The sequence below is a fragment of the Anabrus simplex genome, chromosome 8 (assembly GCF_040414725.1).
Source record: "Anabrus simplex isolate iqAnaSimp1 chromosome 8, ASM4041472v1, whole genome shotgun sequence".
Taxonomy (NCBI): Eukaryota; Metazoa; Arthropoda; class Insecta; order Orthoptera; family Tettigoniidae; genus Anabrus; species Anabrus simplex.
In genome coordinates this window covers 150,119,111-150,191,199 of record NC_090272.1, presented here as the reverse complement: position 1 = coordinate 150,191,199, position 72,089 = coordinate 150,119,111, and the positions used below count along the sequence as shown (strand labels likewise).

General features: G+C 39.9%; 1 protein-coding gene across 1 annotated transcript; it reads right to left on the bottom strand.

The window, feature by feature from the left end:
* Positions 1–13,920: 13,920 nt before the first annotated feature.
* Positions 13,921–44,698, bottom strand: LOC136879216 (octopamine receptor beta-1R). The gene is made up of 2 exons (XM_067153019.1): positions 44,575–44,698; positions 13,921–14,513 (listed from the first exon to the last, which is right to left on the bottom strand). Exons 1-2 carry the CDS (start codon positions 44,655–44,657, stop codon positions 14,135–14,137), a joined length of 462 nt encoding a protein of 153 aa, XP_067009120.1. The 5' UTR covers positions 44,658–44,698; the 3' UTR covers positions 13,921–14,134.
* Positions 44,699–72,089: the final 27,391 nt, after the last annotated feature.

Below are 72,089 nucleotides of genomic sequence, written 5' to 3'. Positions count from 1 at the left end.
ATAATAATTAGGTGCTTCGGTATATGACAGTGCAATATGTAATTGTGTCTAGTTGTACGCGACAACTTGAGGACAATGTCCGAAATGCAACGTAAGTCGTGGATGTCGGTTATTTTGAAGAGATGCCACATAGTACAGCCCGCTGTGTTGTTTATTCACTATAAGTAAAATACGTCGACAGAAATACTTCTGGGATGATCTGACACTTAAAAACACATACTATAAATGAAGAGGAATGGTCACAGAACACCTCCGGCCCGGCCTGCATCATAGGAAGCTACCCTGCCGACAAAGAATGCAAGGCACCCAGGTAGGTTTACATCCTAATAACAGTTATTAACAAATTATACGGGTAATTCAGCTAAGAAGTCCACCTGAGATAACTCGTGAACAGTTTAAGATACTGGCATTCTGTTTTCACTTTCGTTAATGCTATTAATGAGCTCATAGTTTAACATGCAGTGCTTTCCTATACTTTTGACCAAATTTGTCATCACGCATGTTTCTATATGAGAACTGCTGATGATAACTATCAAGCTTACCCTCGTATTAACTGGGACGTCGCACAGCTCGCAGCACACGATAATCCTTCTCGAGAGCGTTACCCATCATATCTGCTGAAAGAATTGGAGCAAAGTCGGGCGTTTTAGATTACACGTTCCACTCATGTGTAGTGGGGGTTGCATATGTAGCAAAGTACATCTTCCCCGTCTTAAGTTCGAATAATGCACGCCTCTAGTATCCAAGTAGATGTACATCCTATCTACAGTTATTCACAAATTTTGCATTGTTATTCAGCTAAGACGTCCACCCCAAATAAATCGTGAACAGTTTAAGATACTGACATTCTGTTTTCACTTTCGTTAATGGTATTACGGGGTTCATAGTTGAACATGCAGTACTTTTCCAGGCTTTTGACAAAATGTGTTGGTTCACACGTTTTCATATGAGAACGTTATTTCGCGCAATAACTGCCCATGATATACTATCAAGTTTACAGTCATAGTTACTGGTACGTCGCACAGCTTGCACTACAGGAGGATCGGTCTCGAGATTCTCGCGAGAGTCTCGAGATCTGCGACGTCAGTCTCGAGAGTCTCGAGCGAGAGATTTGCCTATCACTACTGCACCCCTGAGATTAATGCTAGTCTGGGACTCAGGAGGTGCGCGGGTGCCCACACTTCACCTCTCTCTCCGTTGAAAAGAGTCCCCCCACCTCCACCGCATTCGCCTAACTCCCCTACCAAAAAGTTTGTGCTACCAAGCTACGAAGGAGATCAGGGACCTGAAGTCAGTGTCCACGAGTGTCAATAATGGACTTCATCATTCATTTAATTAGTCACACGTGTTCATAATATCATCCATTCACTTTAATTGACAAGTTTACACACAATGTAAACCATATTATAGATACATACGCACCTTTAAAGGTGATTTGATATAATCTGAGGGTGTTCTTGTAGAACGAAATGTGTCGTTCTGTTATTAGTGTATTTTGCAGGTATGTTAAGTATTAATATTTCCTGTTTCGACAGAGTGGAACACTTAAAGGTTATATTAAAATCGAAGTGTCGGAGCACTGATGGGTATCGTTGATCATTATCTGAGTGTTAATATGAAGCTTTCAAAGGATTTCATGAACCCCACTGTCGGCAGCCCTGAAGATGGTTTTCCGTGGTTTCCCATTTTCACACGAGGAAAATGATGGGGCTGTACCTTAATTAAGGCCACGGCCGCTTCCTTCCCACTCCTAGCCCCTCCCTGTCCCATCGTCGCCATAAGACCTATCCGTGTCGGTGCGACGTAAAAAACAAAACAACAACAACAAAAACAAAAAAACAACAACAAAGATTTCATGGAGACGATTGTTACGAAACAACAGCAGCAAAATCGACCGTTGTCTGAGATATGGCCATCTAGCGTCTCACATTTCGTTGAGTTATTTTTCTGGAAAATTAATTTGTGTTAGTGTTGAAAACGGACTCGACAACAGTATGAAGATTTAAATTTCGATTTCTCCAAACCGAAAGAATTACTCATGTTTAGGTACAATCACTTATCTTTATATTATGTGGCCGAACTAACTTGTCTCGTTATTACATTTTTTCAAAACAATTACTGTAGAAACTTTGTGAATGTATCGTACTTCCTATATCACAGGCCTGTCCTTCATGAGCTTTGTATCAATAATTAAGCTAATATCTACATAAACGAAATTCAAAATAAATGGTAGACGTAATTACGCCTAAAATGCTTGTAGATTAATACGATACTGCCTAATCTCGATCTCTTTAAACACCATTACTTTCGTTTTCTTAATTTTTAAATTTCATTTTCTGCACTATTCAGAAGATTCTGTAATACTGATTTTAGCGGAAGCAGAAGGAAACCAAGTCAGAAATTTATTTACTGTTAAAACATGGGCTTTTTCTAATTCACTTCATTTTGTAATATATCGTTAATAAAATGTGTTAACATTATAGGTGATAGTTTTCATTCATACATCAGTCCAGTAATGGAATGTATTTATCCTATCGTTAAGTTTTCCTTTACTTTAATCGTGTACTTAACCCCTGAATATAATTCGTCTATAGCATTAACCATTTTATTTGACGATCCTATTCCACCCATTTCCAAGACAATCGCCCATCTGTTGACAGAATTTTTGTAACTCTGTAGTTGCAATGTATAACATACCACATTCTACCTTGAAGTATTGCTTCTTTATTGCTTTAATAATAAATATATTATACGAAGTTCTCACTCCTTTTTTGAATCCGAACTGGTATACTGAGAGTAGACCTACGGAGTAATTCGGTACCCATTTTATTAGCTTGATTTATAGTATACCAGTACCGGTATAGCCTACATATTTATAAGTGTGTCTAAAAGAGTAATGCCTATTTCCTTTTTGTATTTGGCCTCTATACCTTCCTTTTGTATGTAAGAAAAAGTCCTTCTTGCCAAAATTTTGGTTTTTCCTACCATCAAAAATTTTGTTAAATATTTTTATTATTTCCATCACGTGACTTATGTTACTTAACTATTTCCAATATTCAGGGAAATACCAGTCTTTTAAACGAAACTTGCTGATTATTTGAAGGTATAAAAGTTTATATAGTTCTGTGTTAGAATTTTGTATTGTTTATTTACATATTCAATTTCTATCACTACAATATCTAAATATTAAAATTCAATGTATGGTATTCATCCTATGTTCTCCAATTCGTCTCTGTTGTCACACGTAACTTACTATACAGCACCATTATGAGCCTTGGTTCAGGTGTTTCTTTTGAACCAACCAACCAACCGACCGACCGACCGACCGACCGACCGACCGACCGACCGACCGACCGACCGACCGACCGACCGACCAACTATAAATCTACCTGGAGGGAGTCAGTATGACTCTGGCAAATGGGGGTGAAACGCGTTGTTGTCAATCAACTGCAACATGAAAATATTGGATTCAGCAAGAGAATCCAACTAGCCTCTTTCACTCCAACTCCAGCACATAACCCGCAAGAGGTGCCCCTGCTAAACCGAGCAACCCAGTGGAAGGTTGGGTACCAATCCCAGCGGGAAGTTGGGTCGGCGAACAGATCAGTGCTGGTGGCTTCAACGCTTACAACCTTGACAGTTAACAAATTGTTACCTGCGGGTAACCACCCTAAACGTTTTTCTTAACTCTTGCAACATGGAGAAAAACGACCAACGGGAAAATCTATCCCAGATGGTATAAAATCCACCCCCAGTTTTGATGGGGAAGCATGCCTTTGGATTCTGGGGAGCTTACACCTTCATGTGAGACGAAGAAACGTTTCAAGTTCTTGGCAACCGTCAATATCAACTCCCTCCTAGAGACAGAAAAACTGAAACATACACTAGATGTTTTAACTGAGCGCAACATCCTGATAACAGCTGTACAAGAGACCAGATTCCTCGATCAAGAAGTGAAAGAATCACAAGGTTATCGGCTCTACAAAGGGCAACCAGGTGAAAGAATGATGAAGAATGTGCCTCACTTGGGGACAGGCTTCATAGTCAGCAACAAAATGATCAACTCCATCATCTCCTTCTCATCTCCAAATGGAAGAACTTCCACTATTACTTTTTAAACTCTCAACAAAGCGTACACAGTTGTTAACTTCCATGCATCTACTAATGACACCAACAGGAAGTATGTTGAAAATGTGGAAATCTTCTGGAGGGTACTCGAAGAGACAGTGGACCGGACCCCAAAGAACCACATAACTATTTTAATGGGAGACTTAAATGCCCAGATTGGCAAAGAGAGAAAATTCAAGAACATAGTTGGAGATTACCCAGCCCATAAGAGGACCAACAAGAATGGAGAAAGGATGATTGACCTGTGCAGAAATTACAACTTAGTCCTCAAACCTACAGCTTTCAAACGCCTTGCTAGGAAAGCCATGACTTTGAGATGCCCTAATTAAATGCTTGGGAAATTCCATCTGGACCACGTAGTCATCAGTAGAAGGAAGAGCATAGAAGTGCTGAATGTCAAAGTATTGAGAAGTGCAAACATTGATTCAGACAACTATATTTCTTTGATCAAAACCAATTTCATCCCTCTTAAAAGAAAACCACTGCATCAAGTCGCGAATTCCAAGGTTCAATCCAGCCAAGCTGAAAGATGACAATAACTTCACCGAGACTCTGGCTAAAAACAAAGACATAAAAGATTGGTCCCAATTACAGAAGGCACTAATAGATGTAGTGACAACCACCATCCTGGCAGTCAGAAAGAACAAACATACATGGTTGACAACTATTTGTGACAAAGAAATAGAAAGAAAGCATGGATAAAATGGAACCGTAACAAAAGTCTGGATAACCATAAAAACTTCTTACAAGCTAAGAAAACTGCTACTAAAATTATCAGAAACACCAAGAGGCCCTACAATAACGATATCATTGACCAAGCAGAGAGGGATTTTCAAGGAAACAACACTAGAGACTTCTACCAAAATTTTAAATCTCAAATAACAACCTACTCAGCCCCTACACTTCACCTTCGGGGAGCTGAAGGAAAGCTGAAACTGAACAATGAAGAGTGCACCACAGTTCTAGCAGATTATTTCAACAACCTTCTAAATTCAAAGGAGCCCAAGGAGAAACTGCATTTCGAACCTCAGAATGTTACCAATTCGGACTCTCTACCCCCAACAAAAGAGGAGATACAGAAAGCCATTTCAGAATTGAAATCTAACAAAGCAGCGGACGAGGATGGAATCATAGCAGAGCTGTGGATATACGCTGATGAGTCAATCCAAAGTATTAATGAAATCATATCTAATATATGGGTGACAGAAGCATTACCTAGCAACTGAAACTCAGCTATCATCCACCCGTTACACAAAAAAGGCGACAAATCAGATCTCAACAACTAAAGAGGGATTTCCCTGGTATCAGTGACGTACAAGATACTCTCCAAAGTATTACTCACAAGAGTAGAGGCTCAACTAGACTCTTGCATCTGAGAGTACCAGGCTGGGTTTCACAAGTCAAGGTCATGAACCTCAAAACAATCATCAGTTACAAAAACCTAAGCGCCTCACCCTACGTGGCAACATTTGTCGACTTTCAGATGGCCTACGATTCGGTAGATAGAGAGTCACTCTTCCAGGCACTTGTTGAACTGGGACTAGATAAGAAAACCTTGAATCTTGTGAAAGCAACTCTTACCAACACTACAGCCAGAATCAAATTTAGAGGTGAACTGTCCCAGAGATTTAATATCAGAACAGGTGTTAGACAAGGGGATGGCCTATCTTCAATCCTCATTAACTGCCTACTCGAAAAAAGTCATGCGTGAGTGGACGAAATTGCTAAAGGATGATTGGATTGAGAATATGCTACAAGAAAAACAAGTTAACAGTCAACAGTTCAGCCTTCCGCAGACGACCTTACACTCCTAGCATTCAGTGTGGAGGAAGCTATCCATCAACTATCCTCTCTCGACCACATAGCAGCTAAAGTAGGGTTGAAGATCGCCATCAACAAAACACAGTTTATCACCAACACCAGAGATGCACCCAAATCAATCCAACTGGGGGACAAAACAGTAGAAAGGACTAACTTCTTCAAATACCTAGGAGAATGGATAACCCCAAACATGAATGAAGAGCAGGCCATGAACAGTAGAAGCATCAAATTGGAAAGTGCCTACCACCTATGTAAGAGTATGTACAAATACAAATCCCTCTCCCTTAACCTCAAAATCAGGCATTACACTACTGTATTGAGACCAGCAGTACTATACCCCTCAGAATGCCTAAACATGGTAAGAAAAGGGCAACTTAAAAACTGGAGCTGAAGGAAAGGAAGATCCTGAGAAAAATCATGGGCCCTATTAAAGAAGAAGGCAAATACAGAATCAGGTACGACAACGAACCGTACCAACAATTGGAGAGCATTACAACATCTATGAGGAAGAGGAGATTGAACTTACAGTATATGGTCATGTCATGAGAATGGACAATCAGAGGCTCACCTCCAGAATCTTCCATACCATCTCTAGAGGGAAAGTGACTAATGCCAAGTGGGCAAGACTTGTCAGAAAATACCTTCAAGAATTGGACATTGCGTCCAGTGAAATCTATGACAGGAATAGTTACAGAACGTTGATCAGATCATCAAACTCTCTCCAGTCACTAACAGAAAAAACAGTACGTCCGGGAGGAGATGTGAAATGGACTCAGGAGCGGGAAGACATTCACAGTGCAAGAAGCTGGTAGAGATAAGAACCAGGTGGTCCATAGCAGGCCCAAACGGAAATAAATAAATAAATAAATAAATAAATAAATAAATAAATAAATAAATAAATAAATAAATAAATAAATAAATAAATAAATAAATAAATAAATAAATAAATAAATAAATAAATAAATAAATAAATAAATAAATAAATACGGTATATATAAATAGATAAGAATAGCACTTCCTGAACTGAAGGGGGCAGATATCATACTGATTCACAATAAAGTGTCTTATGGAAGAGATGTACAGGCTTAATAAATAGACACACTTATGTTCAAGCGCCGAGTCTACATCTCAGCGTAATAACTTTTGTAAAGAAAAGCTGGAGAGTACTTACCATACGTGTCTCATCTCAGGAACATACCTTTCTTCGAATCTGTTGTCTTCTGAGTTCATAGTTGAAGGAAAGAAATGCAAGGATAATGACAGTGAAACACGGAAAGTATTTATTGTGTATGTTCATGTTAGACAGAGGGAGCATATATGGCGCACAAAATTCAGAATTACACTCATAACACAATCCGTTTTATTCTTCCAGCTTATTTCATAATTCTAGGATTGTCACAGATTGGGTAACTCAATCGGCTAACAGCGTGTACTCAGATCAACGTAATTAGATTCTGATTATATAATTCTATTTCAATATTTGAAATCTGTTAACATTTTGTGGACACTGAACATAATTTCATTACATCAAAAACAGGTTACTTATAAGAAATCATAGCCCTTTTACAACGGAACCTTACAGGAAATGTAGATTGGAGCATCTGAATACTTTGTTGTGGATAGTGCAGCACTTGTTAGACATAAGATTCCGTCGTAGTTTGGCTAAAAGCTTTGAAAAGTGTGGAAATAATTATTTGTGATACAAAATGCACGAACACGCGTACAATAGAAGGCATTATGAACAGAATAATACGCGGTGTAGAAATAAACGGAAAACATGCAAAAAGTACTGACCAGTTTGATCACATCAGATACGAGGTAAGGAAACAAACGTAAGCAAATGAAAATTATTATGACGCATGCAGGACATCAGGTACTGACAAATGTTTACCGAGGTGAGAACAATGGGATACTTTTGTGATGATGGTGACGATTCCACTTTAAGGAACAAGTGTGTAAGATTTGTCACACAATTATGAAGTGCGATAATTTCAGTTGACATTCAGTCCATTTAAAGATAAAATGCCTTGTTACTTGAATGTCAAATCGATCAAAAGAGACGCATATCTGAGATCGAGACAAAATTTCTAAAATGACGTGCAAATTAGAAATAAGAGCGATTTAACGTCTTTTTTAATAATAATAATAATAATAATAATAATAATAATAATAATAATAATAATAATAATAATAATAATGTTATTTGCTTTACGGCCCACTAACTACTTTTACGGTCTTCGGAGACGCCGAGGTGCCGGAATTTAGTCCCGCAGGAGTTCTTTTACGTGCCAATAAATCTACCGACACGAGGCTGTCGTATTTGAGCACCTTCAAATACCACCGGACTGAGCCAGGATCGAACCTGCCAAGTTGGGGTTAGAAGGCCAGCGCCTTAACCGTCTGAGCCACTCAGCCCGGCTTTTAACTTCTTTTAGAGTTAATGCAGTTTCCTATATTGTTCCATGGTTGCAGGCTAAGCCATGTGACAATATATTTAAACTACATAAATTATTATGGATGGAATAAGAGTAACATAATAAATACCTCAGAATAGAAACAATAATTCGATATTCAAAGAAAATTCGTTCATAATAGAATTCTGGAGTTGTAGCAAATAAACAAATAAGAATATATATTTTATCAAAAACTATATGCTCTTAAGGAACATTTTATCAAAATTCGTGAAAGTAAGGGTTATGAGTGTACGTAAACTCAAAGGTCTTGCGATAAAGTTTGGAGTTGCGTGAAAAGGGCGAAAACTTCCTAGTTTTAACGAAAATTCAAAAAATTATACGTCCGATCTCTGAAGCGTCAGATGGAACTTTGAAGAGGAACTTCTTTTGTAAATACGTAACAATGACCATTATATTTTAACAAGCGGCTAAGATATATAGTATAACTGAGTCAGAAGCAGTTTGTATTTGTTGTTCCTCTGAATATATTCCTTTGTTTTATTCTCAAACCTTAGCGAAGTAAATTTTTTGCCTTTTGATTTACTGGACTATTTTTAACTCGTGCTGCAACTGTGACCATTGCCTACAGGTAGATTTCTGTTGAAAATTTGGGTACATTTTACAGATTTTATTGGATAGAAGGGGTTATGAATGTGAAGTTGCACATGAGTGCATGAGTGAATAGGGTTGTGCATCTTGGAAGTCAAACCCACAATTATTTGATTATTGTATGAAAGGTTGCCTTATATTTTTTGCTATTGGATATACCATAGTTATTTATGGATGAGTGGATGGGCGATAGAGAAAGAAAGCAAGCAAACTAGTAGTTTTACTTTACAGTTGATATGGTGATCATTACCAGCGAACCGCCGGTTTTACATGTAATTTGAAACTCGTAAATATGAATTTTTAGTTCAAAATTATATATATATATATATATATAGATAGATAGATAGATAGATAGAAGGGTACTTCGTTGAAGAAGACCTTCCTGTTGTTCATTTTGAAAGCCATCTCCATACACTGCATCAGTAAAAGCAGTTCCTTAAAGAACGAGCTGGTCACATCGTGTTGAAATGAGATAATAAATGAATGGTAAAGTTACAACATGAATTGTTGTTCTGAATACGTGATAACACGAATTTGCGCAAACGTGTGTCTGAACCAGAACACAGACTCTGCACATCAAGCACCCAACAAATAGTAAACTCGATTGACCTACCTTTAAGCAAACAAAAATCGCATTGATTTATGGAGAAGCACTGAAACGAGTAAATCATCTTCTAGAACAGACAATGAAACAACATTTCAAGTGAAGAAATTCCTAAGATTTAAGTTTTAAGTTGCGATACAAGCCTTCCGTGAGATACATACAAGGGAAGAATATAATATCGAATAAGGAGGTCACTGGATTACATTTTAGCAAGAAAAGTGATTCCAAAATTTATAGTTAAATTTATTCAGATTTTTGGTGTCAAAATTTCAAAATTACGGTTTAGTGCTCTGAACTTACTCTTACATTCGCTGTCAATGTTACATAACCATCAATTATATTTTATTTTTTATTTTTCCAATTAGTTTAAAAAGTATGATTTTTACCATAATAATTATTCATACACGAATTATTCGAATTGTTTTGTGGGCTGTATATACCAGGAATCTCCTTGCTAAGGATAATTATATTAGGGAATTAACAGTTAGTTTATTGAGAAATTAAATAAATTAAATATTACGGAGTTCACATGCTGGGCAATAACATTCGATTTTCATTCGAAACATTACTTGTAATGGACTTCGTTCCCATTACGTTGAAGTGAATACACGCTTTTGAATAGCCGAAAGTAGTTTTTTTATATTTTGTCACTGAACACCAATAAGGGACAAGACATGAATTAAGCACAACAAGAACGATGAGTCATAATATTTCTTATGTTTGGGGTGACATTTCTTTTGCGCAGGGAAAATTCATTGAAACAAAACTCCGAATACTCTGGTAACATACAAAACTTATAGTCCAACTCCGAACATGTAAAATGAACGAAGCTATGTAATTCATAGTATCATCGAAAATATATTGGCTTAGGGGATGAACATCAATTCCTATGCCATGCACACTCTAACTATATTTATGTCACAGTGTTAGAGAACATATATCACCGGAAGATAAGGACACACAGATATCCTCGTCTTCTCCACATACAGCTAACATTGAGTGAACAGTTTCAGGGGAAAAGAATGAAACACACTTTTGTCTTCTCAGTATGCTATACCTTATTTGGTTCACTTCGATAATCAAATGACGCGTGATATTGCACACACATGTACGAAGAGATTTCTCTAATACATGTCTTTTTCATCAATGTCCATTTTAGATGAAGTTATCGGTAAATGATGATTTTTTAGATCAAGAGCATTTCAGCAGGAAAGATCAATTTACACGTTTTAAATTCACAAATAAATGTTTGTCCACAATTGTATGTTAGTATTAGAATTACCATAGGATATGACACAATATATAGCAGGTCAACAATGAATTTTGATTTAAAAATGAAATTATGAATTTAAACTCAAAAATAGCCAGATAACAACATGAAATCCATACAATGATATCTATTTTTTTACATTCTCACTAGAGATGCACGTACTTCAGTGTTTTTGTAGACAGCATTGCGAACCCAAATGTGCTATACGAAATATTACTACTCAAGTAATACCAACCACCATCGCACTAAAGCCCTAACGAGCCTCGGCCAGCCAAGCGATCGCTGCTCTATCCGAAGGCCAGCAAATTACAAGGTGACACGTGGTCAATGCCACGAATCCTCTCGGCTGTTAGACAGGGACCGCTACCTCACCGTCAGTTAACTCCTTGATTTGAATTACGTAGGCTGAGTGTACCATAATCTAGCTCTCAGATCCAGGTAGAAATCCCTGGCCTGGCCGGAAATCGAACCCAGGACCTCCAGGCAAGAGGCAGAGTCGCTACCCTCTAGACTGTGGGGCCAGCAGGTGTAAGATCACAATAATAAATTAACATATTATAATGAACTCAAAGCTTGTATGTTCTTCTGATAGTGATAAAGAACATCAATAACAACGATATATTAAGACTGTCAGAATTCTATCCAGGACATGGGCAGTGAAACGAAATACCAACGGGTGTAATTAATTGAAATCTTTATACTACAAAACTACGTCGAATGAGAGTGAGGGTAGCACACCTCAGTCTACTGATCTTGCCACATGCTAAAATTCCGTCCTCGCTATACGATAGTGAAATGAGTTATTTGAGCAAACTGACTTGCATTCCGATGATCGTGAGTGATTACCGCGATGGAAGTGCATTTGGAAAAGTACGTGGGCTTCTGGGAGTTCTGATGGCTGAAGGTAGTCATTATACTGTAGATCATGGTGTATATTGCATTCTGTTATCCACAGAAATGACCGTAAGGTCACTAGTCACTGCACGCCTTAGCATTTAATGAACATTATCACCGATATGAGTTTGAAAAATTTTGGAATACAAATTGATGTCGTTAATTGGATTCCTGTACCATTTTCTGAATATCAAGTTTCCCGAAAGTCGTTCCCCTGAAATAAAATTTCCTTAATCCGAATTTCGACCTGACATTTTTCCGTTATCTATTATTATGTTCTCGAAGGCAATTTTCTAGACTTACTGGAAATAAAACACAAATGAGTGATGCACAGACATTCTCTGTACATGGTAAAATGAAATGACGAATGGCGTTTAGTGTCGGGAGTGTCCAAGGACATGTTTGTCTCGCCAGGTGCAGGTCTTGTGATTTGACTCCCGTAGGCGACCTGCGCGTCTTGATGAGGATGAAATGATGCTGAAGACGACACATGCAGCCAGCCCCCGTGCCAGCGGAATTAACCAATGATGGTTTAAATTCCCGACCCTGCCGGAAATCGAGCCCGGAACCCTTGTGACCAAAGATCAGAACGATAACCAAATAAGTGGCGTGAATGCCGCATAAACATTTTATGAACTAAACGTGCAACCAAGTGTTCTAAAATAGTAAAGACGTTTACTTCTGGCAGTGTGAATTGGGTAGTGCTGAATTATAAGTCCAGCTCGTTTCTGAAGATGTGACTAGTTTCCCTTCGGCTGTGTTCTCACGCGTTTGCCCATTCCAAATTCTGCTATCACCGTCCGGGGAGTCGCTCTTATCCTTTAGAAGTTCAGAAATTCTTTGTTGGTGTTTTCCGAACTCCATTTGCAGATGATTGTGATTCTCTTCCGTCAGATTGTTTGTACGAAGTTCATTGTCGTACTGATTAAACAATTACACCTCGTATCGTGGAGAAGCAGTCCGCGTTCTTCCACGAAAAGCTGTGTCGAGGATGTATGTAGCATCGAAGTAATCAAGTAATTTGAATTTTCATCACGCAGTTCTTCAAACCAATCCTAAAAGAAAATAGGGGGAAATATATTCATGCATGCGAATTCGAGAAAATGGGTGGGAACGCATTTAGTTTATTTTGTTAAAGATTAAATGTAAAAGATTATTGAGACAAACATTATCCAGCTTCCAATAAATGGGTCATCTACCACGAAGAATCGTCACACAGTGAATTGAGAGACGGCCCGAAAATGACTGGGAATGTAGCAGCAGTTTGTGATGTGCCCGGTAATACCATAGACAGCAAATATTTTAGGCGATGCCTCAACGAGTTTGAAACACTTGCACACATCTTTGGTTCATGCCACCACGGCGAGACTCTGGGCACCGCTAGAAATCATCAAATAAGAACCTTCATCGCCCAGGCCCTCAGAGTATTCAGCTTTTATGTCAAAAATCGTATTTATGCTCAACAAACGGATTAAAAGGGGGATTATATGACTATATTCATCACAGAAACTGATTAACAGAGACTAGTTACTTTTCGAACAATATTAGAGGCATCCTATACTGATTAGCTGTTTCACTCCATGTCCTGTACTTTGGCCCGATCTTCCGGGATGTGTTTCAGAAATATACTGTACTGAAATACTAAGCAAAATTTGAAAAATACTGCAATTTATGAACGTAGAAAACGCCCTTCCACTTCTGTTGTAATGTGAGAAGTGATTAAAGTCTATAGATTATTTTTTTACTTTATCATTTGAAGGGCAATACTTAATTTTTTAAACAAACCTCATGTAATATGAAAAACCAACGTTTGGGAAGGCCATAATTATAAGAGATACCGCGATAAGTTACTAGGCTGATATAGACTTTCGTCAACTAGGACCTGATATCACATTTCTTCTCAAAAGTCAAACGTAACTATTCCTTAACGATTAACCTTTAAATAAATCTTATGAGATTATTTTGTAATCAAATGAAATGAAATTCAACTGGAAATATTAGACAGTGGTAGCAATAGATAAAACATAAAGAGAATTGTTTTATTATGATATATTATTCAATTTATTTTCTAGTTTTTAATCAAAATTAATTTTCCAAAATAAATAATTAAATTTGCTATTTCAAGTTTAAAAATGGCCGCATTACAAAATTTAAATTTTGAAGGTTACAATATTTTGTCCTCAAATTCAATCCATTTAATATCTGAATTAATATGTATCATATCCTGAAGTTTACCAGTACATTTTCCTAAACATTTTACAAATCAGTTTAGGAACTGAAGAAGTTAATAATTTTTATATTTTCCCCCAAGATTACTCAGGTCCACTCTTGTAATTTCCTCTTGCTCTCGGCATCTTAGATAACTGCCTCCGAGTGTACGTTAGGATCCACTTCATTTGGTGAGAGCGCAGGAACACCGCCACTTCCCCCGTTTCCTCGCACCTGGTGGTTGTTCATGTGTATTTCAGAGGATGCGTTGCTGTTGGTGATGTCGCGGCGCCCTCCGATGCTCCTCGTACAGCTGGGTTCCCGGCTATGTCGGGATCGAATCAAGAAGACATGGTGACAACATGACTGCAAAGTCTTCTTGAACGCCACGCGGAACTCCCTGTTGAAGTAGGCGTAGATGAGTGGGTTGAGGGCAGAATTGAAGTATCCGATCCAGAAGACCGTGGCAACAACTACTGGAGGGCAGTAGCAGGCTTCCTCGCCACACAGCGTCGTAATAACGTACCTGCAACATGCAGACATTAAAGCTATATCATAGATGGTGCTTGTACAGTGAAATAAACTGATCTACATGTTCCGTGACTTAACCGACAAAATTAACCAGATATTCCAGATATTTTAGGACAGACAGACAGACAGACAGACAGACAGACAGACAGACAGACAGACAGACAGACAGACAGACAGACAGACAGACAGACAGACAGACAGACAGACAGACAGACAGACAGACAGACAGACAGACAGACAGACAGACAGACAGACAGACAGACAGACAGACAGACAGACAGACAGACAGATAAAGAAAGTATTTATCTTTTTCTTAGCCAGATGACCTTATTACACGTGGCTAACTTGGGGCTCCTGGACCTCTCTTACACTTAACCACATTAGATAAACGGAATGTGTACGTAATTTTACAGTAACAAGAACAGAATTAACAAACCATTACCACTAACTATATAAACATACACGTACAGTATATTACGATTAGCACTACTGATTATAAAACCGAGATAACATAGAATTTTAGAAAATATGCAAATACTGTGTGATATGTAAAATAAAGGACCGAAATTAAAATTAAACCCTCAGGGTTGATACAGTAAAATAGGAAACACACTAACACGATATAAGTGTTAACCCTCTACTGCATAGTGTTGCAAGTAGGCAACATATAACATTTCACCTGTGTAGATGGCTAGAGATTGTGGACAGAGGTAGTTTTAGGCACACCTTCGACTGCACAGTCAATCTTTTTCTTTTCTTAAATAACAGATGACAATACAGCCCTATAACCGAAGGTACTCCTTCAGCCCCGGCATCATCCTCGCGTATCAACCACCGTTTATTTAACGGGGACACAGGCTTCAGGTGTACCTCTGGCTTAACCGCAAAGACATTATGAATTATACATTCACGCTTCCAGTTTACACTGAAGTTATACTAGAATTGTTTATAAATGATGATGTGTGCAATAAGACTTGCGCATTGCATTCACGTATCCATGACATGTAGGCAGTAATGTTCGGTCTTTGAACCTTAAAAGCTTAGCGTAAAAATCGCGAAAACTGGTATATATATATCCTATTATGGCAAACATCATCACATACGAGTGTTAAGAATTGTTGGTAAATCTAAAACATTTAATGTATTTTGAACTTTGAAGCTTGAAATTTTCTTCACCAAACGGAAACTAAGAATAATTCATGCAGTAGAGGGTTAAAAACAGACGATTGTATTATGATCTAAATGCTATAACCTAAACATATTTTAACTTTTATGCATACGTTACCATGACTAGGTTTTACTTTCTACAACATACAACAATAATAAATCATTTTCAATCTAATTCACGCTTCCAGTTTACACTGAAGTTAGACTGGAATTGTTTAGAAATAGTGATGTGTGCAATAAGACTTGGTACTGGAGATATGGACTTCTTCTTGTACGATGTTTGATAATATAAACTAATAATACACATAATTATCCCTATTTTTTATATCTCAGGGCATACCTTAGTTATCATTCTACATACAGTATATGCGACTACCAACCGCCGGCACTTATGGTTGCTGCGGGAGGGAACTCCATAACAATTAGCCAAACATTTAACTGTTAAATTATTCTTAATCGATGAGTAGAAAAATGCTGACCTCTTCTATCTCCTTACTTCTTCCCATTGAATTTATGTCTGTGGAAGACCGGCTAGGTTTCATACTTGGTTCTGTTCTCGACTTAGACGCTCAAGATTTCTTCCGAAACATACCTTAACCAATATAGTGTTCCCTCTTACCATCAAATTCATAATTCATACCATTTCAAACTTCTTCTTTCATAATATCTTGGCTAGAGAGTGGGTGTTTCTCATGTTTCAGGGGGTAAATCATGTATTCGTAGGCAGATAGATAGATAGATAGATAGATAGATAGATAGATAGATAGATAGATAGATAGATAGATAGATAGATAGATAGTGTCTCAATAATGTACTATAGTAGCCACTGTCTTGGGGAGGTATGGTATTCCAGCTGATGAACCCACTGTCACATTAGTGTGAAATGCTGTGATTTCACTCTAAAAAAGCTTATAATTTTTCACGATTTCAATTTTTAATATGCTATTTTCAGTAGTAATAAAAACAAGGTGACATGCTCAGCTTTTGTAGATGCTCTAGCGGTCATCATCAAGAACGAAGAAAGCAGGTATGGTGGAGGGAGATAACGGAGACTAGCTCCAAAGGTAGACCTACAGACATCAAACGAGAAAACACAGTACGTGGAAAAACCTTGTCAAAATATCACGAAAACTCAACTGGAATACATTTATTTCATTTCCGTATTATTAACTAATTTTACAGTTTTCGGAGACGCCTTAGTGCCAGATTTTTGTCCCGCAGGAGTTATGTTAAGTTTCGATAAATCTACCAAAACGAGGCAGACGTATCCCAGCACCTTAAAATAGCGTATCACCATCGGACTGAGCTAGGATCAAACCCGCCATCTTGGGCTCAAAAGGCCGGCGGTTATGCAGCCTCAACTATTTAGCCCGACATGATAGTCTCAATCGGTAAATTTAAATTACGGTTCTCTCTTGAGAACTAGGCGTCAGGAAGGGCATCCGGCCGTAAAACAGGTCCAAATCCACATTGGTGCTGACCCCAGGTAACTTGGAGAAAGACTAGGAAGGATAATGGCTCCGTAGCACTGCAACTCTGAGAAGCCTTGCTTTATCAGTTGACGGCATTTCAACCCAAAGGCCTGGATATCACGAAGTGATCCGTGGTAAGTGTGACGATTCCTCTCGGCCGTTATTCTTGGCTTTCTAGACCGGAGACACCATCTCAGCATCAGATAGCTCCTCTATTTTCCTCACGTAGGCTGAGTAGACCTGGCACGAACACTGACCACGCCTGGAATCGAGCTCAGTGTCGCCCGTTAAGCAGCAGGCTGAAAATTTGTGTTACGGAAGTTAGCGTCACGTAAGTATAACCTAGCAACCGTGCAGGCTGTGATGTAAGGTGTGGATGGATAACGAGACAATGTTATCTACTACTACTCCACTAAAATGTTTTCATTCATCCCCTGAAGGGGGAGGCGGGCGTCTTAGACGGTGACGCCGTCTCTCAGGCCTGGAGGTTTACTACGGTAAAGGAGATGTGCCGAGAAGGTGAGAGCGTTGGCGGCCGTGGGCTATATTAGGAACTGTCCCGGCATTCGCCTTAGTGAAGGAGAATGGAAAACCACGGGAAACCTTTCTCAGGACAGCCAACGGGGCTCCAGCCCTTCTCCGTCCCCCGAATGCAGAGGCGTAGAGCTACGGCAGAGCCGCGGCCACCACTGCTCTACTCGGTTGGTCGTTCAGAATGCAGAGCTGTCGGACCACGGACCAGCCGTGGCTACCTGTAGGCCGAAGCCCGCTTTGCATCTATCGACGTGTTACCTAGCAACCGTGCAGGCTATGTCTTATGACTGGTGGTCATCCGAAATTAGCAGCCGTTGCTGGCTGGCCATGACCGAGAAACATATTATTTTTGATCATTTGATTTTCGCAGAGGGAAAAGCGTTTTTTATACATATTGCAATCAATTGAGGAAAGAATAACGTCAACAAATACTTCACCATGACAATACGCAACAGCTGTATGTCAAGTGCGTTGAGTGAAGTGCGAATAGTGACGGTGGTGACATCTAGTGTTGCGGTGTGGAAAACCCGAGGACTGCATACTCGTCTTCACTCATTGGAAATGTGTGTTAAAATAACTGAACAATTTAAATTAACGTACAAGATCAAAATGGTATTAAAAAAATAGAGAAAGACCTCACTGAATTAGGATCACCAAATCTTCAGGATAGAAATATAATGAGGACAATTCTTCACACAAGGGGATTTGAGGAAGATGAGAAACCAACACGCCTTACTTGGTCGGAGGAAGATAAATTACAACAATCGACGAACATAAAGAACTATAGGGCAAGGAGGAAAGCTGAACAAATGAAAATTTAAAATATGCAATTTTACATTATAGCATTATACATGCCGTACCTTTATATTCGTTTGAGTGTCCACTCAGCCTCCGAGCGGAATACTCCTCTATCTCTTATTCTTTCTGGCCTTTTTTGAAATATACAGTAGATGCGTTTGATGTAGATGACATTGTCCACTCAGTAAGTCAGTTTATATATTGTCACTGGCCTGTTTAACTCACTCCCCCCCCCCACACACACCTACTCACGTAATTTGATGTACCCAAAAGGCAAAGCGACCTGCAGTGGTATTATATTTGTTCAGCAGCATTTCCCTGGTCAGTCCACCACACAGAGGATGAAAGCCCTCAGACTGTAAATATATGTCACGTGCCCGCATGACCTCTTCTACTCTGACCTGACAACTGAACACACTTAATAGCAGCAGGAGGGCGGGACTCGCAGGGACTTGCCGCCTAATCAAAGTGATGGTGACAGCTACAGCCGAACAATCATTTACTCTCTCTGCTTGGACCTCCGTGCCATCGCATGCCAGCCAGAGCAGTAATCTACCTAGTACGCACAAACGAAGAAGCCAAGAGTGCCAAATTTGTTCTAAACTTATCACGGGGTTTCCTAACAAATTCTCTCATGTAACAAAGTCGAGAAATATGGTAACTGTGTATTGTGATTAAACATACAACAATTTATTTCATTTCAGGTACAACATATATACTGTATATTTAAAACACTAGGCTAATATTTGTAAACGTGATTTTGGGAGAATGGTTGAACCGACTGACATCATAAAATATTCTGACGACAGCTCTTGGCCTGTAGATTTGCAGAGCGTCTTTGAAAGTACAAGAACCTAGTTTATCCGGCCCTCATTAATCCGTTTCTCCGGTTTATCTGGATCGAAAAAAAATATTTTTTTTTTTTTTGCTAGGGCGTTTACGTCGCGCCGACACAGATAGGTCTTATGGCAGCGATGGGATAGGAAAGGCCTAGGAGGTGGAAGGAAGCGGCCGTGGCCTTAATTAAGGTACAGCCCCAGCATTTGCCTGGTGTGAAAATGGGAAACCACGGAAAACCATTTTCAGGGCTGCCGATAGTGGGATTCGAACCTACTATCTCCCGGATGCAAGCTCACAGCCGCGCGTCTACGCTCACGGCCAACTCGCCCGGTAAAAATATTTTTACTTGTACAGTATTTATTTTACGAGGTCGATTCTTCTTGAATATCTTTTCCGCCACGGATAGTTAAGGACAGTAAGTCAGCCGTGGTCTATCAAAGGTACCGCCCCAGAATTCACCTGGAATTGAGAATGGGAAATCGTGGACTCATCTGAGTTTCTTGACACATTCTCACGCATTCCCGAATGCTCGGACGTAGATGTGAACGACGTAAATGACTGGTTGAAAAATGACTGTAATTCAGGCTACAACATAATGACAGATGATCCTCGGCAGGTAATGACGAGAGTGATGGTGAATTCGAAAATAAAACCGGCGCTCCATCAAAAGAAACTATGACACATGGAGATGCAACAATGCATCTGGACAAACAGATGGCCTATTTAGAATCACAGACTAAAATCACACCGGCAGAACTGATGTTAGTGAAACGTTTTCGTGATCAAACTGCGCGCAAACGCTATATAAATGTAAAAGAGAAAACGCTCACATTATTAGCGCATAAAACAGAGTCGTAAATGTAAGAAAAGTGTTCTTATATTTTTTGGTACACTTTAAAAAAGGTATTATTGTACAACTTATGTAATATATAACATGTGCTGTATTTTTTTAGTTTTCCGGATTATCCGAATTTTCGATAATCCGGATCAGTTCCGGTTCCTGTGTATAAAGAATTCTCCCCGTATATTTTCAAATTATTGAAGACAAATGTAGCATTCTGATTCGATAAAGCGGTCGTCAGTACTTCAAAGCCGCCTGAACCGCAAAGAGCGCTGAGCAGGAGGCAAGATAGGGGAGGTGGGAAGGGGTAGGCACGCATGTGCAGTCAGACGTCTTTCTTGAAAAGTGCACATTTCATTCAAAATTTCTCAAAATTTAAATGATTGTTCGGTGTCTGGGTTCAAATTAAATTCCAAAGCAACTGACGCTATTCGATTAGCACGGCTCAATATGGGATAAAGCCCCAATGGTAAATAGTTTCATTAATGTGTGTGAATCGTCTTCTAAAATATATCATAGGTAAGGGCTTTCCTTCTGGTGGGAAAATTATTGTTATGGGGGAAGATTTCATGAAGGTTTTGCCTGTTTTGTCTCATACTTATCGCCAAACAATTATTTATTTATAACTGTATTAAATACCCTCCTCTTTGACTCTTCTTCAAGACACGTCGCTTACCTAAAATATGCGAGAAAAACCACGCAAAAACGCGGAATTCACTGACTACCCCTCTATAGATGGTGACGACTCCAATATTATTGACCTATCAGCCAAAATTTTAGCGCATGATGATGTCGTAATTGAAATATATATATCTAAACGTTCACTTCTGCGAAAGATGTCTTCATTTTCTCGGAAGTTGCCATTATTAATATTAATTTGAAAGTCATTGGGATTATACGCGATAGTTCAAAACAATTCAGTAGCGTCAAAAGTTTAAGAGTGAAGATAAAAACTAGCTACTTCAGTTTCCTACATAATTTTTGAATTCCTTAGGATTAATGATTAGCCTCCACATATTCTTATTTTAATCTAAAAATGGGACCCATAGTTATGCTGCTTAGAAATCGGAACGTTTCCCAACGGCTCCTAAACGGAACCAAATTAGGGCCTAATTCTAAGAAGTATGTACGAAAATGGTTTAGATTTGGAAATAAGTGGTTGTAAAGGTGGACAGAGATCTTCTTTCAAGAGGCATCAATTTCCAATTCGCTTGGCATTTTATATCGCGACCAAGGGACGTGCAGGTCTCTATTTGCCTCAGATTTTAGCCATGGCCAGTTAAACGTTACTGTGACAAGAGAGCGATGTTTCAAAGTTGCAAAAGTGCAGAAAGGTAATTGTTCAACGAAAGCACCGAGCAATTAGGGAGATCATGGGTTTGAACCCCACTGTCGGCAGCCCTGAAGATGGATTTTCGTGGTGTCCCATTTTCACACTAGGCAAATGCTGACTGGGGCTGTACCTTATATAGGCCACGGTAGCTTCCTGCCAAATTCTAGCCATTTCGTATTCCATCATAACCCTAAGACCTACCTGTGTCACTGGGACGTAAAGAAAATGGTAAAAAATTAAAATACAAGGAATATCGTATATACGGTAATCCTTTAATAAATACTTACCCCATTGGCCGTCATATCTTGGTGGGTTTCAGCTAGTTATATTTAATTACATAACATATTTCAAATAGGTTAAGATTACGTCTAGTTCATCGGCCCGTGATAATAATAATAATAATAATAATAATAATAATAATAATAATAATAATACTGATATTTGTTTTACATCCCACTACCTACTTTTACGGCTTTCGGAGATGCCGAGGTGCCGAAATTTTGTTCCGCAGGAGTTCTTTTACGCGCCAGTAAATCTATCGACACGAGACTGACGTATTTAAGCACCTTCAAATACCACCGGATTGAGCCAGGATCGAACCTGCCAATTTGGGGTCAGAAGGCCAGCACCTCTACCATCTGAGCCACTCAGCCCGGTGTGAAAAGAATAAACGCGGAGGAAGGAACGTCCTGTACGTCTTTGAAAGATACCAAACAAGAAATTCTGGAGAGTTGGAACATGTCATGGGAAAGAGCCAAAAGTTAAGAAAGAATGGTGATCTCTCTGCAAAAACTGGCCCTGAATAGTAGAAGAGGACTGGATTAAATAAACTGGTGTTTTTTTAAGGAAAACTTAATTAAAAGGTCTGAATACCCTTTACCAAACAAACACCGAATGCATATTTAGTTTCAATTTTCTGGAAAAATAATTGATCTTGGTGTGATATGTTTGTCACTTCACTATCTTCCTCTAGAACACAGAGAGAAAAGGATAGAGCAGCCAGAGTTTACGTCGTTCAGTGTCAGCGCTCAGACAGATTTACTTTTCCGCTTATGAAAACGCTTTTCAAGTTATTACGTGATTGAAATATTGACTAAAAGTCAATCATGTTCTAAACGATACACCTTGTCACTGAACCAGAGACTCCTCTCTTTCTAGAGTTGAATCTGGTTATACCTTAATACTCGACCTACAAATTAAATTTTCTTCTTTTTCATTAGGTCTAATAATATTCTCCTCTTATCAACATCGTTTACTTCGACGTTCGTTTTATTTTCTGTCCGGCTTGTTCGTGTCATCCTGCACCATATCCACATATCTATAAGTTTTATTTGTTTTGTTTCCTTTTATAATCATTGTTCAATTCTCACTTTCGTATGGTAATGCACTCCAAACGTAGGTTTTGAAAAATCTTCCTTACTTCCTTATCGAATCATCTCCATGGTAACGAACTACGCAGGGTGTTTGAAATAACACCGACAACGCTTAGTGTTGTAACGTGACGGATGTAAGAAATGAAAACAAACTGGCAGCGTTTAATTCTACGACTAAGATATAGTCTACTACTCGAAATCGACTTTCAACCTATTAAGTCATGTTACGTACGTATAGTACGTGTTGAAGAGTTGTTAAGTACAGAACAAATATGCCCAATCGGACACCAATGGGATCCGAACCCATGAGTACTGTATGTAAGTAGCAGGACCTAATAGGTTGAACATCGATTTCTATTACATTGCGGTCGTGAAAATTCGATATTCATAGTCTACTACTAGTTACTAGTAAACATACGCGGACACGTTTTTACACAGGTTGCGTACTCAGAGTCACACCGGTTGTTCACTCTATTAATTACAACTTAACACAATCACATTAACTATACATTAAACAGTCTCCAATTATGCACGTCCCACACTGTCTGTCACAGAAGTCACTGGCACACGTTCTTCAGTCGAACACTCAAATAGTCTTCGTAGAGTCCGCGCTGACACGGCACAATGACTCGGGGCACTCCTGATTTCACTGAAGACAGACTCAGCTACACGACAGAACTGAACACTGCAGAAACACACTTCACAACTGGAACAGTCCGCCAACTCAACTGAACTCAACTCCGTACGGCACTCAGCTGAACTCCGCAGCAATAAAACACACCCTCTCAGACTGTTCAGTGCTCATGGCAGTACACACTCAGTACTCCACGGCAGTATTCCATATGGCATTCCACGGCAGTCAGCGTAACACTTCTCCACACGACTATTCTCCCCTGTGCTCACGACAATCAACTCCAAAGCAGCACTGATTCTGACTTGATTGCCTGTCCACCTTATGTAGTCAGGTTTAGCAATTCCAGAACAGTTCAGTAGTTGGATTTGCCGAGAACATTCTCGCTGCCGAACCTTCTGGGCCACTAATCCAGGGCCTCCTGGTAACGCTGGAAAGAGACCGGCACATCTTACCCCAGCCCCTCCTTCCTGCAGTGAACATGCTGTCGACAGCTATTAGCCCAGCTTTGACGTCGATCGCTCGTGGGTGGGGCCAGACCGGGTTGCTCCTCCCACTTTTTGTTCAGCACAGTGGTCAACCCGCCGAACTATACTATGCAGGACGGCAAATTGATCATCATTCAAGGGCGGACTCATGTCCAAAAATGCATGGTTTGGGAACTGTACAGCGTCATAGTTGTAAAACACTTCATATATGGTATTGGGTGTATGTTCCACATTTCGTTAAGAAACCTCCATCAACCCCACCACATCATCACAACGTCCATTAAATTAGAAGATGGGTTCTAAATGTCGACTTCAAACTCGATTACAGATTATACGTCCGCGGTGCTGAGATTAGGATATATCATCAAGGACATCTCGTCACGAGCTCATCATTTCGGTCACTATGTGGATTCGTGCGATACTGTCCTCCCATGCCCCTGATAGCGTCACAACCGAAAAGTCGAGAGGTGAAAAATCTGTTGACCATCTTCATTATGATCTTCATCTTCATGTGCCATGTCCTCGCAGAACGTTGGCGCAGTAGCTTGATCTGTTGTTTGTTCATAACTATTCTGAATAGAGTAATAAGCTTCGTTGACCGTAGACGCGTCTAAAACATGCACTTTCAGATGTGGGTTTTTGCTTGACATTCTAAACACTGTAGATTACAATACATGAAATGTTCCTTCCTCAGCTGCTGGAATTCCGTAGCTTTAATTTGAGAGCATTCATACATTCATTAATTCAATAATAATGGCTCCCTCCCCAGTTGGTTGTTATCGGTGACTGGGAGAGGACTCTTTTTATCATGCATGAATTAATTCGGTTCATTCATACAATCACTTTTCCATCCACATTGGAATGATCTCACCTTATTTGCTGGAGTTCCGTAGATGTAGGCTGAGGGCATTCATTGGTTCATCCATTCACCCAGTCATTCATCCAGTAATAAGGACTCTCTCTCCTGTACCGAGTGAGTTGACCGTGCGGTTAGGGGCGCGCAGCTGTGAGCTCGCATCCGAGGGATAGGGGTTCGAACCGTACTGTCGGCAGCCCTGGAGATGGTCTTCCGCGGTTTCCCATTTTCAAACCAGGCAAATGCTAGGGCTGTACCTTAATTAAGGTCACGGCCATTTCTTTCCAACTCCTAGGCCTTTCCTATCCCACCATCGCCATAAGACCTATGAGTGTCGGTGCGACGTAAAAACAAATTCTAAAAAGAAATCTTTCCCCAGTTGGTGGTTATCCGTGACTGAGAGGAAGACTTTTAAATTCAGCTCATTCATTCATCCACACTGGTGTGTTCTCAACTTGTCTACTAGGGCTCCGTATATGTAGACTGAGAGCATTCAATCATCCAATCACTCATTTAATTATAAATGCTCCCTCACCAGTTAGTGGCTATCTGTGAATGGGATAGAGGAGTGTTTATACATTCATGCATGCATTAATTAATACAATCGAAGTATGCAATTCGTCCAGGCATGCAGTCAATCATCCTTTCATTCACTTCTTTTTTTTGCTAGGGGCTTTACGTCGCACCGACACAGATAGGTCTTATGGCGACGATGGGATAGGAAAGGCCTAGGAGTTGGAAGGAAGCGGCCGTGGCCTTAATTAAGATACAGCCCCAGCATTTGTCTGGTGTGAAAATGGGAAACCACGGAAAACCATCTTCAGGGCTGCCGATAGTGGGATTCGAACCTACTATCTCCCGGATGCAAGCTCACAGCCGCGCGCCTCTACGCGCACGGCCAACTCGCCCGGTCTTTCATTCACTCGTACAGACATTAAGTTAATTCACAATGTCTATTTTAAGCTACGGAGAAATTTGTTCGGACTCGTAAAAAAACAAATACTTGCACTAATTAATAAAAAGGGTAAGATACATGTAGTCCTAGACTATAGAACACTGTTGATGTCTAGGACAAAAATAAACAAATTATTTTAAAAGTACAATTTAGAGACTGGCCGTCAATAGTGATTAGGTGTAATTTTAATTGTTAAGGTAGTAGTACATAAATTAATGGTTAACAAGAAAAGCATGCATGTATCAAAAGTAACTGGGATTGCAATAAATGATTAGGTATACCCTCTCCTCAGTTCCAGGGGACCCGAAACTAGGGATGGGAGTATTCTATTCTACTTAGCACTGTTGGTGTTGTTTTGAATCACCCTATATTTGTTGCTGAAAGCTTTTCGGCCATTGCTATCCTCCTGATGTCATTGGCCCATCTATTTTGAGTGATCGTGCTTCTCAAATTACGCAATTTCTTCACCTCTTCTAACTCTTGAGGTTATCATCACTTCTTCTTCTTGAGGCGCCTTCTTCTAGCGGAGGTTGACGGTCCACATAGCCGGCTCCGGACGTGATGTTGCAGCATGGAAAGCATCTTCTGAAGTGCAGTTGTGCCATCTTCGGATGTCCTTCAGCCATGAATTCCTCCTCCTGCCAACAGACCTTTTCCCCTGTATTTTACCTTCAATGATGAGTTGTAATAGCTGGTACTTCTCGCCTCTCATGATATGCCTTAGATATTGGGGTTTTCATTTTTTTACAAGTAGTTCTTTTTATTTCTTCATTCGATGAAGGACTTCGTCATTTGAAATTTTCTGCACCCAAGGTATTCGGAGTAGGCTGCGATATAGATACATTTCAAAAGCATCAATTCTTTTTTCTAGATTTTGGTCAAGGGTCCAACTTTCACATCCAAAGAGAAAAATGGAGAATACATAGCACCGAATCATTCGCATTCTTAATTGCACATTCAGATCCTATTTTGTAAATAGCTGTTTCATGATAAAAAATTGTTTCCTGGCCTGTCCTATTCTAGATTTTATCTTTCTCTTGGAATCACATTTCTCATCTAGCACCGTACCCAAGTATTTGAAGGAGGATACTTGTTCAATCTTACTACCTTTTATTGACAGGTTTGCTTGAATTTTTCTTTTAGAGAAGACTACAACTTTGGTCTTGGAAGCGTTGACAAAGAGGCCAAACTCTTCACTGCGCTGGACTAATTTTGTCTATCATGCGTTGGAGCACAGATAATTCATTTGCTATGACAACAGTATCATCTGCGTACCTGATATTGTTAATTACCTGTCCATTTATAACTATCCCGCTGTTTTCCTCCAACACCTCCCTAAATATTGCCTCAGAATAAATGTTGAATAAGAGAGGTGACAGCGCACAACCCTGACGAACTACCTTTCCTGATTGTAGTCGCTTCTGATGTTTTTTGGTCGATTTCGACATCTGCGGTTTGATTCCAGTACAGTGCGCTGACAATGCGTAAATAGCATTGGTCAATACCAGTCGATCTTAATATCTCTACCATCTTTCATGTTTCACACAGTGGAAGGCTTTTTTGTAGTCAATGAAACAAGTATATACATCGACATTCATGTCCCTGCACCTCTGTGCTAGTACATTTAAGGAGAAGAGTGCTTCACGTGTGCCGACCCCATTTCGGAAGCCAAATTGGGTCTGATCAATATGAGATTCACATTTCTTGTAAATCCAGGTGTGTATGATTCGTAGAACTATTTTGAGGACATGGGACATCAAACTAATCATACGGCAATAATCACACTATAATAACAAAAATAATGTGTTTGGTTTTAAGTCCCACTGACGACTTTTACGGTTTCCGGAGACGCCGAGATGCCGGAATTTTGTCCCGTGGGAGATATTTTAAGCGCCACTAAATCTACCGATGCGAGTCTGACGTATTTGAGCACCTTCAAATACCATCGGACTGAGCTAGGATCGAATCTGCCAACTTGGGCTCAGAAAGCCAGCGCCTTAACCGTCTGACCCACTCAGTCCGGCTATCGTCATTACATGATAGCTCATTCCATGTTAAGAAAACAGTATTGCTCTTATGACAACAGGGTTGCCATATCGAACGGCTCTGCTCATCACCATGGCGGGAAAACGGCGGCACATGAATTTGTGAAATTCAGTGTTTAAGTTCAAGACAAAAAGCGGAAGAAACTAACGAATTGTTTTTATGAACTAAAGGGGATGGGGAGGGGGAGTTCATAAGGGCTATTTTTGGTTTGTACAGAATCCGAGATAAACTACAGCACATAAAAAAGCTCAGCATTGAAGTGTAAGGCGAATTGGGGGAGAAAATAGATCAATAATAATTTTTATGGGCTCGAGCGGTGAGGGATGCATTTAATTGTATTTAATACATTTCTCCAGGCAATAAAGGCTAGAAAACAGATGCAACAAATAAATACTGTAGATGACTCTACAAAAGATCACAGTATTAATGTTAAAGAGAGAAATCACACACATACTGTAGACTTATCGCATAACTCTCACTCAACACAAGACAATTGCGCATTTATTTAAAGACTAAAAAAACACACACGCAATAAATAACTACTGTAGATGACTTCATAACAGAAGTGAGCTGCCAGCGGTTCACAGAGTGAGGGACTACACGATGCTTGTGATAGAGCAACACAGAAGAAGGAAAATGAAGGAAAGCAACGAAGTGAGGCTGTTACCGCCATTGTGCTTTCCCCTACAAATGTATTTATGAAGAAGAGGAGGCCAGGGGTGAACTAAACCAGGTGGTGGCGAAATTTAGTAAGATCATGATGGACCACCCGAACTGTACAGCCAATGCCGGTGCCAGATTAGTCTGTAAAGAATCGATAAAGGTTGAAATAGCTAAGAGGGTGTTAAAGTATTGGATTAGATTGGAGGAAGGGAAGGGTGGGCATTAGTACAAGAAACGTTTAGTTTTCAGAAAGGTATGACGAATGAAGGTTACTGGGTCAATAAGTGCAAAAAATGGTTACAAAGGATTGGATTGGGGGTATATGGAGAGGTCTGGGGGGGGGGTGTGTTAGGAATAAATGGGTATGGGAAAGAATAAAGGGAAGACTACTAGATATTTAAAGACAGAGCTTAATAGCGGAATGTAGGGAGAGAGAGAGTCTCTTTATCAGTGTTAAATAAATTGGAAGTAATAAATCCGAAAACGGAGTTTGAGGGTAGAAGGGATAAGAGAGGTTTGTATTGGTGGATATTGGGTGTTCCGAGGAACAGGGGATGGGTAGGTAGGGAGAATAGTGACAGATGTGTGTTATGTGGAGAGAAGTGGGGGGACCTGCATATTTTTTATCAATGCCGAGCTTTGGAGGAGATAACGATCAACCTACGAAGTAAGAAGGAGCTAGATATGGTAGGGGAAAGCTATAAGATGACATTTTGGTTATGTAGAGAGTGGGAGAAAGGAACGAATTTAGCGAAATTCTTAAATGTGGCCAGAGCTAGATTTATAAAGAAATTGAGGGAGTAACAGGGGTTGTGTAGATAATGTGGTTCTTGCCGAGGGAGGAAGGCATTCTGCTTAGAGGAATGGATATCCGCCCTGAGCAGATGCGGGGAGAGCACCTTGCCCTGTGGGAAGGTGATCCGCCTGGGGCAAGTTGTTGGGAAGTAGATAGAGAAGTAATAGGATGGGAGGAGGTGATAGATTAATGAATTGAGGAATATGAGAGTAGATGTGTTTATGAGAAGAGTTGTTAACGAGAGAAAGCCTGAGAAAATTAGGTAAGAGTTGAGAAAAGGGGAGGTTGAGTAGGCTTGAGGGTAGTGTAAATTTAAGAATCTGGTATATAGTTTAAGTTTATCGTGGATAGTTGAAATGAAGCTTAGGTGCAAAAGAAATAGTGAGATGACTGAGTGAACTAATGGACTTGGAATGGAGGACTGTCTGTTTGTGTGTAAATGAAGAGTGGAAAATAAATGGATTGTTTAAGTGTATTTGTGTGAGGAGGGAGTATGTAATAGAATTGAGATAGATTAGGTGGGACTGTAGTTAAGGAGAAAATGTTGGCAGTATGGAAATTATGGAAGTAGGCCATATGAAAAAAGTTATTTGGTGTAGATGCCTTGATGAGGTTTGTAAAATGATGGATTCTTGATGTTTATGTACTAAGTCTAATAGGATGGAAGAACTAAAGAACTAGGATAAGTCTAACAGTTTTATGTAAGTGTGGTGCTGTAGATTGAGAAGACTGAGTGGACTAATGGACTTGGAATGGTAACTGTTTGTTTGTGTGTAACTGAGATGTGAAAAAAAGTTAAATTGTTTTACGTGCGATGATGAGGGATGTAAAATGATTGTTAGTTGATGTTTAAGTCTTAAGTTTAATAAGGTGAGATGTAGTGGGCGAGAAGAGTGCGAGAGAGGAGAAGGTGACGTATCAAGGGAAGAGGGAGGGGTTGGGACTTGACCCACCCCAAAGAAGTTAGGCTTGAGCATGTCTGCACGGGAAGAAAAAGGAGAGGGAAGATAGAGAGCTGACAATGATCAGAGTAGGTGTGACGTACATAGCGGAAGTGTGTGGCAGGCCATGTGTTGGGTCAGGTTTCCGCCAAGCTGGCTTGTCACACATGGTAGGGTAGGAATCCAGTGTCAGAAGGTGTAGGTGAGATATGAGATCAGTTCTCACGTGGCGAGGCTGGTGGCTGCGGTCAACGCGTTGGTGGGCATGTTTTCCATACCAGGGCTGACGCAGCGACCAGTCTACTAACACTTTTTTTTAGGTGGTAGGTAGGTGTAGGGGAATAGCGTAGTTTGTAGTGCGGTGCTTCCTGCAAGTATGCTGGTTATCCGCGTACGTATGGGAGGACACTGAGTAGATGTAGAGGTAGATAATTTAGTTAAGTAGTTTTAGGAGAGATGTAGTGCCTATTGTTTGTTTGTTCTGTGTTTTGCTCTGTCTTTATTACCTGTAAGCCGATGGTGTACACTAGGGTGGGTAATAAAGATATGTATGTATTTTGAAGAAGAAAATATTATGTAGTTATTTTAATACATAACGGTCAAAAATGCCTCATCCTTTTTATCTATCTTTCATAACACATTACAAAGTACAGTATAATATTACTTAATCACGAGGAATTATGGGTGTCTCAGAGTGGTTGTGTTCACTCCTTGTAGGTCTTCAAGATCAATACTGTTTTCTTAGCGTGGAATGAGCTATTAGTTTCTCCAATGGCCTCAGTCACAACAAGAAACTTTTCCTTTCTTTCTTAATCCATTTACACTCCAGGGTTGGTTTTTATCTCGGACTCGGTGAGGTTTTCCACCTCTACCGCCTCAAGGGCAGTGTCCTGGAGCATGAGACTTTGGCTAGGGGATACAACTGGAGAGGAGGACCAGTAACTCGCCCAGGTGGCCTCACCTGCTATGCTGAACAGGGGCCTTGCGGGGGGGATGGGAAGATCGGAAGGGACAGACAAGGAAGATGGAAGGAAGTGGCCGTGGCTTTAAGTTAGATAACATTTGCCTGGAGGAGAATTGGGAAATCACGGAAAACCACTTCGAGGGTGGATGAGGTTGGAATCGAACCCCCCTTCCTCTATTCAACCTCCCAAGTCTAAGTGGTCCTCGTTCCAGCACTCGTCCACTTTTCAAATTTCGTAGCAGAGTCGGGACTCGAACCCGGGCCTCCGGGGGTGACAACTCATCACACTAACCACTACACTACAGAGGCGGAATTTTGGTGTTTGAAGTATTTAATTTATGTTTTATTTGGACAAGGCAGTCAGGGTTTCTAATGTTACCCAGCGAGTTGACCGTGCGGTTAGGGTCGCGTAACTTTAAGCTTGCATTCGGCACATGGTGGGTTCGAATATCACCCTCGGCAGTCCTGACGATGGTTTTGCTTGGTTTTCCCATTTTCACACCAAGCACATGCTGGGGTTGTACCATAATTAAGGCCACGGTCGCTACATTCACAATCCTAGCCCTTTCCCATACCTACGTCGCCGTAAACCTTCAGTGTGTTTGTGCGACGTTAAACAACTAGCAATAAATAAATAAATAAATAAATAAATAAATAAATAAATAAATAAATAAATAAATAAATAAATAAATAAATAAATAAATAAATAAATAAATAAATAAATAAATAAATAAATAAATAAATAAATAAATAAATAAATAAATAAATAAATAAATTCTAATGTTCATTTCCTCCGTGTCTGTCATGATTACTAAATCATTAGTAAATCGTATCAAGTATTTATATTTCATACTCACTTTTACATCTTTCTAGAAGTGTTTTGCTAAATACTAGCCTACATAAGTTCGTGTGTGCCACACAAGTTCAAGAAACATAAGTACATTCTGATAAATAAATATGTACTTTAAGGAAACATCGGGTCTCTGTGTGTTCCGAGCCAAATTGGGGAACAAATATTTATTTTATATTTTTTCGTGAAGAAGCTATTTGTTCTAAAAATTCACTTCTCTACTATTGAATCCGCTGATACGTTCCAGTCTCCAGGAGAATATCTAACGTTATTACCACAAATCGAAACTATTAGCCTGTAACTCAACTGGTAACTTTAACAGTTTAAATTGGAACATTTGACTGCCCTTTGATACCTCACAATGGGTGATCGAAATCATATGCACAAAATTATTGCAGGTGTGCAGCATGTCTACACTTAATAAATAGGGTATATTTCATATGCTAGAAAGAACGAAAATTTTAATGATATTATTGGATTTACGACCCACTAACTACTATTTTACTATTTTCGGAGACACCGATGTGCCGGAATTTAATCTCGCAGGAGTTCTTTTACGTGCCAGTAAGTCTACCAACACGAGGCTGACGTTTTTGAGCACCTTCAAGTACCACCGGACTGAGCCAGGATCGAACCTGCCATGTTGGGGTCAGAAGGCCAGCGCCTCAACCATCTGAGCAACTCAGCCCGACGCGAAAGTTTTAAACATAGAACAGTATATTTTAAGAATATTTTACGATGAATGGTCAATTGCACAGGGTGATACCAATTATAGAATGGGTTGTGATCCTTTGCAGGAATAAGGAAATTCTATAACTTATACCAAAAATTTTACAAAAGGAAAATGTATAAAATAACACAGTATTACAAAACATAATGAGAAGTGTCTATCGGGCCTGTTACAGTAAAAGCTCCAAGTACACATCGCTGATCTCAATGCAAGCATACGCTCGTCTCATCAGGAACCGATGTACTCTTGTACAATGTAGTGTAGCACGTGGAATCATTCGCACGTTTATATAGTTCGCACATCAATAACTCCATGGAATTACCACTGTGGAACATATAGAGAACTACCTACGGAAACAAGGAATTACGGACGAGAATGCAGAGCACTCAGCTCTAGAGGACTCCTGTAGTCTTTTAAAGTTGGCATCCCAACGAAGGAACTGGAAAACACAAATTGCGGAAAATTCTGGCCAAAATTACGGAGATATCCCTTTCGGAAAAACAGGGACTTAAGAGTTCTCCTCCGGCACTAGTTTAATCGATAACTCAGACGATTTCATTAGCCGTATATTATGGAGTATCAATGAAAAAAGTGCCTTGAAACAAATGTCAACAAGTATTATGGATATCATAATACTAGAAGATATGGTTTTGAGAATACAAGGATATTACATTGAGTGGCCAAAAGTCACGGGAAGACACTGAATGTGATGTTAATAACGAGTTGCTCCTCCTCGAACCCTCAAAACGGCAGCAGTATGGCGAGGCATCGACTCTACAAGGTGTTGGAATCGTTCTGGAGGGATCTGGATCCATGCATCTAGCACTGCTGGCCATGATTGGTCTTGTGTAGCTGGTGAGGGTTTCATGTAGCATACATCAGCATCGACAACATCACATGAATGCTCGACTGGATTAAGATCAGGGGATCTGGAGGGCCAATGCATGATCGTAACTTCACCAGCGTGGTTCTCCAACCACCTGCGTGCCACCACAGAGCGGTGACATGGCGCATTGTCCTGTTGGAACATGGAATCTCCATCAGGGTACTCTAGGGCTAGAAAGGGATGCAGATGGTCTGAAGGAATGTCCATATAACTCGCACCTGTCAGTGCTTCCTGCAGACGGACAATGCGGCCCAATTGCGACCACGAGAACGCCGCCCAGACCAGAACTAAGCCACGTCCCGCCAGGACGCAGGATCCATAGCTTCATGGGACATACGCCACACTCTCACGCATCCATCAGCTCGATACAACTGGAACCGGGATTCTTCGGACCATACCACTCACCACCACTGTTTCTTGGTCCATTGCCGATGTTCGCGGGCCCATGCACGCCGTTGAGCTCTGTGTCGAGATGTCAGCAAAGGGACACGAGTTGGTCGTCGGCTCGTGAAGCGGTGCGGTGCAGTTGCCTGCTTACAGTCCTGGTAGAGATGGGTTCCTGACTCCCAACATTCAGCTGGACGGTGATCTGACTCAACCCGTTGAGCGCCCAGTCTGGTTCTGAGGAGGTGACGTGATGTCCGTTCGTTAAACACCTGCGGTCTCCCCTTGCAGCGGTTTACACGGGTGGTAACATTCTCTCTGCGATATTGAAGACCCACCCTTGACACTGTTGACCTCGGAAACACGAATTTTCGTGTAATCTCCGCATTGCTATGACCCATGCGCCGTGCGCTGATGGCCATCCCACGTTCAAAGTCGGTTAACTCGCGACTTGTTCCCATCTTCACGATACTGGTGTCTGTGACAGACTGCTCAGCTACCCCGCAGCTAGCCGCAACATTCAGGGGTCATACACGGTACATTTTCTAATGGAACACGCCTTCCTGTGACTTTTGGCCACTCAGTGTATAGAGCTCGCAGTCTGGCATCTCAAGGGCTATTAGGATGTCGTAGCGGGGTGGGGGAGTGTATCGTGCTTTGCAATTCAAAAAATATCCCGAATATGGATTAGATCTAGAATCTCTCATCTGTCAAAAAGTCAAAACCACCACTGCAACATTGATAGACAGACGTACATACTTTCAGGCAGATACTCCAGCAGACGCCATAATAGGCGTCCTGAAAGAAGCAGTCAATACTGTGGACAAGAAAGAACGATCAATCACAGTAACCGTCACATAGACGTCCCAAAGCAGAAAACCAAGGTGGTCAGTGAATATTTGGAATTTGAAGACCTCATACTAGTAAATGTACCAAAAGAGTCCACTTATATCCACAACGTCCAGAACACTATAGAGCCATGTTTTGTAAATCTTGGAGTTACCGTAAAATCTAAAAAAATAAATAAATAGGAAACTCATCGATGACCCACATTAGAAAATGTTTAGCTGTTAAAATTAACGAAATAATCAAACATATTTAGAACAAAACTGTGCTGACACAGATACAATACAAGAGAACAGTCACTTTGGAAGCGCTGCAGGAAATTACTCCAACAACGGCAATAATTGACAATGATATACGAGGCAACCCAGGCAATAGAACATGCGTTAAAGTCAGGAATGCTGGAGGTCGAAGGAAAGGACAAGAAGAGTTAAACCTTGGTTAGATTGGGCATTCGAATTCATATTATTTCAGCATTCCAAGAAGCGAGATACTCGCACAACGAAATAGAATCTTCAATGTCTCCAAATTGCATACATTTTAATGCATTTAATTCATTTATTGAAGAGCAAAGTCCAAGTTTTTAGCACCACATCAGCCGTAGTTTTTATATGTTTATTGAAAATAATATTGTTGCGAACGACGAAACGACATATCGGCCGCACATAACAAAGTTTAATTCCATAGGCGCACAAATACAATTTTGAAACAAATCAAATGGAGGACCGGACTGCCCCAAACGAGCAGACACAAACACATCACTCACAAGGTGATTCAAACATTTATTACAGATGAATAAAACACTGCATATTTACATTATGTACAACAAATTCGGAGGTACACCAAAACACGTGTACTGTTGCCGGTCGCCATGTTCAGTGTCTGTGTATAAAACAAAAACGCAGCAGCACATTGCCAACTGTTACAAAATGAAATGCGGCAGACGAGTACCAACACAAGAGCCGCAACAAATATCAATTCAAATTTATCTTTATAATAAGTTATGGTGAGTTTATAGATCAGCTGGATTAGTTATAATTCTACAAATTCAATTCCTGACAAGTTTAATAAGAAATCGATCATTAATTCTCGACTGTAATTCGCCGGGTGTTGAATTTACGAAGGGAATATACTTCCGCTCCTCATCGATGATGGTCATCCATCAACAAATGTAACAAGGAGAGTTAACTTCAGTTCCAGTACTAATTGACCGATTTGTTGTCATGGCGTAATGAGCTAGTTGGTGGTCGCATTCTGGACAGAATTCACGTCAGTGGCAATGTGTAGTTTGTTGTCTGGTGTCTGTCCTGTCAATCATATTCAGAGTGCGTCGAGTAATGGTCGTATTGACAGAGGTAATATAGCCAATAATGACGGTAACTGACTTACAGTCTATTGACTCTTTTGAAACATTGAAACATAGGTATGCATAGAAATTTGTAGCTATATTCAGGCGTACCTTTTCTTTTCTCTCTCTCTCTCTTTTTATTTAATTCTTTTTTTAGAATTTGCTGTACGTCGTACCGACACAGATAGGTCTTATGGCGACGACGGGTTAGGAAAGGCCTGGGAGTGAGAAGGAAGCGACTGTGGCCTTGCCAGGTGTAAAAATGGAAAACCACGGATAAACATCTTCAGGGCTGCCGACGGTAGGATTCGAACCCACTGTCTCCCGAATTCATCCTCATAGCTGCGCAACCCTAACCGCACGGTAGAATGAGTGCTCCGTGCTTTAATGAACAGCCAGCGATACAAAGTTGTCATTTACAGCCCTTAGAACACACCGACGACATTTCTGTCTCCGAATACACAGGTGGGGTGCTAGGGAACCCCTGCAAGAAACACGATATTTTGACATATGGATGGTGGTCATCTGAAATTAGCAGCCGTTATGACGGATGGCCATGATCATTTGATTTTCGTAAAGGGAAAAGTGGTTTCATATTTTCTTTCAAATTTTTTTACAAGTTGCTTTACGTCGCATCGACACAGATAAGTTTTATGGCGACGATGGGACAGGAAAAGTCTAGGAGCGGGAAGGAAGCGACCGTGGCCTAAATTAAGGTACATCCCCAGCATTTGCCTGGTGTGAAAATGGGAAACCACGGAAAACCTTATACAGGGCTGCCAACTGAGGGATTCGAACCCACTATCTCCCAAATGCAAGCTGCCAGCTTCGTGCCTCAAATCACACGGACACTCTCTTGGTTCACGTATCTCTATTTCTCTTGGGCGAGCGGTAGGTCCCACTGCATAGAAAAAAACAATGTCCTATTCCTTCTTATTTTCTCTTCGTCTATCACTTTCCCACACCCCAGTGGATACGCGGGCGTAGTGTGCATCGCATAAGTAATGTGGCCCAGTTTTACGGCCGGATGTCTAGGCTTCTTCCTCAATTGATGAAGATGCTCCAGCATGAATTAGCTACTTCAGCTGAACTTAAGGTATATCCCAATATTTTAAAATATTAGGAATATTAATACTTACAATTAACAAGGGTAATGCGATTATAATGGATGTGTTTCATCCAGTCGGTAATATCTAAACAAGATTTGTATTTAGTATTTCTATGTACTGAACGAAATATTTAATATACAATATTAACCCTCTGTCCGCCTCTGTGGTGTAGTGGTTAGCGTGATTAGCTGCCACCCCCGGAGGTCCGGGTTCGATTCCCGGCTCTGCCACGAAATTTGAAAAGTGGTACGAGGGCTGGAACGGGGTCCACTCAGCCTCGGGAGGTCAACTGAGTAGAGGTGGGTTCGATTCCCACCTCAGCCATCCTGGAAGTGGTTTTCCGTGGTTTCCCACTTCTCCTCCAGGCAAATGCCGGGATGGTACCTAACTTAAGGCCACGGCCGCTTCCTTCCCCCTTCCTTGTCTATCCCTTCCAATCTTCCCCATCCCCCGCAAGGCCCCTGTTCAGCATAGCAGGTGAGGCCGCCTGGGCGAGGTACTGGTCGTTCTCCTCAGTTGTATCCCCCGACCAAGAGTCTGAAGCTCCAGGACACTGCCCTTGGGGCGGTAGAGGTGGGATCCCTCGCTGTGTCCGAGGGAAAAACCGAACCTGGAGGGTAAACGGATGATGATGATGATGATGATTAACCCTCTACTGCATACTGTTGCCATTAGGCAACTAATAACTTTTCACCTGTATACATGGAAAAATATTATAGACAGAGGTGGTTTTACGGCACACCTTCAACTGTACAATCAATTAAACATATATCCCAGTGATGCTTTTTTTTATTTTTTTTTACGTAACATAAGACAAAACAGCCCTAAAACCAAAGGTACTCCTTCCACCCCGTCAACATCCACGCGTACCAACCACCGTTTATTTTACGTGGGCCCTCCCCATAATATTACCACAGGCTTCAGGAGTACCTCTGGCTCAACCCTCTAAGACATTACTGACCTACGGTCGTGCAAGTTGCACCGCAGTACGTACCCATGGCCAGTAGGTAGTAATGTTTGGTATTTGAAAGTTAAAAGCTTAGCATAAAATCGTGAAAAACCGTATATATATTCCACTATGGCAGTCCACATCACATACGAGTGTTAAGCTATTAGCCCCAGTTAAGAACTGCTAGTACATTTAAAACACTGGACGTATGTTGAACATTAAAGCTTGAAATTTTCTTCACCAAACGAAAACGAAAAATAATTCATGCAGTGGAGGGTTAATAAAACGATACAAACTTAGGTATGTTATGTAATGTTATTTAATTGAATTTATTGCATACCAATGTGATAATGTTGTTTCTGCAAATCACCTTCGATAATTTGCAGACAGTTGCCTATCAGGTGCGATAATCTTATTTCGATAATATTTCGATGATAGTCGACTGTGAAAGGTTGAAACTGACTCGAACTCTAAACTGGTTCGGTTAATATTCAACGCATGGCAGATTTGGTAAATGGTCAAAATAAATATTTCAACTCATGTGCATTAAAACAGAAACCCATTCCAACGAGCTGGGTAGCTGCAGTCGCTTAAGTGCGGCCAGTACCCAGTATTCGGGAGATAATGGGTTCGAAACCCCACTGAAGGCAGCGCTGAAGACGGTTTTCCATGGTTTTCCCATTTTCGCACCAGTCAAATGCTGGGGCTGCAGCTTAAAGCCATGGCCGCTTCCTTCCCACCCCTAGCCTTTTCCTTCCCCATCGTCGCCATAAAACGTATCTGTGTCGGTGCGACGTAAAGCAACTTGTTAAAAAAATGAAACCACTTTTCCCTTTACGAGAATCAAATGATCATAAATTGTCTCTCAGACATGGCCGTCCATCAAAAGGGCTCCTAATTTCAGATGACCACCATCCATGACACATTAATGCCAAAATATCGTGTTTCTTTCGAGGGTTCCCTAGCACCCCACCTGTGTATTCGGAGACAGAAATGTCGTCTGTGTGTTCCAAGGGTTGTAAATGGCAACTTTGTATCGCTGGCTGCTTATTAAAGCACGGGGCACTCACTCCACCGCGCGGTTAGAGTTGCGCAGCTATGAGCTTGAATTCGTGAGACAGTGGGTTCGAATCTCACCGTCGGCAACCCTGAAAATGTTTTTCCCTGCGTTTCCATTTTTACACCAGGCAAATTCTAGTGCTGTGCCTTAATTAAGGCCAAGGTCGGTCCCTTCCCAATCCTAGCACTTTCCCATCCCTCCATCACCGAAAACCTTCCTTGTGTTAGTGCCACATTAAACAAGTAGTAAAACATAAAATAAACTACGTGTCCCTTATTGTTATTCACTTAGGTGAAAACGAATTATCACTATCTTCGACTATTCGGAAGACATTTGAGGTGAGTAACTTCAGTGTGCCACACGCTGTATAACAGAAAGAGAAAAATAAATCACTATAATGTGGTCAACAAAGTCAGAAACATGTAACGACTGAAAGATAAAAATACACAGAGAGAGAGAGAGAGAGAGAGGGAGATAGAGAATAACGATCGTCACTCTTCGTGTAGCAAGGTCATATCTGACATGGTATTTATCACGTGTGACACGGAGTGCTCTGATTACATCTTGTTTCCCCAGATGAGGCGCGGTTTTCTGGAAGTTCTACCAGTAAGAAGAGTTCTCATATTATCTCGAGCTGCCGGCTAATTACTGTGTTTCTCTTATAATTAAGTCCGCCCGCACTGGAGGGACTCTCAACCTAGCAAACTTCTTCAAACTCTTGTCCGTCCAACTTCCAGCACGTAAAAATTAATCTTCTCAGGTATGTTTCCTGCATTAATTAAAATAAGGTTTATCAACACTCTCTATTGCATAGGATGTACGATAAATCCCCTCCAATAGCCACAGATCATGATAAAATGGGTCGGGCTGAGTGGCTCAGATGTTTGAGACGCTGGCCTTCTGACTCCGACCTGGCAGGTTCGACCCTGGCTTATTCCGGTAATATTCGAAGGTTCTCAAATACGTCAGCCTCATGTCGGTAGATTTACTGGCACGCAAAAGAACTCCTGCGGGGCACAATTACGGCACCTCGGCGTCTCCGAAAGCCGTGAACGTAGTTAGTGGGACGTCAAAATCAATAACATTAGATTATTGATTAAAATGGTGTTGAATTTCCCTACGGAAGAATCACATGATCATGAATATGTCTAATATGTTAATGGCCATCCATTAACGGTTGGTTGTCCGGTTCCATGGCTAAATGGTTAGCGTGCTGGCCTTTGGTCACAGGGGTCCCGGGTTCGATTACCGACAGGGTCTGGAATTTTAACCATCATTGGTTAATTTCGCTGGCACGGGGCTGGGTGTATGTGTTGTCTTCATCAACATTTCATCCTCATCACGGCTCGCAGGTCTCCCACGGGAGTCAAATCAAAAGACCTGCATCTGGCGAGCCGAACATGTCCTCGGACACTCCCAGCACTAAAAGCCATACGCCGTTTCATTTCACGGTTGGTTATTTCAGATGATCAACAGCCATAACAGGATGCTCTGGATTTACGTATTAGTTCTACAGTGTGTAGGCCTACTGTAAGAGGTAGACCATTCATCTGAATGTTAATACTACCACGGCTGACTTGATGCAGCTTAGATCTAGTTAGCCGTAGTACTGAAAATTCAAATCCACAGACTGTTTCCTGTCATTCGACCGGGCCAGGAATGGAATGAATGAAGCCCCATCTAGCGGCGAGGATAGGAATTGTGCCGCCTGCTAAAACCTGTCGCACTCTTCTGGGGGAATGATGAATGACGAACCTCAGATGTAATGTTTCCTAGTGATTTAACGTCCCACTAATCCAGGTACATTTTCGGTAACGGTGGGATCGGAATGGAAGGAAGGAAGGAAGGAAGGAAGGAAGGAAGGAAGGAAGGAAGGAAGGAAGGAAGGAAGGAAGGAAGGTAGGAAGTGGCGGGTTTAATTAAGGTACATCCCCAATATTTGCCTGGTGGTGCGAAAATAGAAATAAAACAGAGCTTCCGATGGTGGGGTTCGAACTAATCTTTTCACGAATACGAATTTATTCCTACGCTGCCCGTACCGCGCAGTCAACTTGTTCGGTAGTCTGAAGGATACAAGAGGGCCCTTCATCGCCGTACTTTCTACTCATAAGTGTCCCGTATGCCTTGATGATGAATGGGATGTCTAATAACTGATTTTTACAGGAGTATTACTACTTGCAGAATACGGAGAATACAACCGGACGACCGCTCACTCCCTAGCGCTACCCGTCAAATGACCCTCTTGCGTTAGTAAGCCTCGTTTTCGAATATTGATAGGTTGGTATTTGGTACAGGAGCACTACAGTTGCTGTCAAAATATCGACAGTGGCTGGTGTGTTCAGCAACGAAGAATACACTTTCTTTTTTTACAATTTGCTTTACGTCGCACCGACACAGGTGTGTCTTACGGTGACGATGGGATAGGAAAAGGATAGGAGTGGGAAGGAATCGACCGTAGCCTTAATTAGGGCACAACCCCAGCATTTGCTTGGTGTGGAAATGGAAAACCATGGAAAACCATCTCCAGGGCTACCGACAGTGGGGTTCGAACCCCGAATGCAAGTTCACAGCTGCTCGACCCTAACCGCACGGCCAACTCCCTCGGTGACGATTACCCACGATACACATAATTTTAATCTATCGAGAATCTGGTCGGAATGTAGCTGAAGCTCGCAGACGTTTGCGCAGGAGTTTCCAAACAGCTGCCTGCTTTCTGTACACGTAATTCGCCGAAAAGAGTCTCAATTAAGATTTAATGGGTCGTTCAAGACACATACAAGCAACTCTTTGGTACAGTGTAATGTCTGTATGTGTATAAATATTAATGGGTTATTACGCTTCACTTTCTGCATCTTTGGCGTATTTACAAATACACCCTGTTACAGAACGTGTGTAGTCAAATGACTGCTATTTGTTTCACATCCAAAATACAGCACATTGCAGCGCTCCTTTGTAAACCAGCGATTAGGCATCCCATTCATCACTAGTGCAGGCGCGACACTTATACGTAGAAAGTACGGGAATGGAGGGCCACCTGGTATATCCCACTGCTTGCAGTAGGCATTTCAAGGACTCAGACTATTGTGTCAGCACAAAGACAAATACTCCATCTGTGTTTGAGTATTTACTGAAGTACAAACCTACATGAGCAAATACAAGAAGACTATATGAAAGAAAGTCTACAAACGAAGGAAATAAAGCAAGAGAACTGAACATTATAAGGTTCCAACCACATCTTCGGTCAGTGAAGAGAATGACCTCCACTTATAATCAGTGAACCATCGTATAAAATCACAGGCACACAATGTTCTACTGAACTAAGTTGTAGGCTTAAGACTGAAAAGAAAAATGGGGACATGTAGCAAAAGAAACAACTAGCTCCGAAAGTTCTTCTTTTTCTTCTTCTGTGAATCTATAATGAGACAGGTATAAACTGGACATTCTCCATGATTTTCCGAACTGAGCATCTTATTTCATATGTTCACAGCTTCTACCTTGCTTGACATCTGTTCATATTCCAATCTTCTATTTCCTCTTCCTCTTCTTACATCTATTTTTTCCTTTATCACCCTCTATTGAAGACAATTTCTGTGTAGTATGTGATCCAACCAGGGCATCTTCCTCTTCCTTATTGTTTAAATCAGGTATCTCTTCTTTCCTACTCTTTTTGACAGCTCATCATTTATACCTTTAGCCTATCTGTCCATTACACTTTTTCCATCCTTCTCCACAACCATATTTGAAAACATTCCAAATATTTTCTTTCTTTCTTTCTTTCTTTCTTTCTTTCTTTCTTTCTTTCTTTCTTTCGTTCTTAATGTTCATGGTTAAGCTCCATACTCCACACAAAACACTTTGCGAACCGCTTTCGTAAACCAATAGGGGCCGAGCTGAGTGGCTCAAGGGGTTGAGGCACTAGCCTTCTGACCCCAACTTGGCAGGTTCGATCCTGGCTCAGTCGGGTGGTATTTGAAGGTGGTCAAATACGTCAGCCTCGTGTCGGTAGATTTATTGGCACGTAAAAGAACTCAGGCGGGACACAATTCCGGCACCTCGGCGTCTCCCAAACCTGAAAAAAGTAGTTAGTGGGACGTAAAGTAAATAAAATTATTATCAAACCAACAGACGCCAAAAGACCTCTCACACTTCTGAAAGCTTCTTTTCCCATACATATTCTGCTTCTTATTTCTTCTGTACAGCAGTTATCTGCAGAAAATATCATTATCAGAAAATGAGAGTCTTGCAGTGAATTTAATTCATTTTCAGGACAGGAGAGGGTTAAGGTATCCAAATACTTTGCTTGAGGGCTTTGACATAAATGTATTACGATTTTGTCGTCGAAGACGTACGCTATCCGTAAAGAAAACACTATGTACCAATCTCTACCCATTAATGTATCTGAAAAAATACTACTACTATTATAACAGGTTTTGAAGTGAACTAATGTGCAAGATTTGGCACAACGAAACATTTCTACTACTGTTGCAGCAGAAATTACTAAATCCTTTCTTCTTCTTGTCCTTTACCATATTACGTGGGGTCGGTATTTAGAATGGATTTAGCCAGGTTACACCAGCTCTATGCAGAGGTATATATTCACAATTGTCTGTTTCTGTGGTGGTTTGCAGTGTGATGTTTTGTGCGTAATTGTATTAAGACACGCTGAACCGAAAGGCAGTGCGATAACCATTCAGCCAATGTGCCGGTGAGAAATTACCAAATTCTGTTTGGATAATATTGCAAGAGCTATGTCAGTGAAATGCAAAAACATCGCAAGAAATACCGAAATTCTGTGAATAGAAGAGTGTTAATGTGACGTGATATTTAGGACGACTTTTGAATCGGAGACCCATTGGTTTATGGAGACATTTTTTACAGTATTTTTTAATATTTTTGCATATTCTAATGAATACTTTTTAAAAGAACTTTTAGAGCCTACATATACTATAGGGTTGACACTAGGCCATTTACTGTTGTAAATAAGTTCACAGCAAGACGTTTTAATGTTATACTGGGAAATTATATATCCAGGAAGCCTTAGAATGGTAGAGCACCCTCCAGGCCAGTGTCTGAAGAGTGCGATATTTTGATTTGTTGGAAAGTATATATACAATGCTGTGTTACATTCTCAAAAATTGCTTCTCTTCCTCCAAAACATACACGGATGACTTCCTGAAGAAACCAATGGACTGAACTTACCACAGGAAGAAGGGCAGCCAGCAGGCGAGGAAGACACTCATGATGATCCCTAGAGTGCGAGCTGCCTTACGTTCCCTCTTCATCTTGCTGGAGCCAATTTGCTCTGGCACTTGATCAGAGCACGGCATCGACACAGCCCCCGGCATTACGTCCCCATTCAGAGGTTGCTGTAAGGTGGTGAGACCCGCGCTGATACCGTTAATCTGCAGGTGCTTGTTGAGAAGTGCCGCCGCTACCTTGCTCCTGGAAGTATACAGGGAGTGTTAAACATTAGCTCTCAACCAAGTTGGCAGTGTTAGTAGTGTCATCAGCATGCGGTGAAATTAGTCTCTGGAGCATTTCCCAGAATGCAACCGAATCCATGCAATGTGCCAGCTATTAGCAGCAGTGTCAGCATTCTAACTACTACAAATTAGTGATAAGACATTTGATACATTTTACTAGTTCGATTAATTTGTTTCATGTCACTGACTCGATGCAGTGGTACACTACACGTTACATCAGAGTCGCCTTTCCCGTTATAACCGCGTTCTGCTACTGGCAGGTGGCAGCAACGAGATACGCATTTAATACACACCACTGCTTCCTTATCCAAGTCATCTAACTGGCCTACAAGATACCTTCTCCAGTCACATCTCTACATAAAATGTCGATGTTTCAAAACTTCTATCCACACAGTGATATCCATTTTGGATTATTATTTAACAATATTCCCAGTTTCTACAAACTGGCAGTTGTCTTATCTACCTTCAGAAATTCCTTTTCTTTAAATCAACATGCTACCTACTTTGGAATTATGATTTAACTAACTACATTTGTGGAAATACTGATTCCAGCTATGCAGATAAAATATCCGGTCATGAAAACAGTAAAGATGGACTGTGAATGCAAGCGAGTAGATTCTTATCTAGTGAGCTGCAAGTTGGAGTCCACTAAGAAGATCTGAGGGGACACTATAGTGAAATGTCTAACTTCTGTATTTTCAATGACTTTAAATTTTTATCTGAGGTGTATCTCCTCTGATATAGTAATGTTGCCAACTTTCAATACAGTACCTATAAAACGTTTTGTGTAGAAGTTTTACTTTCATTTTATCGGCATCGTTAAAAGAGTCCCTTGCATTACAATTGTTTTCAGTTTGGCACCAAATTTTGCACAAATCTGCTGGATAGTTATGCTAACAAATATTAGTATAAAAGTTTGTTATTGGCAAATGTATATGGATTTTAAAAAATCTAAAATTTAATTTAAAAAAAATGTGTACACACAAAATTTTGTAGGTCAAGAATAATTTTGAATCACCTTTCACCGTAAAATGGACATTATCATTTATACATCAACTATCTAACTATTACTGTGTAAAATTTCAACTACATCAGAAAAAAATTCATGATAAGGGACTCTTGTTATGAAAGAAAACATGAAGATTTTTCTAAGTCATAAAATGCAAAATTAAAATCTATGCAACTTCACCCAATTAAGAATTACCCTGCACATTATGTGTGCCCTTCAGATTCTTTCTTCGCTCTTCTAGTGATATTTTCATCACCTTCTTTTTCCTCAGCTCTTTGCTTTCACGTGAGCAACACCATTTAAAGGAAGCGCTGTGGACTTTAAAATGGCGGCATTTAAAAACAAAAGCCTTTTTTGATAGAGCACACATCAGGATATTTTTTAATCTAAACCCAATTTCTATATTTTTCTTCAAATTCATGAAATTTCACTATAGTCTTCCCAGCGATCAATTCTGCCAACTGAGCCATGGTTCTCTATTTCTCGCCTACAGCGGAATACTGACTTGCTACAATGTCCGCTTTTCTGTTAATGAACCATGCGTAGTATCTTATTGACCAATATGCGTGTGCACCACTGTTTGTTGAACCATCTATTGTGAGCAATCTATTTTTTGTGATTCGATTAACTTGGACAGTTGAATTATTCGATACACTATATAGAAACATGTATTACGTTGTTAACACTACAAAACATCCTCTTGAAGTCACCGACTAATAGGGTACCATGCTTGTTTCCTTGGCTGGGCGCGAACAGAACCACTAGCCACCACTACCGGTGGTTGGTGGAACATAGTCACTGACAGCAACTAGCTAACGCTAAAGGCAGCTCTAAGAAACAGAAACGTTTTCGTTGTCTGAAACTAGTACTCTATTTTTCGCAAACAATTTTTGAAATATATGTTTGGGCCTGTATTATGAAATAAAAATAGTTAAATAGGTATGCGCTAACATTCACGAAATTCTACTCAACGGTTTAGACGTGATATCGTTTCGGAACTCAGACAGACAGACAGACAGACAGACAGACAGACAGACAGACAGACAGACAGACAGACAGACAGACAGACAGACAGACAGACAGACAGACAGACAGACAGACAGACAGATGTCATTTCATTTTTTATATATAGGCCTATAGAGATACTAGCTTTTGAGCGCAAGAAGGGCAACCATGACAGCTGTGAGAACTTGGAGAGCGCAGAAAACTGCAGATATTTCATTGAGAGGGAGTAAATGTTTGATAAATATTGGATTTCAGATGGAATTAAATCACATTTAAGAATACATTTGAGTATACAGAGACAACATTCGTTTGCTGTTTTCATTACTGCATCGAGATGTATGTCTGTAGCCGAGAATCGAATCGAGATTTGTTGATCTTAAGCTTTATTACAGATTTCACGGCTCGTAATGACGCCTAAAATTAAACTTTTGCAGGCGACATGCTTTTTACACACTAAGCACTGAGCTTCTCCTTCATGTTCACGATTTAGGAAACAGTGCGACCATTCCGGATCAAATCTACCGTAACTTTTCTCTCCTACCACTCTTCTTTTTCTTCAAATGGAACGAAGAGGTCTCGTTTACTCATCCCTGTTGTGAACGAACGTACTGTCTGTTCCAACTCCCCTCCCGCCCTCCTATAGAGGAGAAGTTCTGCTCGCACGCGTGCGAGGTCATGTGCGATATCTCACTGCGGGCCCTGTTTGACATGCCTGGCGTACTCTTTACTTCTGTAACTTGGGGACTCGATGATGGTTGTGCACCTAACATTCCAGAAACTATCAGAACACACACTACAGTGACAGACAGTTTACTACCCACGGTAAATCCCGTTCATCCACATCGGAAGATCTACCTTATAAGGACAGCACCAGGCAAAGCAAAAATTTAACGGTTACAAATATTTCAAATAAACGTAAAAACTTAAATGTTAACGTTCATTATGTATAGAGATAAAATATAAAGAAAATAAACGACAGGTATCTTACCCTTTTTTTATTTGCTCGTTGCTTTACGTCGCGCCGACACAGATACAGTCACTCGCATAAGTATTCGTCCATCTGTCCTGTTCATATATTGAACATCAAAAAAGCATTACAAGGCTTCGGGTACGTTCAGAAACAAATACGCAGTGCATATGCAATATATACGTACAATAGGCCTAATACCGGCAGAATATACATCTTGCACGTCAATACTATTTAGTAAATGATAATGAGTGTGGTCCACCTTGTGCACTGGCTTGTAGAACGAACCCAGCATTGAGGAAATGAGACACATCACCAAGCTCAGTCCATCAGTGATACGGACAGTGTCGGTGAGTTAACTTCTAGTGCATGCCTTGAGTATAATGGGTAAGATAAGGGAACGAACTGTTGTTGAACGCCAACGAATTATCCAACTCCACCAACTTGGTAATTCGCAACGAGTAATTGCTGAAAAAACCGGAATACCGCGAACTACAGTCGCAAGTATCATTCAGCGATATAAGACCAGTGCAACTGTACTCAACAGAGCAAGACCTGGGCGGCCAAGGAAGCTGACAGCACGCGAAGAGCGAAGCATTATACGCACTGTCCAGAAAAATCCCCATGTGTCTGCACCTGTGCTTCGAACAGAAGTACAAACCTCCACTGGGAAGAACATCAGTGCCGACACCGTACGACGTGTGTTACACAGAGCTGATTTGTAGGGGTGTACAAGCGGGAAGAAGCCCTGGATAAGTGAGGTGAACCATAAGAAGAGGCTGGCGTTCGCCAAACAGTACGTTATGAAGCCACCAGCATTTTGGAAACGCGTGTTGTTTACGGACGAGAGCAAATTCTGTTTATTTAATTGCTCTGGAAAGCGACGTGTATGGAGAAAGAAGAACGCCGAGCTCCAAAGTCAAAATCTGCAACCAACGGTAAAATATAGAGGAGGTTCCATAATGGTATGCGGGTGTATGTCGGCGGCTGGAATAGCCAACTGCCATATAATACCTGAACGGATAGATAAGATGGTATATTTGAGTATATTAAAGCAACACTTAACACCCAGCGTAGCAAAATTAGGTCTTAGTAGTGGATACTTCTTCCAGCAAGATAATGACCCTAAGCACACTGCTCGGGTTGTTCGGGAATGGCTACTCTACAATACACCTCATGTGCTGCAGACACCACCCCAGCCCCCAGACTTAAACCCCATAGAGCATTTATGGGCGAAATTAAAGTGTGAATTGAGCAAGCAGCGTATTCCCAATAAAGAAGCTCTGAAGCAATGCTTCATGGAAGCATGGCACAAAGTAGGCCCGGAAGTGACAGAAAAACTAGTGACATCCATGGTGAAACGCCTTCAAGCCGTGATTGATTCCAAAGGACGTTCGACGCGCTTCTGATACTTAGGCAATGACTGAACATTACTTGAGTTCTTATTGTGGATGAATACTTTTGCAACGTGACTTTCCAGCAAGCAGTGCGATTGTTTTTTATTTATTCCAAATGCCAGCGCTTAGGGTGCTATAAATTATGTCTTCAGCTGTTCAGATGGCAAATAAAACATACTATTACTTGTTTACAATTAACTTCTTTATTGTATTGGTGCTGTGGGCTATTGTCCTAACATGACGATCGCGGACGAATACTTATGCGAGTGACTGTAGGTCTTATGGCGACGATGGTATCTTACCTATGTGTGGTGGTGATAAATCCACAGTATCTCCTGCTTGTAAGAGGCGTCTGAAAGTGGAGCCTTCAGGGACTCTCAACTTATGAGCATTGTTTGGCGTCCACTGTGTCACTAACGGAGTTTGGCATTGTTTCCGCCGTTATCTTTCATTTTAGCGCTTCGTGACCCTTTTTCTTCTTTGCTACTACACGGATATTCGAAGTGTCGGACCTGTTACATTTCTTCCTCTGATAAGTGTTGAGAGAGAATGGTTACCCAATTGTACTTTCCTTTGAAACAATAATCATCACCACCATCCACCCACCTTAACCAAACATGGATGTTGCTGACCTAGTCATTGCTCCCAAATTAAGTCACGGACGACTGATCAGGCATCCTAAGCAGAAGGATGAAGGCCCGCTCCCACCTAGTGGAATGGAATAGATTCGAACCGAATAGAACTTTCTTTTTAACATGTGTTTAAATGGGAGATAGAGATGGTGATCGCCACGAGTCGAATCGAATCGAACCGAATGGAACAGTATTCTCTGCCAAGAATATTTTTCGACTAGCGGAGCGGAATCGAACAGAATTATCAAGATTCGTGCACCTTCGTAGATGGTCGGGTCGAGATCTTTCGGACGACCATTTGGTGGCAAATGTGTATCAGCTTCAGCTGGAAAGTCAGCTGTTTCTTGGACATGGCCGGGAACGTTTTGTTTTGTGATAGTTTATTTAATTTATTAATACTGGACACGGAAAAACTTAAGAGTTTAGTTCAAAAATATAATTTCTTCTACTGCAAGATCCACGAGCATTACTGTAACAATGTAAAAAACAATGCCTGGGAGGAAATAAGCAAGGCTATGAAAAACCAAACTTATCAGAATATTCAATTTTGTGGTAGGTTACTATACAATTTATTTAATTTTTGTTGACTTAATCACAAAATCATGTTCTGTTGGAGCCCACATACAGTATATAAGTACGATAATTGCATCACATCTTACATGGGATGCATCTTTAAGGGTTTATTATATTTATACAGTGAACGATTTCGTAAGTGTCATTCCCTAGGTTTCAAACTGTCGTAACTTATATGTGTTCCTAACAAATTGTAAAGTACTGTATTCGAAATTGCTCTGCTGTGGACAATAAATACACTTCACAGTGTTTAATGTTAGAGAGTTGGCCGTGCAGTTAGGTCTCGTAGGTGTGAATTTCTATTCGGGAGATAGTGGATTCGAAACCCACGTCGGCAGCTCTGAAGATGATTTTCCGTGGTTTCCCCCCATTTTCACACCAGGCAAATGCTGGGCCTGTACCTTAATTAAGGCCACGGTCCTAGCCTTTTCCTATCACATCGTCGCCATAAGACCTATCTCTGTCGGTGCGACGTAAAACAATTGTAAATAAAAATAAAAAAGAATGTTGAGGCTACCTCGATTAATGATTTCATCCTGCCACGGGATGCAATCTCCAGCATTAAAGTAGTTTTAACGATGATCTCAGACTCCCATTGCATCTGAGGTAGCATTTCCTCCTATAAAATTAAAATTTTCTGTTAAAATTCTACTATCTGAAATAGTTGTTGAAATTACAATACAGTAACTCTGAAGTAGACCTGCCGTTGGGACTTAGCTGTATCGCGCAATAAACATTCAAATAAGTTTGAATATTCTCGGTTTGGCTCTCTTGTTATTTTCATGCACCCAGAAACTCCTCCGATCTCCCATAATTTTCTGCCTCCTCACATCTTCGATCAGACCGTCTCGTAGAATTCCGTTCGATTCTGTTCTGCTAGATGTGAGCGGTCGAGTGGAAATTTCGGCTGTTCGGTTCGATTCGATTCCACTAAGTGGGAGCGGGCCTTGACAGTTCCTTTCCACTCCTCTTCTGGCCGACAGCACGTGGGCTACCCCTGCAAGTGGTGATTACTCTAAATCTCACAGGATCACGGCTATGGTGTTGACCAACTCACACTAATGTAATATTAGTGGTTATTTATTGTTAAACAGTAATAAAATCAGATTTTTACATTGTATTAACGAACCTCTTTCACTCAGATTTGTGCGTTAAATACATTAGTAGATGATTAAACTTGAATTGATATTTTAGAAATAGGGACCGGGTCTGATAGCTGCAGTCGTTTAAGTGCGGCCAGTATCCAGTATTCTGGAGATAGTGGGTTTGAACCAATTGTCGGCAGACCTGAAGATGGCTTTCCTTGGTTTCCTATTTTCAAACCAGGCAAATGCTGGGGGGCTGTACCTTAATTAAGCCGGTATTAAAATTTGACCAAGTTTTATGCTACAGCGGTAATAAATTTTAGAAAAGTATCACAGTTGTACATGCTATCGCAAACATTGCTATAACTTCTAAACCACTTGTCTGAATTTGTTCAAAATAAGTGAATACGCGGTTCGTATCATGAAGATGTTGTACCTACATACAAGAAGGTGACATGCAAGGTCAAAAAATGCCTAAGTACCTTCTTGTTGGAATAAAATTTAAATCAGCAGGTGTCTATGTCCACTCGGGTGAGCATTCACTTCTGTTACTATCATTATGCACATTACACGTAATTTTCTGCTGTGCATAATCTTCATCACTAACACCTTCATTATCACTCGGATTATTCTCATCAATACTTTCACCTAATATGCGTTCGAGAGCTGCATTAGATAAATACAGACCATGCGAGGACGGCGCCATGTTGTTTTCAACGATCGACGTTGATGAAACAAATTCCTTTTACGCCAACACAATGCCGCATTACAGTAGAAGATACTCCCCTGCCTAGAATGATACACTGTGCTGCGAGCTGTGCTAAAAGTTCACGTTGGCAACCAACAGATGGCACGCAGATGTACATCTAAAACATCGCTAGACTAGTCAGCACAGGTATACGTCGAGCCGCTCCTGGCTTATGTTTTGTAGGTCCGTACACGTACACGTCGAACCGCTCCTGGCTTATGTTTTGTAGGTCCGTACACGTATACGTCGAACCGCTCCTGGCTTATGTTTTGTAGGTCCGTACACGTATACGTCGAACCGCTCCTGGCTTATGTTTTGTAGGTCCGTACACGTATACGTCGAACCGCTCCTGGCTTATGTTTTGTAGGTCCGTACACGTACACGTCGAACCGCTCCTGGCTTATGTTTTGTAGGTCCGTACACGTATACGTCGAACCGCTCCTGGCTTATGTTTTGTAGGTCCGTACACGTACACGTCGACCAGCTTGAGCGTTAAGGCCACGGCTGCTTCCTTCCCACTGTTAGTCCTTTCCTGTCCCATCTTCGCCATAAGACTACCTGTATCTGTGCGACGTAAATCAACTTGTAAAGAATTAGAAATAGGAAAGTTTATAACATAAAGGTAAGGTTGGAATTCAAGAGGAGACATTGGAGCAAATATTCATTTATAGGGAGACGAAATAGGGATTGAAATAATTTACCAAATATAAATTTCCATCCTCTTTGAAGGAACTTTAAAAAGACTAGGAAACAATTGATAAGGAGTCTGCCACCTGCGCGACAGCCCTAAATGCAGATCACTAGTGATTGGTTGTGGACTGAACTTCTGTCAATTGGAATATTTTTGGGCTTTACGTCACACCGACACAGATAGGTCTTATGCGACGATGGGATACAGCCCCAACATTTGCCTGGTGTGAAAATGGAAAACCACGGAAAACTATCTTCAGGGGTGCTGACAGTGGGGCTCGAACCCACTATCTCCCGGAAGCAAGCTCACAGCTGCGCGCCCCTAACTGCACGGCCAACTCTCTCGGTCAATTGGAACTAGGAACGTCAATAAATGAAGCAAGGCGACTGGAAAGTGTATCTTATCTTTCCTAATAACCTGGGTGAACTTTTAAACAGTAAAATAAACAATTTTAAATCCTATGAGTACGATGTTTCTTTCGCTCAATTGAAAGGGTGGGTACAAGAACCATGTAAGTCCAATTTTGGCGAACTTTCACTTCATGCAGAAACAATGGGCCTTTAATTCGGTACAAGAACGATTTATGTCCGTTTGATATTAGCTGAATTATATATAGAAAACTGTTACCTCACTATGGGACACGGTCCAAGAATCAAATGTGTTCTCTATTGATTCGAAAATACAAGCTTGATGAAACCATTGGACGCAAGGATCAAAACGAAATTCCAAGTTTGCTACATAATTTGTAAAATCTACAATGCCAATAAATACGACAGTTTTTTTATTTTTTTAATAGAGAATTGCAGTTCAAAAAACGAGAACTCTCTAACAACGCAATAGTTGCTATCTAATGTATATTGTAAACTAATCAATCAGTTATGAACCGGGAACTGTTATTTAATGGCTGTGAGACTGTACTTTACTCTTCATTAAAGCATTATTTTTTTCTAATGCACAATTATTACTTGAAGCCTCTGTGGCTCAGGCGGCAGCGCGCCGGCCTCTCATTTCTGAGTTCCGTGATTCAAATCCCGGTCACTCCATGTGAGATTTGTGCTGGACAAAGCGGGTGTGACAGGTTTTTTCTCCGGGTACTCCGGTTTTCGCTGTCAACTTTCATTCCAGCAACACTCTCCAGTATCATTTCATTTCATCTGTCAGTCATTAATGATTTCCCCAGCGGAATGCGACAAGCTTCGGCAGCCGACACAATTCCTATCCTCGCCGCCGGATGGGGGCTTCATTCCATTTCTGACCCAGTCGAATGACTGGAAACAGGCTGTGGATTTTCATTTTCACAATTATTTATTAAGTTGGGAGCAATAACCCGGTAAGTAATCCCCGGTAAAATAACATCTGTCTTTCTCTTTTGCCCACAAGCAATAGGTTACATGTACTTATATCCAATAACATTTGTTATTGCAATTAAATATTTAAACTATTTCTTTCCACTTCTGAGAATTTCACATTTTGGATTTACATGATTCTTATGTCCACCTTTCAATTGCAATTTGGGGGCACAGAAGTGCCAGAAATTTGGGTTAACATGAATATTTGATTACCACGGGTCTTTTGCATTCAGGAAATTTCTTTTAATACCTCAACTTCCAGATTGGTCTGTGAGGGTATAGCTAACTTGGCTGCAGTCCAGGAAATGAACTTCACATTAAGGATAATAGGGACTGTTTACTTCTAAATGCTTGGATGATTTATACATAGGCTCTACATTTGGCGGAGGTGTTTTCTATGGCTTAATATGTATTTGAGAAGGCTACCTGAAGGGATCTTATTACACAATCTTACCCTTCCGACTTAACGCGATTCGATACAGTAATCCAATTTGCAGGGTATGTGCTGTTAGGTGAAAATGACAATCGGATTGACAAAACTTCGGTTATCTCTCTACGTTACAAAGGTTCATTCTTCCATCTCGTGAAATGAGTTTTGCTCTGTGGAGCATCGATTGACTGTAGAAGTACAAAAGTTCTATCTTCTCCTCCGAGACTGCGGTCAGATAAACTCCACATCCTCAGCCTTCTCCACAAAATGTTATCCCCTTCGGCGTACAAAGTGCTGGAAGCTGACTATAAAGAAAAGCAGCTCTATTATAAAATAAATAAATAAATAAATAAATAAATAAATAAATAAATAAATAAATAAATAAATAAATAAATAAAGTCAAACAAATCAATGTCTCTACATATATAAAATTCAACGTCTGTCTGTCGGTCGGTCTGTCCGCCTTGTATATATGTATTGAACGTCGGGAATAATTAGAGAACCGCTCGAGGAAATTTTATGCGGCTTCTTGCCATTACCTAGAAGATTTCCAGAGAAAGGTTTTCGTGTACCGTCTAAATGATGAACTGTGATGAAAGGAAACCGAACAGTAACGATTTCTTCCAAGAAGAAATTGACTTCAGGTGACGTCATCGGCTTACGCTGCCTAAACCATTAAAAATATTCCAGATTACACAGTTAAGAATTGTTGAGTATAGAAAGTACCACAAACTCGTACTGAAGACCACAAATCTCTATTTTTTTAAATTACGCCAAGAATAACAGATTTTATGTTTTTAAACAATAGAATTTTTTTGCCGTTTTCGATTTTGCCTAGGGGATCTCCCTGGGAATGTTTCTATGTGATAGGTACTGAATAGTGTTGAAAGAAGAACGAGCAGTAACGGCTTTTGCGGAACAAATGGAAGTACGAGTAAATAACGACACGCGAACCATCTTTTTCGCTTATGCTGCCTAACCATTGAAGATATCTATAAAATATAATTGAAAACATGAAATATTCCACAAAAAAGTCCCGAGGAAGACATATCTATCTTTAAACGGTCGCTCATAATAATAATAATAATAATAATAATAATAATAATAATTTATATGTTTCTATGTGTATAAACACTGTGTTGGATATGGAAAGAGTATTCGTCAGGCTTGGCTTAGCACTGACTAAACCAGGCCAGATCCTTATACAAATTTCACTGTTGCCTACAGAATCTCCAGAAACGGGTTTTAATGTATTAAAATCGACCTCCTATGGGTGGGGGCGATAGAATAACACACACGGTATCCCCTGACTGTCGTAAGAGGCGACAAATAGGGCCCCCAGGGGCTCTTAATTTCGGAGCGTTGGTTGCTTACTATGGGGCCCTTAACTGAGTCCTGGCATTGCTTCCTCTTACTTGTGCCAGGCTCTTCACTTTCATCTATGCTATCCGACCTCCCTTGGTCAACTCTTCTTCTTTTCTGACCCTGACGGTATTACGTATGGAGACCTAAGGAGTCCTTTCATTTTCACGCCCTTTGTGGCCCTTGCCTTTCTTCGACCGATATCTTCATTTTTCGAAGTGTTGGATTCTTTCCATTTTTCTCTGCCATTAGTGTTATAGTGTTAGGATAGTTGCCTAGTTGTAGTTCATCTTAAAACAATAATTACCACCACTATTAAGAATTGAAAAATAATAGAAGGCAAGCGAGCAGTAATGGTTTATGCGAGAGAAATCGAAGACAGCGACGGCACACGAACAATATCTCGGCTCACGCTGCCTAAATCATGGAAGATATCGACAAACTGCATGCGGAGAAGATATTTGTTATTACTAAATTTTGAACAAACTTACAATAACGCCGGTAATATTAAGAAAACGCAATTTCCAGTCTTTTGTATATTATCCATTTTTACCGTGCCTGGGGTAGCGTGCCTGCCTCTTATCCGGAGGCCAAGGGTTCGATTCCCGGCCAGGTCAGGGATTTTTACCTGGATCTGAGGGCTGGTTTGAGGTACACTCAGGAGATATCTGACGGTGAGATAGCAGCCCCGATCTAGAAAGCCAAGAATAACGGCTGAGAGGATTCGTCATGCTGACCACACTACACTTCGTAATCTGCAGGCCTTCGGGCTGAACAGTGGTCGCTTGGTAGGCCAAGGCCCTTTCAAAGGATGTAGTGCCATGCGGTTAGGTTTTTAATGATGTAACCTAACAGCTTTTCAGTCTGTTGAACACAATTTATTATACTAGCTGCGCACTTTTTAGCGATAGATTTACACTCTAGAGCTGAAGCGGTCGACCTCGGCAATCTTCGAGATTCGTACTGGCAATCTTTGAAACACAAACTATGAATCGCTTATGCATCGCTGTGCGACGTCTGGCGTACACTGTACGTACTAGTACTGTTGTTATTTACATAGCAAAGCCAAACTATAGAATTCACTCTATGAATAAGATTCACATCGAGAAATGTCATATAATGTTATATAATGTGTGCGTGACACAGTTATTGGCTTAAAATAACAAAGATTTAGAAAATTCATATCGACCGATCATATTATTGATTCATACCAGATTTCATTTCCATTCAGTTGGCAGTACTTACGGAACCGGAAGCGCTCTCTTCTTACTCCTCAAACCCGTACAGAAATCTATCGCTAAAAAGTGCGCATATAGTAGTTATTACACTACAACTTATGTGTAAAAAGCACATTATTATTATTATTATTATTATTATTATTATTATTATTATTATTATTATTATTGCTAGTTGCTTTACGTCGCACCGGCACAGATAGGTCTTATGGCGATGATGGAACAAGGAAGGGCTGGGAGTGGGAAGGAAGCGGCCGTGGCCTTAATTAAGGTACAGCTCAGCATTTGCCTGGTGTGAAAATGGGAAACCACGGAAAACCATCTTCAGAGCTGCCGACAGTGGGATTCGAACCTACTATCACCCGAATACTGGATACTGGCCGCACTTAAGCGACTGCAGCTATCGAGCTCGGTAAACATATTATTAAACAAGTGTGTATTTTTATTCCATGTTTAATAATATGAATATGAAGAGAAGAATGTTGGGACAAACACACACGCCAAGTCCTCGAGCCAGAATAATTAATCAAACGCGATTAAAATCCCCCACACTGCCGGAAATCGAATCCGGGACCCTCTAAACCGAAAGCCTCAATGCTGACCATTTAGCCAAGGAATCGGGCAGTGTTTGTCCCCACACTCTCCTCTTCATATTCAGAAAATACATCACACTACCAACCATCACAGGAATACGCAATAGTGATTAGATCTCTTCACATAGGGTTGGAATCAGGAAGGGCATCCGGCCCTAAAACAGTTCCAAATCCACATGTGCGACAAAGTTCACAACCGTGACCCCACAGGTGTTAGAAAAGCGGCATAATAATAATAATAATAATAATAATAATAATAATAATAATAATAATAATAATAATAATAATAATAATAATAATAATAATAATAATAATAATAATAATAAAAGGGGTAATGGAAACTTCGGCCACTAATGCCTCAACATCGCTGAGTCCGAAAGAAGCACATTGTGATGGTGTACAAAGCCCTAAGCTCCTAGAAGTCATCAACAAAATTTGCTACCTTTCACCTCCACTAGGCAGAATTACTGCTGTTATTACCAAAACTAACCCGTCAACGGCAGACACACAGCAGCTAGTAATAAAATGTGTTGAGATTCAAATACGGCTTCAGTACTGTAGAATGAAAACTGTGGACAATAAAAGGCATTTAATAAGCTCATTGACTTTCGAATCGAGCTCTCAACTTTAAAGTGTAATAATTGAACTTTAGGTGATAAATATTCAAACAAAGTGAGGGGCCAGTTGTCAGAAGAGCTGGTCCATTCTGCACATCAATGTCCGGGGGTGAAATGCTAATTTCTGGTCTTGGTGATCCAAAATGTTATCCGTCCTCCATATTTACACCACGCACTGTAAACATTCAGACTCGAAAGCACTTCTTCCGTTAGGTCACCAGCGGATACTTCAACGTTTCCATGAGAAAGTTGTGGCGGTGTTGAAGGTGCTGATTATTGTTTTAAGAGGAAGTACAACTAGGCAGCCATCCTCTGTTAACTGTAATCAGAGGGAAAAAATGTACAGGATCCGACACTTTAGAAAGTTACGGGCCACGAAGGGCGTGGAAATGAATGGGGTCGGAAAAGAACAATAGTTGACCAAGGGAGGTCGGATAGGTCAGATGAAGCGAAGAGTCTGACACAAGTAAGTGGAAGCAATGCCAGGACTCAGCTAAGGGCCCCCTGATCACCAAACAGCGCTCCCAGATTAAGAGAGCTTGGGGCCAGTAAAGACGACACTTCCGCACACACCCTCTCACTGAAAGACAAACATACTACGTAAGGCAAAAATGAAATTTAAGAAGGTTAGGATAGAAAAGGAAGAAACAGAAATGAATATAGATAACACAGAACCTCTCAGGCAACTCGGGGGGGGGGCACATTGTTAGTCTGGCTCTACTCTCTGACCAGTACAGCATTGGTAACCCGGAGTGGTACAGCCCTCAGGACATCAAGGTCAAGGTGTCCCTAGATGGGGTTCCATGAAAGATTGTCTGAATTGCGAGCGCGGAACGCCAACGTAAACGATAACATTACAAGCATATACCAGATATAATTACATACATTGATTTATGGTACTGTACGGCCTTAATTAAGGTAAAGCCCCAGGATATGCCTCGTATGAAAATGGGAAACCATGGAAAACCATCTTCTGGTCTATCGACGGTGAAATTCGAACCTATCATCTCCCGAATGCAAGCTTACAACTAAGCGACCCTAACCGCACGGACTTACTGAAATAAATAATTAGGATCGTTTGCGCGTGTGCTCTACAAGTACCACCGTAAGCTAGGCATTGAGAGAATTCCATGGAAAAGGATGAATAAATCAAATGTGCAATACATCAATTATTTTGAATGCCATAGAATTGAATGTTTTAAATTCCACTTCTTCATGTCCGTACAGTAGTAAAAATAACAATACACTCGCAAACAATTTTACATTCCTGTTTAATGACTCATAAAAGAAGAAATGAAAAAAAAAATGTACTGCACCTTCACATTCAAAATATGAGATGTTAACCACAGTGGTGATTATTATGCATTATTAATGAGAACATATAGTTTTTGTATACGAATAGTACTTTTTCACCATTAGGAACGCTGTATCTAAGGCGATAATAGTAGAGAGTTGAGATATTTCACAATGAGATTAGAATTTGTTCCGGCTCATAACATCATATCTTTGTGGAAGATCTTTGGATAATCTTGAAGGTGTGATAATCATCTAAGGTAAGTTATTTACTCTCCAAAGCAATCGATTGACATCGAAAGCAAAAACAAACGCGAGCCAGCTTAGAGTTTCACGTCACTGTTGTTATCCTGATCTTGGTCACAGGACCTCCAGTTCTACATAGAATCCGGACCACAACGAAGTGACTCCTCACTTAAAAAAATCGCATATTCATTGGCTGGGAATAGAATGACGACCGCTTTGGCGAGAAGCCAGTTTGGCTAGCACACCCCCAGACAAAAAATTAAGACAGAAGAATAGGTGGAAGCCATCAAAAAATGTTGGTATTCACTCTAAATAATAATAATAATAATAATAATAATAATAATAATAATAATACAGAGCGAGTTGGCCGTGCGGTTAGGGTCGCGCAGTTGTGAGCTTGCATTCGGGAGATAGTGGGGTTAGAACTCCACTGTCGGCAGCCCTGAAGATGTTTTTCCGTGGTTTCCCATTTTCCTCATTTAATGGAGGCCACAATCGTTTCCTTCCCATTCCTAGCTCTTTTCCATCCTATCGTCGCCGTAAGACCTATCTCTGTCGGCGCGACGAAAAGCATTTTCTAAAGTAATGATAATAATAATAATAATAATAATAACTTCCAACGTTTATTTCTTATGCTTTATTGTAAGGTCAATGGATCATTCGGGCTAAATTTAGCATTGAAATTGGGGTTTTAAAATCGGATGGTCTTCCTGCTCCCCACTCAAAGTCGTCGGGATTCGCACCCTGGACACTCGAGTTATGAGTCGAGCGGCTAGAACTCTTAAGTCAACATGACCTTTAATTTTATCTATACGTAGTTGATATTCTGGCTAATAAAGTGTTACTTGTAGGATTTCCTTTACAGTCAGCAGAGTAGTTATGTTTTAGCCTCATCAGACTCGTGTTGATAGATTTATTGGCACGGAAAATAACTCATGGGAGATAAAATTCCGGCACCTCGGCGTCTCCGAAAACCATTCTTTGGAAGTAGGACGAATAATTAATAGCATTATTAGACCATAGGCATACACATGTGCACGTCTACTTTTTTTTAAAATTATTTAGGGCCAGTATTATAATAGAGGTTTAAACTGTTGGTTCAGTTTAAACTTCGGTTTATCTGTTAGTCCTGTATTATAAAACTCAATCTTAAGTTTAACTAGAGATTAATTTTACTGCCACTCCTCTACCGTTTAAACTGAAGTTTAAGAATTCATAACCTTACAATACGGCAGAACGAATGGATCTCGAAGATATTATTGAGGTGTTTGAAGAAGTACTAAGTAATGATGAAGAAGTGGTTCAAATTATTGAACGACCACGGGCACTACGAGTTTTCCGAGCAAGGGCACGTCACTTTCATATATGGAATGAAAAATAGTTTTTAAATAGGTTTAGGCTTACGAAACAGACCGTCATAACCCTATTTCAGCAAATTGGTGCTAGAATAAAACATGCAACGAAAAGGTAAGTATGTAAAATGACTTTTTAACTGTTTGAGTGTCAAAAGTGTAAATTTTAGAAAATAAAATAACTTCCTTCTATTTCAGAAATCATGTTGAAGAACCCCTCAGTCAGCTACTAATAGCATTGCGGTTTTATTCCTCCCGTAGTGTGTTTATTAAAATGGGAGATTTCGGAGGAATTCGTAAGGCCACTGTCTCACGGCTTATATAAATATTTCTGTACTAATTGCACAAGCAATTCTATATCCTTACAAGTAAAATTACGACAACGCCTATTGCTTTTATCCGCCATTTTACCTGCAAGAAGTAAACAAAACGTTATCGATACTCATCTTTTCTTGCAAGTCACTGCAAAACATTATCGACAGTCATCTTTTTTCGCAAGTCACTGCTACCAAGATCGTATATTTCCTTCCTCACCTCAGTTTAACTTAGGCCGGCCATTATAAGACTCAACATCGGTTTAAACTCAAGTTACAGTTTAACTCAATCTTCATTCTAAACCCTCATTATAATACCGGCCCTTAGTCGATGTTATGTGAATTGTGTGTAACTTATTGAAACTTGCTTGTGAACACCCCTCCCCCCTCATTTCATACTAGCTTATCTGAGAGCAGGACATGCTGGAAGGAAATAATCATTAACATCAAGATGACGGATGGACAGAAGGTGACTTTGGGTGACATTACGTTTTGACGATTGTGAGATTACTGTGACTTTAAAGTATTTCCTTTCATGTCTTCCTGTTTGAATGCAACATTCATCATATCTGTCTTAATAATACATCCCTCCTAAATAACGTAATTCATTGTGAAGTGCAATATTTATCACAGCTATTCTTTGAAATGAATACCTTCCTTAACTCTAAATCTGAGGTTTTAACCATCTTCTTGTTTCGTTGAGGCCCCGCGGACCACGTGGTTCCTAACTCTGGCGAGCTTTCTTTTTAGCCTAGTAATCCTTCATCTTTGCTCCGTGGGTTGCTTTCCTTTTCTGAGCCCACTACACTCCCGCTCCAGGACGGAGTGTTTTAGCTGTCAGTGACTGGAGAGTGTCTGATGTTCTGATCTGCATTCTAAATTTATCCCTGTTGAATATATCATTGGGAAAATTTAAAAAATTCTGGGTCTTTTCGAACCAGTTTCGTCCATTTAGCATTTGTCCCTTTCCCGCTAGCTTTTTCCGGTCTAACTGCGAGCATAGCTCGCAACGGCCGAAATTACGCTCAGGCCGAGCTGCGGGCATAGCCCGTAGTAAGGTTTGACAATTCACTAAAATCGAGAACGAGCTATGCGCGCATTCTGGTGGTTACATCGTATTTCTTCACGTATTAGTTACGAGAGTATTTAAGCAAATGGCAGCATTATATGTCTAAGTCAGAGAATTCACGATATTTTCGATCAGCATGTATCGGTAGATATTGTCACTCAGTGAGCTCTAAGACATGGCTTCTCGCGGCAAACATGTGCTTGACGAAAGTGATATTTTCGATATTTTATGACATATTATAAGTTTATGCGCAAATGAACATATTATTGACAACTTCTTACATTTCGTTATGATTGGAGTTCGTTTTACGGCCTAGCGCATGTTCCCGCGTATTTCATATTTGCGTGAGTACGTAAGATTGTCTACATATTAGTAAAGTTGTCTGTTTAGAAGACTGTATTTTCTCTTTTTCAGGAGTCTTTTGTGGTAAATGGAACAATAATTTTTACATTTGAGTAAGTTTTGGCAAAATTTATCAATTAAAATAAAATTTCATAAGAGCTCCCATTTTCATAACCGTAATTATTACTATTATTATTATTGAACAATTATTATTTTTATATGGTACTCATTATTGTTGTTGTTTTTTAATTGCAATGCACATTTTATATTAGCAAAATAGGGTAAACATAACAGTATTTCAGGAAACTATATTTGCTTGGTTTCCGTCAGACCTTTTTTTCCATTTGCAAAACATTGTGGTTACTCCAACCACTACTCTTATACTTACATCTCCTTCACACAATATACATAACATTTGTTTGAGCGCCAGTTGCTTTTTTAAGAAAAACAACAAAATTCGGTAGAGCATACCTCTTATATCAATTATCTCAAGGCGTGAGGTGATAAACTCACATATCTGGCAATATACAGGGATATGGATCAGGACAATATTAAATTACTGTTGCATTTCCACAATTGAGGATTGTACATGGAACTGGAATCACTTATTATAATTAAAATAAAACTGAGTTTATGACTATAATTTACGTCACAATGAACAATCATTGACGTCTTTTAATTTAACTAAAGAAATATATCGTGAGATTTGCGGTACTAAGAAAAGGAAAATTTAATCTAAACAAAAAAAGCTATTGGCATGAACTTGAAGTGAGATGTGATATCGCCGCTGATTACACTCTTCTTCATGTTATGAATGCATAACATGTCTGATGCTTTAATTACCTGTTATCTGCATACACCGCTGTTGAACTTGAAAATTCTTGGGAAAACCTGTGAGCTGAAGTCGGGAGCCGTCTGTTGTAATCTTCTTATATAACAAGGAGTTGGCCTACATACCATGTACGCGTGTAGGGAGCTCCAATGTAATTATGTCCACTCAATATATTTTAAATAATTTGAAAATATTATTGAAACATCTTGTGAAGTCCATCCTCACAAGAAGATGATGTTTCTTTATCAGCATAGTACCCGTCTCTGCTCGGATACAACCACCACTTGTAGACCTCCTCGATTATTACTTCTTCAAACACGACTCTTAGCTCTGACCATCACACTAAGACCACTTCTTCCATTTGATACATCTGACTGTTACATATGATCTGCACGATACGAACTGAATACCATGAACTGAGTACTATCAACTGATTGATATCATCTGAATCTCTCACTACCGTTGCCTCGACTTATATCACCTCGCGATGACGACTCATCTCCCCACTCACTGTTCATCCCTTCCACTTCCACATACAGTAGCTGGCGAATACTGACACTTGGTCGCAATCACGTGTCCACGCACTGATGTCATCAGTCACGCGCTGTCTAAGCGTACCCAAGCGGACCAAGAATGACTATACCGAATGCGTCACCGGGAAATCTCCTTGTACACAACATTCCCAGTTAAACATAGCCTCGATTGCAAAATACTATGCCAGCTCATCTAGCCAAAGTTACAAGCCACAGCATGACAATATGAAACCAACAAATCTCACTTACTACAATACAGAGTAATTACAAACAAATTCACTTAACCTATGATGAAATACAATAATATACGTGATACCTAATTATTACAGTCTAATTGATGAGAAACAGAATATATAAAATCTAATGAATCGGGTTAATAATAATAATAATAATAATAATAATAATAATAATAATAATAATAATAATAATAATAATAATAATAATAATAATAATAATAATGATAACAATAATAATAATAATAATGATAATAATAATAATAATAATAATAATAATAATAATAATAATAAATACTGAATGTAATCTGTAACCCTGTTGTACGGTTACAGAACGCCTCCCTCATGAAATAATCGATTAAATGAATCGATTGATTCATGAAATATATACCTAATCACATGAAATCGAGTACACCATAGATACATGTATAAAATTGCCCTTTACAAATTGGGTACATAGTATCATCCATCTGGATGTTCGTTGTTACACATATAAAACATTGATCAATTATCATTTTCACTTTGATTATAAAGTATTATTTACATACAGAGATTACATTTCTTTCTCACTTCTGTCGTTTCAAACGTTCATTGAGTGTTCAAAAGTAATTCTCAAAGACATTTCATTATATACACTGTCTCCAAGCACTGGAGTTTATTGCACTGCCGTGCTTCACTTATTATCACAACACACGCTAATTTCACTGAAGTCGTGTTCGCAATGCCAGCTTCATAAAATATGGTGAATTAACATAATAATGAAAATTAATCAACAAACTCACATGATATATTTCTTAAGATTTCTTATATTATATGTGCCTACGATATTTCCTTCCTTGTCTTCTAATGAATAAGCACATTTCCCAATCCGTTTCACTACGGTGAAGTATCCCTGATATAACAAGAAAAACTTAGAAAATTGACCAGCTTCTGCTGATGACGGGAGTGGCACTCTGAGTAAAACCTTGTCACCAAGCTCAAATTCATCCAATTTAGTCTTTTTCTGCTGGCGAATACGTTTATCTCCTGCTTTCTTTAAATTCTCCCTAGCCAGCTGGATATAAAAATCCTTAGATTTCTCCTCTCCCAAGTCCAAGCCTAACATACTCGCAATTTCATCAGTAGGCTTCCTGCCGTGATGAAATTCATAGGGCGTAAATCCAGTGGACTCGTGCAACGTGATATTACACCAACGTTCGACATTACTCAACTGTGAAAACCACGAGTTGTGTTTGTCATGCACATATGCCCTAAATATACGTCCTATTTCACGCATCGTTCTTTCAACCATATTGCTCTGCGGGCAACGTACCGATGAAAATATAGTTTTGATCCCCAGTTCATTTAGTTTGGTATTCCAGATCTTCGAAATAAACTGGCTGCCATGATCAGATAATATTCTGAGGGGACATCCGAACTCAGGAATATATCTGTCCACGACCTGTTTGAGACAACCCCTCCCTGTAGCTTTCCTCAATGGGTACATCTTGACATATTTGCTGAAGGCATCAATCAAGACAAAAACAAATTGGTAACCATATCTGGATTTAACTAACGGTCCAAACAGATCAACACTAATAAGCTTCCCGGGTCTGTCAACAATAACAGCCTGCCTGGGCCCCTCTAGAAGTCTAGTCGGGTGCTTAGAGCGTTGGCAGAGATCACACGTAGCGAGTATTTTCCTCACGTGCCTTCCCATATTCCTCCACACAAAGTTACCCTGAATAGCATATAAGACCTTATTTGCTCCAAAATGACCCAGCTCCTTATGATAAAACCAAATCATATCCTCTTGCAGGGCTTTAGGTTGTGGTTACTCCAACCACTACTCTTATACTTACATCTCCTTCACACAATATACATAACATTTGTTTGAGCGCCAGTTGCTTTTTTTAAGAAAAACAACAAAATTCGGTAGAGCATACCTCTTATATCAATTATCTCAAGGCGTGAGGTGATAAACTCACATATCTGGCAATATACAGGGATATGGATCAGGACAATATTAAATTACTGTTGCATTTCCACAATTGAGGATTGTACATGGAACTGGAATCACTTATTATAATTAAAATAAAACTGAGTTTATGACTATAATTTACGTCACAATGAACAATCATTGACGTCTTTTAATTTAACAAAAAATATATCTAGTGAGATTTGCGGTACTAAGAAAAGGAAAATTTAATCTAAACAAAAAAAACTATTGGCATGAACTTGAAGTGAGATATGATATCGCCGCTGATTACACTCTTCTTCATGTTATGAATGCATAACATGTCTGATGCTTTAATTACCTGTTGTCTGCATACACCGCTGTTGAACTTGAAATTCTTGGGAAAACCTGTGAGCTGAAGTCGGGAGCCGTCTGTTGTAAGCTTCTTATATAACAAGGAGTTGGCCTACATACCATGTACGCGTGTAGGGAGCTCCAATGTAATTACGTCCACTCAAAATATTTTAAATAATTGGAAAATATTATTGAAACATCTTGTGAAGTCCATCCTCACAAGAAGATGATGTTTCTTTATCAGCATAGTACCCGTCTCTGCTCGGATACAACCACCACTTGTAGACCTCCTCGATTATTGCTTCTTCAAACACAACTCTTAGCTTTGACCATCACACTAAGACCACTTCTTCCATTTTATACATCTGACTGTTACATATGATCTGCACGATATGAACTGCTTATGAACTGAGTACCATCAACTGAATAGATATGATGAACTGAGTAAGAACAGAATACCTCTTTCCACCGTCGCCTTGACTTTATATAACCTCGCGATGACGACTCATCTCCCCACTCACTGTTCATCCCTTCCACTTCCACATACAGTAGCTGGCGAATACTGACACTTGGTCGCAATCACGTGTCCACGCACTGATGTCATCAGTCATGTGTCGTCTAAGCGTACCCAAGCGGTCCGAGAATGACTAGGCCGAATGCGTCACCGGGAAATCTCCTTGCACAGTTAAACATAGCCTCGATTGCAAAATACTATGCCAGCTCATCTAGCCAAAGTTACAAGCCACAGCATGACAATATGAAACCAACAAATCTCACTTACTACAATACAGAATAATTACAAACATATTCACTTAACCTATGATGAAATACAATAATATACGTGATACCTAATTATTACAGTCTAATTGATGAGAAACAGAATATATAAAATCTAATGAATCGGGTTAATAATAATAATAATAATAATAATAATAATAATAATAAATACAGAATGGAGTCTGTAACCCTGTTGTACGGTTACAGAACGCCTCCCTCATGAAATAATCGATTAAATGAATCGATTGATTCATGAAATATCTACACAATCACCTGAAATCGAGTACACCATAGATACATGTATAAAAATGCCCTTTACAAATTTGGTACATAGTATCATCCATCTGGATGTTCGTTGTTACACATATAAAACATTTATCAATTATCATTTTCACTTTGATTATACAGTATTATTTACATACAGATTACCTTTCTTTCTCACTTCTGTCGTTTCAAACGTTCATTGAGTGTTCAAAAGTAATTCTCGAAGACATTTCATTATATACACTGTCTCCAAGCACTGGAGTTTATTGCACTGCCGTGCTTCACTTATTATCACAACACACGCTAATTTCACTGAAGTCCTGTTCGCAATGCCAGCTTCATAAAATATGGTGAATTAACATAATAATGAAAATTAATCAACAAACTCACATGATATATTTCTTAAGATTTCTTATATTATATGTGCCTACGATATTTCCTTCCTTGTCTTCTAATGAATAAGCACATTTCCCAATCCGTTTCACTACGGTGAAGTATCCCTGATATAGCAAGAAAAACTTAGAAAATTGACCAGCTTCTGCTGATGACGGGAGTGGCACTCTGAGTAAAACCTTGTCACCAAGCTCAAATTCATCCAATATAGTCTTACAAAAATTATCATGCACAATCTTACCGTGTTATCCTTCTTAGGTATAATAACAAGTGGATTTAAATTAGGACTACATGATGGTTCAATTATATTATAATCTAGCATAATGTCAATCTGCTCTTCAACCGCGCTAGCGTATTTTAACGGAATGGGATATTTCGGTCCTACAAAAGTTGAGTTATCAATAACATTAAATTTGTGTTCGTAAAGATGTGTTCTACCAGGCCGATCGCTAAAAACATCACTATGTGATATCAATAATTCACACAATTCGTCCTTCTGACTTTCCGCTAAATTACATTTCTCCACTGTCTCATACAATTCATCTCTAGAATCTCTCTGTATGGACACATGGCAGACATCAATATTTTTCCTAATATTAGGAATTTCACAAGATCCTTCCGTACTAGAACACACTTTATTCGCACTAATTTCTGACAAAACATCATATGGTAAACTGACTTCCCTGCTACTCTTTCCCCAAATAAGATTGACATTACACAGATCAAAATTTAATTTAGCCTTATGACACGTTAACCAGTCGGTACCTAAAATAACGGCATAAACTAAATTAGGCACTACTAAGCATGGTTGGAAAATACATTCTCCACTTATGCTAATGGGGACAGCTATTTGTTTATTCACTCTTTGAGACTTGTTTCCAACAGCTGTTACGATGAACGTATTCCTCACTGGAATTTCCGCTACCTCATACTTCTCTCTTAAAACTTCCTCATACAGCTTGGAATTTACACATGACTTCTCACTACCAGAGTCCAACAAAATCTTAAATTTTCTGCCCCATATCAGCAGTTCAATCGTCGGTGTAACAGTAACACTACTTAAATTATCCTCATTACATAATATAAGATCACTTAACAAATCTTGCCTTATATCTAAATTTAAATTACACTTATAAAATGTATTGTCTACGATTAAGTCGTCACTTAAAACATTTGAATTATTGCTACTTAGGTCACAATCATGTTCACTTACAACTATAGGCTGGTCGACATTGTCATACTTATCTACCTTATACGTGAACTCACCATTTACGGACTGTCTCAGTGACCTGTTTATACAGTCCGTTGCGCGTTTAAAGTACTTGGTTCGGTTACGACTTGTTGGTTACACACCTCAGTCGGCCTCCCCTGTTGCCTATTTCCTCTAGCGTCATTATTATTATTATTATGGCCTGTATTCTCCCGCCTCCCAGCTTCTGGTTGATTGCCATAATCACGCCTCCCAGTCCTGAAATTTTCCGAACTATTTTGATAATTTCTCTCCCTGTGGAAATTATTATTAGGTCTCTCCTGATATTCTCTTCTGTAGTTACGACTATTCATAGTCCTGTCCTGATTATTAGATTGGTTACTCCTTCCTTCTACATTCCTATTTAGTGTTCTACTATTATTCAAGCTACTACCTAAAGCATCAAAACTTTCCAACAAAATCTCCATTTCCTTAATAGTCTCCACTCTTTGCATACAAACAGCTTCTCTTATTCTATCGGGATAGTGCTTAGCCATAAGTCTAACTATATCAGCCTCAGGTCCAATACATTCTAAATTTCTCCACACCAAAACATGAGCCAAAAAGTATTCAGTCATTCTAACACCCTCGTGAGAATTATACCTGCCAAACATTACTCTCTCTCTCTCTCTACTCTGAACACCTTCACTCCAAAATTTAGCCATGAATTTCTCCTTAAATTCAGTTAGACTAGACATCGAGCTTTTATATACTTGAAACCAAGACTTAGTCTCTCCTACGAAAGCATTAGATAAGATCTCCAATACAGTTTCCCAGCTAATAATATTGTCTCTTAATTGAACAGCAAATTTCTTCTCTACTACTCTCATAAATTCCATCGGGTTAAATTCTTTCCCAGAAAACTTAGGTAAGTCATGATCTCTAGTGATTAAACCATTATTTACAATTATCTCACGTACATTCTTACTATCACGCACTTCTTGCTGGAGTACTCTCTGGCAACTCAGAAATTTTTCTTCTACTGTTTCCTCAGTCTTTTCTTGAATTTTTCTTAATTCCTCCAACTTTTTTTCCGATTCTCTCACCTTCTGTGATAATGATTTCTGCTCACTCCCTAGATCGCCTACTTCTCCAAGTTTTCTTTCCACAAGTTCTACTCTACTAATACATTTCCTAGTTTCTTGCCCCACTGTATTGGTTATCTTTTCAAACCTTTCTTCTACTAACTCATTGATTTCACCTTTATTAGACTCGATCTTGGCGCCTAATTCATCAATCTGTTTGATGCATGTCTCACTAATTTGCTCTATTTCCGCATGGAGATTGCTCCGACCCAATTCCATCTCAGCTCTGATATCACTACACTCCTTATTTACTTTACTTTCTAAATTATTAATTTGCTTACTTATTTCTAACACCTTATGATCTATCTTATTACTAACATCATCAATCTTCTTATTAATACTATTACACTGAGCTTCAATTTTCTCACTAATAATATTATTCTGAGATTCAATTTTCTCACTCATAATATTATTCTGAGATTCAATTTTCTCACTAATAATAATATTCTGAGATTCAATTTTCTCACTAATGGCATTATTCTGCTCAGTCATTTTGGACATCAGCAAATTAAATAAACCCAGGTCAATCACCCCTTTACTTTGATCTTGCGTGACAGCGTTTTCCTCACTTTCTACTATTTTCTGACTTTCAGCAGGTCCCACCTTAGTCACCAACTTCCTATTTATGTTACCACCTTGGATTTCCTTGGACACAATAACCTCAGCCTCATCACCTGACTGCATATTGCTATCCTTGTCCATCTTCGGTTTCCTACTAATTTTTCGCGATCTCAAAGCTATTTCCCCTTGCAATTCCTCTGACATTACCCCTTAAATACAAACTTCAACAAAATGACCTTCCTAACATTACTCGGTGAATTTAACATGTGCGTACTCATTAAAAGAACTGATCCATGTATATTGCCATTCAGAAACACTTTTTCTGAACCTTTCGAGTCCCACGTTGCTGGCGACACGTTGTGGTTACTCCAACCACTACTCTTATACTTACATCTCCTTCACACAATATACATAACATTTGTTTGAGCGCCAGTTGCTTTTTTTAAGAAAAACAACAAAATTCGGTAGAGCATACCTCTTATATCAATTATCTCAAGGCGTGAGGTGATAAACTCACATATCTGGCAATATACAGGGATATGGATCAGGACAATATTAAATTACTGTTGCATTTCCACAATTGAGGATTGTACATGGAACTGGAATCACTTATTATAATTAAAATAAAACTGAGTTTATGACTATAATTTACGTCACAATGAACAATCATTGACGTCTTTTAATTTAACAAAAAATATATCTAGT

Bases quoted from the DNA above. Each gene is read 5' to 3' on its own strand.
- LOC136879216 (XM_067153019.1), bottom strand. From the start codon at position 44,657: ATGAAGAGGGAACGTAAGGCAGCTCGCACTCTAGGGATCATCATGAGT. The intron at 14,514-44,574 runs GTAAGTTCAGTC...TGCATGTTGCAG, and splicing joins TGGCTGCCCTTCTTCCTGTG to GTACGTTATTACGACGCTGT.